This window comes from Malus sylvestris, chromosome 15 (assembly GCF_916048215.2).
Source record: "Malus sylvestris chromosome 15, drMalSylv7.2, whole genome shotgun sequence".
Taxonomy (NCBI): Eukaryota; Viridiplantae; Streptophyta; class Magnoliopsida; order Rosales; family Rosaceae; genus Malus; species Malus sylvestris.
In genome coordinates this window covers 33,647,520-33,719,608 of record NC_062274.1, presented here as the reverse complement: position 1 = coordinate 33,719,608, position 72,089 = coordinate 33,647,520, and the positions used below count along the sequence as shown (strand labels likewise).

Sequence of the window (72,089 nt, the reverse complement as noted above, 5' to 3'; positions counted from 1 at the left end):
TTAGAATTTAGAGAGAAATAGTGTTTAGAGAATTTTGGGATTTTTGCCAAAGTGTTGGAATGAATATTTGGTGAAAATATGAGCCTATTTATAGGGCTAGGTTGGTTTAGGTTTTATTTTGGTTTAATTAGCCAATTAATTGGCTAATTAAACATAAAAGGAAATATTTTTTGGTTATGGAATTAATTGGCTAATAAAAAGGAAGAAATGGTGAAAAAAGGTAGAAAAAGTGATGGATTAGGTTTTGAATGGGGATAGCCGGCCATGTGGTGTTTTAGGGTTGAATTGGATGTATTTTGTGGTTATTTGGATATAATGGATGGTTTAATTGACAATTAATGGGTTAATTAGGCAATAAACCCATTAATTAGCCAATTAACATAATTTAAAAGGAATGTGTTTGAGAATTACCTTGTAGAAAGGATTTGATGAGATGGACTTTGAATTGTTACCTATTTTGGGCACTTCTGTCTTGGTTGAAAGAGGGTTGCCCGCTGCTTGCGTGTAGGAACCTCGTTGTACTGCAAGGGTATTTTTGTCCTTTTTGTCCAAAAATCCACGTGTCGCCTTGTGAATATTTTTGGCTCCACACCGGTCATTCTTTTTATTTCTTTCTAGATGGTTATTCGGGATATAATCAAATTGTTATAGCTTTAGATGATCAAGAAAAGACTACTTTTACTTGTCCATTTGGCACTTTTGCTTATCGTCGAATGTCGTTCGGGTTGTGTAATGCACCAGCCATATTCCAACGATGCATGGTAAGTATATTCTCAGATTTTGTGGAAAAGATCATTGAGGTTTTCGTGGATGATTTTAGTGTCTTTGGCGATTCGTTTCATGGTTGTTTAGATAATCTCACTTTAATCTTAAACCGGTGCATTGAAACTAACCTTGTTTTGAATTGGGAAAAATGTCACTTTATGGTTAAACAAGGCATAGTTTTAGGTCACATAGTTTCTGCAAAGGGAATAGAGGTTGATAAATAAAAAAAAGATCTTGTACGCTACTTACCCTCTCCCAATTCAGTGAGAGAAGTTCGTTCTTTTCTTGGACATGCAGGATTCTATAGGCGGTTCATCAAAGATTTTTCCAAGATTTCCCAACCCCTTTGCTGACTTCTTCAAAAGGATGTCACATTCAAGTTCGATGATGAGTGTGAGAAGGCGTTCAATCACCTCAAAGAAAAGCTAACTTCAGCCCCCATCATAGTCCCACCAGATTGGAGCCTTCCCTTTGAGCTTATATGCGATGCCTCAGATTATGCATTAGGGGTTGTTTTAGGACAAATGAGGGACAAAAAGCCACACGTCATCTACTATGCATCCCGGACCTTGAATGATGCACAATTGAATTATTCCACCATTGAAAAAGAACTTCTTACTGTTGTATTTGCTTTAGATAAGTTTCGTTCATATCTTCTTGGAACTAAAGTTATTATTTACACTGATCATGCAACTATGAAGTACTTGCTCACAAAGAAGGAGGCCAAGCCAAGGCTTATTCGTTGGATGTTACTTCTCCAAGAGTTTGACGTGGAAATCTGGGACAACAAAGGAAGTGAAAATGTGGTGGCTGACCATTTGAGCCGAATGGTGCATGAAGAAGATCCCAATGCCATGCCCATCCCAGAGACATTCCCAGATGAGCAGCTGCTGTCTATTAAGGTAAGTGAGCCATGGTATGCCGGTCTAGTTAATTATTTGGTCACTAAGCATGTACCAAGCACCCTAAATAAGCACCAATGTGATAAACTCAAGAAAGATGCATGGTTGTATGTTTGGGATGACCTTTTTTTTGTGGAAACATTGCCCTGATCATATTCTACGTAGGTGTGTGCATGATTCCGAGTTTCATTCGATTTTAACTTTTTGTCACACTTATGCATGCGGGGGTCATTTTGGCACATAACGTTCAGCACATAAGGTTTTAGAATGTGGATTTTATTGGCCTACTATTTCTAGAGATGCTAGAACCTTTTGTATAACCTGTGATCATTGTCAAAGAATGGGTAATATAACATCAAGAGACCAAATGCCGCAACACCCTATACATTATGTTGAGATTTTTTATGTTTGGGGTATAGATTTCATCGGTCCTTTTCCGTCCTCACATGGTTTTCTTTATATATTACTTGTTGTGGATTATGCGTCAAAATGGGTAGAAGTAAAGGCCACCCTTACTAATGATTCTAAAGTGGTTGCAGATTTTATTAAAACTAACATATTTGCAAGGTTTGGAAGGCCAAGAGTACTAATTAGTGATGGAGGGTCCCATTTTTGTAATCGAACCATTGAGGTGCTGCTCAAGAAGTATAATGTCACGCATAAGGTTTCAACACCTTATCATCCCCAAACAAGTGGGCAAGCCGAGGTTTCGAATAAGGAAATTAAGCAGATTTTGGAGAAGACGGTTGGACCAACTCGAAAAGATTGGAGCTTGCGTTTGAATGATGCATTGTGGGCATATAGAATGGCCTACAAAACACCAATTGGGATGTTCCCATTTCGGCTCATCTATGGGAAACCATGTCATCTTCCGGTTAAGTTAGAGCATCGTGCACATTGGGCCGTCAAAACATTCAATATGGACATAGATGCTGCTGGGATCCATAGAAAATTGCAATTGAATGAGCTTGAGGAGATTAAGAATGAAGCTTATGAGAACGCTTTCATTTACAAGGAGAAAACAAAGGCCAGCCATGACAAGATGATTTGTGGCAGGACATTCTCCATAGGGCAGAAAGTGTTACTCTTCAATTCCCGTCTTTGGTTGTTTCCGGGTAAGTTACGTTCTAAATGGATTGGACCTTTTGTTATTACTAATGTTTTTCCTCATGGTGCTGTCCAAATTCAAAGTTTGAAGACGGGACATGAATTCAAGGTCAATGGACATCGTTTGAAGCCCTACTATGAGACATTTAAGGAGCATGTCGTGGAGGACATACCCCTCCATGCCGTGGGCCCTATTCAAGCTTAAATGGAGGTATCGTCCGGCTGGAAGACGTTAAAGCAAGCGCTTTTTGGGAGGCAACCCATGCGTTCAAACGAGGGATTGAAGGAATTTAAGCTCCATAACCAGATTTGCGTTCCTAAACTCTAATCTTTCTTGGTTTTACTTTGCCATGATAGTCGCGTTTGTTAGTTATGTTGTTTGCTTGTTTATGTGTGAGTCTATGTTTAAAACATTGAGGACAATGTTTGGTTTAAGTGTGGGAGAGTAAACAAGTGTTTTTATTGCAAATTTGAAGGATTTTACCACCTAGCATAACTAAAGTTGTTTTTCATTGTTTTTAAGTGTTTTGGAGTGTTTTAGTGTGTCTTTGACAGAAAATACGAAAATTTGAAAAAAAAATAAAAGTAGAAAAAGTTTTGAAAAACCCAAAAAAAGTTGTTTTTGTGTGTTTGTGTCTTAGGGTACCTTCCAACACAATGATGAGGATTTGATTTTTAATTGCATGACTGTTAAAGAAAGTTACAAACATGGATGGAAGTTTGATATACTCTTTGGTTTATGCTTGGTTGTAGTTAACGTTTACGACTTCACATGTAATCAAAAAGGAAAAAATCAGTTTTTGTAACGTGCTTGAAGGAAGGAACTCAAACTAACGGTACAACCCTGAGAGACTTGAGCCCCAACTTTATTTAAAGAGTTATTAATTTGTGATTTCTTGTTTTCTAAAGTCGTTGCATGATCTCATTATTCTTTGCTTGGTTGCTACTTGGAATGCATTTTATCACTTTAGTTCCAAATACTATAACTCATGCCCGTTTCATTCAAAACTTAAAATTGAGTGCATAACATATAACAAGATGAAGTTGTTTAGTAGTTACCACCAAAGCTAAAAAGCCTTCATCCTATGCATTTGTTTTGTAGGTTTAACCCCTTTTTGAGCCTTATTTAGCCTATTTTCTTTGTTAGCCACATTATCCCAACCTAGCCTAGAATAGGACTATCCATACCCTTGTTCTTAAAGTATAGTGGAGCATGACTTAGATTGAATTCGTTTTGATCAAACATATTGCAGAAATCAAATGTGGGGGAAGGATATGTACACGGGTATAAAGAAAAAAAAAGAGTTGAAAATAAGTGAGAATGAGCTCACAAGTATTGGTTGTTGAAGAAAGGGTCCAAAAAGTTTGAATATGACCCTAAGTTGTACGAAATCCCTTTAGTGTTTCAAGTTATTTGCTGCATTCAAGAGTGAATTCTAAGTTGATTTCATTACTTTGCTTACGATTGCTTCAAGAACCTTTGTTTATCCTTAACCTTTCTTTGTTAGCCAATACCATTAGCCCCGTTACAACCCTTAGACTTCAATCTTGGTTGTTGTGTGTTTCAATCTGTGGAGTTTGGGATTGGTATGAGCATATGGTATCCCTGGTTCTCGCGTCTAAGTAATGGCATTCCATTCATGAGATCATATACGTGTTTATGTTAATAACTCCAGAAATTGCTTTCTTTGATGATAACATATGTGAGTGTTAGTTTTCATGTTTACATCAATCTTCTCACATATACCTTGTATAGGGAGTGTAGTCAGAAAATCTATGTGAAAATAGAGTGTATATTCAGTGAGGAATTGAGGGAATTCTCTAAGGCATGTTACTACATTCAGAAACATTGTTTTAATTGATTAAATGCGAGCTAGTGAGTGATGACTGTGATTATGTATGTGCTCGATGGTAAGGATAACTAAAATCTATGTGAGTAGTGATTTTTAATGTGTCATGTTCCATTGGAAATCCCTGAGGCGAATGTTGGAAGGTTAGGTTATGTTTTGTTTGTTTTGTTTCCTTTGTTTTGCTCAAGGACTAGCAAAAGCTAAGTGTGGGGGAATTTGATAGGAGCATATTTATGCCACTTAGTTAGCTTGTTTTCTTGCACTTTTATAGTTAGTTTGCGATTATTATAGTGTTTTAAGCTATTTTTGTGTGTTTGTAGGTCCAAATGACAAAGTTGGCAAGAAAGTGCATTTTGGAGCAGTTTTGGGCACTAAATGGATAGCACATGTATGGACCAAGATGGATGGATGAATTTGGAGTTCAAAAGGCTAGGAATCTAATAAGGATATGAAGAAATTAAATTCAAGACAAAAAAGATAAGGAATCAGCTCAAAAGAGGAAACATTATCCACAACCTTATCTAACCTTATCTTATCCACACTAACCTCATATTATCTTATCCTATCCTAATCTTATCATGCCTTAATCCTAGCTAGAAAGGGACCTAAATATATATTTCTAGAACCTATTTCTAGAAGCATTCCCTTCTAGAAGTCCCAAATCAGCCACAAAACACATTGTTTCTAGAATCCCTACAAAAGTGGTGCCTATTTCCTTTCTAGAAGGCTTTTGCCTTGCCTTGGAAGCAATTCCCACTCCCTCCAATATGTGCCACACCATTCTTCACCCAATTCCCCTTGGATTCTGATTATATTAGCCTTATTCCTTGTGGATTTGGGTTATACAAATCCTTTTCTGAAATTAATTAGGTCAAACCCTTTCCTTAGTGGATTTCATTAATTGTGCCGAACCCTAGGGCCCTAATTCTCTTAGTGTGCTGATTTCTAACCCTAATCTGATTCACCCTAGGGTTTTGCCAAGCCTTTATATACATGTTTTCAGCACGAATTCGTCACCACCCTTCATACCATTCAGAAATACACTTTGCCACACCATATACATCATTCTACACCATTCTACATCATCCTACATCAACATATATCTCTGCCGCACCTTTTGGAGAAGAAGGAGATCATTGCCGTGCATTCCATTGATGAAGGAGGACCTTTTGCACAAGCCATCTGCATCTTTGGGAGTTCTAAGAGTTCTTTCTTCCCTCGTTTCAGTTTCAATGTTTATTTCAATTTGCTTTTTAATTGCTAGGAACATGTGTAACTAAATTCATATTAGTTAGTGGTGAATTCGAAGCCATGGACATATGTTTAATATGAATTGATTCCTTTCAGTTATTGTTTCATAAAACATGAATGCGATTTACTTATCTATTTGATTGATAACTTATTCTTGTGTGTTGATTAAGGAGGCCTACTTAGTTTGCATGCATGAATCTGATGCTAAATTATATGGGACTTTCACCTAATCGTTAGGAACTCATAATTACAAGTAGTGGAGATTGTTAGTCACAATCATGTTAAGTAGATTCTTGGCAAGAGTATAATGCAGTTCATAGTTATAATTGCCTTGTCAATGCTTATGATTTCCATGGAACTTAATGATCTTTGAATGTCTCTCTATCATGTTGTTCATATAGGGAACTTGAGAAGAATAATTTGGGTTGTCGCATGTATTCATCCAATTCAATGAATCTAGGGAAATCTGAGAGTTAATTTGTGCATTCAGAATTAATTTGGGGCATTGTCATTCATGGTTTAAAGAAACAATACTGAAAATCGATTTATGTTGCATATGTTCATGTGTGGAGAAGGATCCTCTAACTAGCCTTTCACCCTTGAATTCATCTCAATTTCGTTTTAGTTTACTTTGTTTTGCAATTTGTTTAGTTGTAATTCTATTTCATAAAAAACCAAACCCCCTTTTCTATTTTGTGTTTTTAGGTCAGAATCTGTCCTAATTAAGTTCTTTAGAGTGTTTTGAGTTAATATAGGTTAGAGTTAGTCCATAAACGTTGTTTGAGTCTAAATTTAGTCTTAAAATTCGTCCAATTTATTCCCTAGAGTCTGTTTTGAGTCTAATTGTTAGTATTGTGCTGTTTTGAGTCTTTTAAGTGTGTTTTGGGTTAGTTAAGTCATAATCTGTTTTTCTTTAGTCTTTTGAGTCAAAATTGAGTTTTATTTTCGTCCAAATCACTTGGTAGGTTTAGAATTGAGTTTTTTTTACCTAGTTTTGCAGATTTAAGTGTCTTAGGTCAGTTTAGAGTCTATTCTTGTGTTTTAAGTCTAGTTTAGTGCTTTAGAGTTTAATTTGAGTAGATTAGCAACCCTAGTTAATCCTTGGTTTAGAACGATCCCTACTTACATCTTTGCTACAATTGTCATCAATAAGGTTTAATTTGTGTGTCAAGTAATTTTCACATCAATAAGGGCACTGCATAGAGGGAATAACAACACATCCTCTATGTAAATCTACAAACACGTCTCTCTCTATTCTCTCACTGTGCCGCCGGCCCCCCTTTCCCTGTCAGTTAAATATAGGCCATAACTTTTTTAATTGGGTAAATTACATAGTAGCCCCTCAGGTTTTAAGTCCATTACAATCGGATACAACAACTTCAAAACATTTCAGTTTCATACCTCAACTACTCTTTTATTTCAATATAGTACCTCCGTTACATTTTCGATCCATTAATCCATTAAATGCTGACGTGGTTGCCAAATGTCTGCCACGTGACAAATAAAATAACTTTTTAATTTTTTTTTAAAAAACCTGAATTTTCTAAAAAAAGAAATTGAAAAAAAAAAAAAAAGAAACCTATATCCCTTATCCCTCACCCATCCCGTAGAAACCTAAAAAAAATTGAAACAGAAGAAGAAGAAGAAGAAGAAGAAGAAGAAAAAGAAGAGAGAAGAAGAAGAAAAGCCCAGAACCCTTCCCCCCCTAAAGGGAATTTTGTGAAAAACATGTTCATTTGAGCAACATCTATAGCATGCAATTAACAATTAAAGGGCGGAATCATGCTTGCATGCACTCAAAAACAAAACATTACCCATTAAATTCAAAGCCTAGTAGTTAGGTGAACCAAGACTCAACTCAAAACAAAGTGAGTTGAGAAATTATACCTTTGTTGATTCCTCTTTGCATAAGCAAAGGATAATCACCCAAGAGATAGGGCCTTCATTCCTTGCTTCTTAGCTCTATGGATTTGGATGGAAGAATTGGTTTCTCCAAGTTCTCAAAGTTGAGAACCTCTAAGTCTCCACACCAAGGAAAGATTGATGAAGAAATGAGTGACCCTAGAGGAAGTAAGATTGCTAGCTATGTTGCTCTAGGGTGGCCGGCCTCTTAGAGAGAAAAGAGAGTTTGTGTTCTCATCTTTTCTCCAAAAGAAAACCCTAAATGAATTTTGACTATAAAGTCATATTTATACCTTCCTTCATTGGAGTGGCAAACTTGTAATTAAAGCAAGTTCACTACCCTCCTCTAAATGGCCGGCCTTAAGAGTTTATTGGGCTTTCAAGCCCTTTGTTTATTCAAGTTGTCATACAACTTGAGTTAATGGGCTTGACATTCAAATCCCATTGGGCCTTGCGGCCCAAAACTAACCCTAGGTCTATAACGAACTTATTCGTTTGATTAATTAACATATTAATTAATTCTAGCCATAAATAAATAATTAAACCATTTAATTATCCTTACTCATCTCCGTTGTTTCTTCAATCTCTACCTTACGCGGTGTACGATCCATTAGGTTCCTTTTAGCGAGACAGTGGGCGATTAGAACTCTTTCAAATCGATTGTGAATTGAAACTTACTTTCAATTCTCCCTTTAGTGATTATACACGTTTAGGGCTTCCACAAACCATGAGTGACACCTAGCAGTATGTCATGGTTACCCAAGCTAATCAGAAGAGGTGGAGAACCTATTCAGTTTAGGATTACAATGCAATACGGTCTTTCTCTAATACAATACTCTTGACCACATTGTTTGGATTGATAGTTTATTCATGTCTACTATCCCATGTGATTCATTTACTTATATGATTACCTTGAATGTGATTTGGAATGACTTCCTAAATCTCATTCATACTCTGGCCAGAGATTCTTAATCATATCATAGAGTATTCTCCCTCAAATGGTTTGAAGGTTAGAGATCCCTTGTTGTGCATTCACTTGCCTCCATGGCTAAGTGGCTTAACCCCAACTATGCCGTGGACACCCGCGAATGGAGTGACTTTGACATAATCAAAGATCAAGGACCTAACCACAAGACAACTATGATGCCTCAAGTCAAACGACTACTTTGCATCATCCCAACCATGAGTTCTCATGTGACATGAGTATGAGAACTTTTTGTTGATCGTGTTCAGTGAATTCATTCCTTATTGAGCACCTACGTACTTGTCTTGGTGTCAGTCACACCAATGACTCGAGACCAGTCACTCTCACTAAGAGAAGACATAGCACATACTGATCTTAACGGACTATCAATGCCCAATTGGCAATCCTATGATCAGGAACGTTTAGGATATGTATACGAAAGAGAATGGTCTCATAAATCTAACTTGTTTAAATTACATTCTCCTAATTACATATTCCTTGGACTTATCGTTTAAGCATATAACATTTATATGAGACGGCTTAAAACAATAATCTATGCCCTTGATATTAAACTAGATTAGTTTAACATGTGAAATGTCCGTAAAGTATCATCATATGATTGGTTTTAGGGCACATTTCCAACACCCCCGCCCTGCCGCAACCCGCGACCCACCTCCCTTCCTCCCTCGGGCTACTTTCCGGTGACCACACCCCCCCACCGCGCCGCCAGATCCCTTCCTCCCCATGGCTACCTTCCGGCGACCACCCCCCTCCCTGAGCGCGCGCGCCAAGATCTCATGATTTTCAATGTGGGTGAGTTTTGAAAATACTTTGAGTTTGATATGATTTTTGGACTGGTTTTGTTGTAGATCCACCTAATCTTGGGTGCAATTTTTGGGGGTGGGTGATGGGGGATTTTTGGGAGGGGTGATGGGGGATGGGAAAAGGGGGTGGCTAGGGTGGGACGGACTGGGGCTTTTTTTTTCTTTTTTTTTTCTTTTTTTTTCTCCCTTCTTCTTCTTCTTCTTGTTGCAGGTTTCTAGGGAGGTCGCTGGGGGGGGGTGAGGGATATGGGTATCCCCTTTTTTTTCCCTTCTTCTTCTTCTTCTTCGGCTTTTTTTTTTTTCCTTTTTTTCTCCCTTTTTCTTTTTCTTCTTCTTCTTCTTCTTCTTGTTGCAGGTTTATGGGGAGGTCATTGGGGGGGGGGGGGGTGAGGGATATGGATATCTTTTTTTTTTCCCTTCTTCTTCTCCGCTGGGGGGTGTGTGAGGGATAAGGGATATGGGTTTCAATTTTTTTTCTTCTCAATTTTGTTTTGTTTAGAAATTCGGGTTTTTCAAAAAAAATAAAAAAATTATTTTATTTGCCATGTGGCAGACATTTGGCAGCCACATGGCATATATGTGGCAGCCACTTCAACATTTAATGGATTAGTGGATGGAAAATATAACGGAGGTACTATATTGAAAAAAAATAGTAGTTGAGGTATGAAAGTGAAATGTTTTGAAATTGTTGTATGCGATTGTAATAGACCTCAAACTTGAGGGGCTACTATGTAATTTATCCTTTTTAATTTTATTAACACTTTTAAATATTAAGATGAAGAATAAACATGTACGGGTGCATATGCTAGCTAATGATACCACGCTTATTTTTGCTACCTATCTAAACCTTTGTTTCTATTTGTATTTCCCCAACCAAAATGATAAAATATTACATGTTTGCCAAAAAAAAATGATAAAATATTTCATTGTGTTCTTATATGATTTTACTTTTGTTTTGATGCGTTATTTTTAACAGATTTCGTACGAAGTAGCTATTGGTATGGTAGCATTTCTTTTTTATATTTGAAAGATCCAAAGTTCAATTCCTCCACTTTATTCATATTCATTATAAGAAGAGAGAAAAAAAAAAACTTTAACAACTAATGTCACATGGTCACGTACTTTTCTTTGTTTTCATGTTACTTCATCGTTCCTCAGACTCGTCTATCACCGTTCTTATTTTTTCTCTAATTGTAAAGACGTAAGTATGTAAGTATTAGGTTCGACTTTCATGAATGACAATTTTAATACAAAATTATTATGTCACGGTTATTGTTTGGCTTTGTCCAAATCTCTCATGTCATAGCCCGTCCCGAATTAAAATTATTGATAACGTGAATTGACAAAATTGCCCTTGAGCGGTTGGTGGTGGTGTGTGTGAATGGGCCAAGGTTTGGACTAAATAAAATTTTTAAAGTTTTGGTTGTTTCGTTGGTGACCCAATTTGGACCACACAAAAAAGAAAAAAAACCTTTCTCTCTCTTCTCTCCCGTGCTCTCGCCCACGGATTCACTCTCTCTCCTTTCTCTCGTACAGATTAACAACAAAACTAGTGGAAAGTTTGCAGATCGAGGGTTTAAAGGACACCATCGTGTTCCTGAGGTTTATACGAGTTGAATGGTGCCATTTTTAGGTAAGAACTTCTTTGAAAACTCGTGAAAACCCTAACCAGATTTATGTCACTATTCATGCAATCGTAAAATCATGTGTTTTTTGGGATTTCAAGTTTATAGGTAGCTTAAGGAGGTCTTCACAAGGCTCAGTGTGGTTCGTTGGAAGAATTTGGACGTCGGATTATCGAGAACGACAAGTTTTAAGATTTGCCGGAATATCGAGGCTTTTTTCGGCGGGTTTCAGGTGGTTTCAGGGCTCGACTCATGTATGGTTTTGTTCATCTTGGTCAGATCTTCAAAGTTTTGTTCATCTTGGTCAGATCTTCAAAATGGGTCAAGTTTCATGGAATTTGGTTAAGATATCAAGAAGATATAAGGTTTTGAAATAAATTCCAGAAACCGGCGAATTCATCGGCGTCTGGCGTCTCGTCGGAGAAGATGAGGGCATATTCCATCAGTTTTGAGGGAATATGCTAACGGCGTTAGATGACGCCATTAATAATTAACGGTATATGCTTGCTTTTGGATGGAATATTCCTGACGGCGTTAACTGCCGTCGTCAGTGTGCCTGGCACGTGCCAGCACGTCGGTGGTCGGAAAATTTTTCTAAAAATATGGGGATGTTTGTGAGGTTGTGTAGATCACGTAGGTGTATTCAAACGTCCCATTTGAGCAATGTATGAGAAATTATTACCTAGTATTGGTGATGTGCTTTAAATTAACCTTTTTATAGTTTTTTCGCATATAGGGAAGACTTATCCCGAGGACGACTGCAGTCAAGGGCGACTTAGGGGCTACGACCCTTCGACATACCAGTGAGTGGGCTTTTGGTTTTTAGTATATACCTATATACTTGATATTTTCCTAGAAAATGCGTTTAAATAAAAGTATGCTTTGAAATGCCATGCATATAAATTTATATTATGTATATGAAATAGTAGATGATGCATAATATATAATAATTGTGGTGTCGTGGATGCTTAGGTAAGTCAGGTGAGTTTATGAATTGTGAATGTGATTAATGTTTGTGATTAATTGAGAAGCTTAGAACTCATAAACCTGCACCTCGGGTAATTGTGAATTACTAGAGTTAGAGTACAGGCTTTTTTATAATGTCACCTCCCGCACCTTATGCTCACATTGGATCCAATTTAGGTGCACAGTCTTGTCATACAGAGCATCATAGGTGGTTCCAACTCGTAGGTGATTAGCGATTTATCGCCCAGTTATTATGAGAGCGTAGCATGGAGCATAATTAAATTATCCCCAGTCTTGTCGTACAGACCCTTTTAGTGGTTCCGACTTGTGTGCATTGTAGTGTTGTATAGGTCATTTATAGTGACTCCAGCTAGATTGAATAATATGATTTCAGCCGTATAGACTTTTGCAGAGGTTCCAGCTAATATGTTATTTTCCATGAATTTATTCTCACCTGAATTACTTATTCTATTTTATGTCTTGGCATGGCATACTTATGATTATGAATATGTGAAGTATGATTTGAATTGATATATATGTATGTATATGTTTATATTCTAATCTTAGGGAAAATTATACATGTTTTACAGTGAGGGGTTAGAGCATTTGAAAGTTAAGCGTATTCTCAAAACCTTTGTTTTTGCCCACTCACGTTTTCTGTTTTGTGCCCCTCTAGGTTTTAGGTAAGCTTGTTCGTTAGTGGCTCACAAGGATCGAAAGGAGGTTCTAACAAACTAGCACAATGTACGACATCCCTAGGTGTCGTTTAATTAGTACTTATTTTCGGGACTGGGCTTAGGCTACTTATGCTCTGATTGTGTATTCACACACTTTCTAGCACTTATCTTAGCTAGTACTCTTATGAATTGATTTTTAATTATTCGTATTTTCTATTATCTTTATTGTTTCTGCACTGTGCACATGGCTACATCACCCTTATGTGACGACCAGAACGCCCTAACTCGGATCGGGGTGTGTCATCTCATCTATTGGTCTAAATATTTCATGGGATCTTTTAGTTTAATTACCAATTCTAAGAAAATTTTTGGCTAAAATACCAAGTTTTTAGTTTAGGAACCAATTGAAAAGTCAACGAAAACAACTATATAAATACTACTATAATTCATGGTAATTACATGATTGCCACTCAATCCTACCACATTTTTTTACTGGGGATTTTTTTCCTACGAGCTATTGATCAAATTTTCTTGCAACCGACCGATCAAATTTGTCTTTGACCAATAATAACTTTCAAAAAACCATGTTAAGTAATGAAATTTCTCATAAGTTCTCTAACTTTATTGTGTATACAGGTAAAAGAAAATAAACTTACACAACCAAACATAATTGAAGAAGAAAAGTTGTACATATTTATTTTAAGTACTACAAAATTTCAAGCCAAACATAATTAACTTAATACTAACCTAGTTGGAAAAAGTTGTTTTATTGAGCAAACTAATCATATGAATATGAAAATAGTAAAGAAATTAGAGATTAATAACAAAAGAAATAACTAATGTATCAGATTCCGCCCCCATTGATCCATAAATTTCTAATAATTTATCTATCAATTCTCAACTCACAAAGTAGTGATAATGATAGGAAGAATATTCTTCGCTTAAAACTATAAAATTGAAGCGTTACATGTAAACAAATTATTGAACTACATAAGATCAAAGCATGCTAAGCATCCTAAAAGAAAAATAAATTTGGATGACACATGATCAAAGTAATTGATAGTTAAGAATTAAAAAACCAAGCATGGTTCAACAATTTTGACTTCAAAACTATCAAAAGTGCATGAAATTAAAGATGAAAAGAGCAACACTTTGTTTAACCATTTGAAGTAAGAATCATAGGAATTAAGTGTGGATGCAAATTTCGTACACGTATGATTTGATGAAATTCCACCTACAAAAGAACAAATATCCTTAGCCTTATTCACAAACCCTTGCAAAAGAGGAAAGGTCCGCCAAAGGGCTATTAACATGTAGTATGTGGCGATGAACATTTCTTCCTATTGACTTGGTTATTTATAGGGAAAAAACCCTAACAGGCAATTGGGAGGGGAAGCTGTAGAACATACAAGGCAGTCTTAGATGACGTTAGTCTCTGTAGTTGTACCAGCTAATAATCTTGAAGGTCCTTGTTGGTTAGAGTACAGGTGTGCTGGACACCCAATGAGAGACTTTGGAGAGTCAATGCCCTATCATCATTGGATTAGGTACTGCCTTATGGTGAGATGCATTAAGGGTGGTTTGGAGAGCCCATACTGTGTCATGGGCGGCCCGTACACCTTCATTGTCTTTCTACTTATTACTTTGAAGATGCGTTTAACTAGTCTTTGATAGGTTACTCTTGCAATTTTTAGTTCGACAGGCATAACGCGATAACATTATGTACCTCTATCAATGATGAAAGATTACTTCTCCATGTCCAGTTCATACATCTTGATTTGGTTGTATCCAAAGTACACATCCATGAAATTTAAAATTCATGCCCCGTTGTGGAATCAACTAGCAAGTGTATCTGAGCTAGAGATAAGGACTTTTGGGGCAACGCCTTGTTTAGGTTTGTAAAGTCCACGCACACCCTCCATTTGCCATTTTTCTTCTACACAACGACTACGTTGGCTGGGTAATCTAGGTGATGGACTCCAACAATAAAGTTAATGTCCTTAAGTTTGTCGACCTTAGCCTCAAAGATTTTACTTCGCTCTATTCCATGATTGCAGCTTTGCTGTACAACCGATTTCATGATGGGTCAGTAAACACGAAAATTCTTGCGATGAATGAAACAAGAACATGTGTACAAAATAATATTTTGTATTAATGATTTTGGGGTTACAATCTCTTCTACAAATTTAGCCTCTGATTTGATCTTCGTAAGGTGTTGATTTGTGGATGGGCTGCTGATCCAAAGGGTTATCAGAGCTTGATCTTTAGGATGTATAGTTGTGTAAATTTATGGATAGGCTAATGATCCAAAGGGTCGTCGGGGCTTGATCTTTGGGATGAATAGTGGTGTACAAATGGTTTCTTCAAGGGGCCGTTGGGCTTGATCTTGAAGAACATGTGATGAACGATGAACACTTTCTTCAAGGGCCGTTGGGGCTAGATCTTGAATTGGTGGAAGTTCTTCAGGGGCCGTTGGGCTTGATCTTGAAGAACATGTGATGAACGATGAACACTTTCTTCAAGGGCCGTTGGGGCTTGATCTTGAATTGGTGGAAGTTCTTCAAGGGCTGTTGGGGCTTGATCTTGAATGACGATTTGACGAGGATGGGGAACAAAGAGAGCTTTCTTGATCATTCAGGATTTTCTTGGGAGCTTTAGAGTTTCAAAGCTTCAAGGTTTTGGTGTGATGTCAATTGGTTATGAATTGGTCCCCCATAATGAATGCCTTGGCTTCCTATTTATAGAATTCCAAAACTTGATTTTTGGATTTAAATAATCAGATGAAATAAATCATTTATGCCAAGTGTTGACACGTGTCATGTTTGATGACTTTTCTGATATCTCGATTTCTTGTTGAGTCATATGCTATGTGTAAAATTTATGTGACACGTGAACATTAAAATTTTAATTGTTGATCAACATTTATTTCACCGAAATTTCGATGTCTACAAATGCCCCCACTTCAAGACGCGTCGTATACATGTGCTTGCCACGTGTAGAAGATACGTTTTGAAGTCCCTTAATGTAGATGTTGATCAAAGGGCCATCGAGGCTTGATCTTGAATTGGGCTGGCAATTTCTTCAATGGTCGTCAAGGCTTAATCTTGAATTTGGCTGGATGATTTTCTGGTTTCCTCCAATTGTTGATTTTCCACAGGCTCAATCTTGAACTGGGCTAGAGGGTTTTCTGGTTTCCTCCAAAGGTCTTAACTTACTCATTTTATCTGGAGCTAAATTTGATTCAAGGATGGAGGACGCTTGATTTTGAATCTGACTAGTGATTTCTTCAAGGGCCGTTGGGGCTTGATCTTGAACTTAAACATGACCATGAACGGTTTCAGGATTTGGACACATGGCATGTAGGAACAAGATGGAGGTGATGGTCTGTTTCTTTGTTCAATCTTTCCAATTCATATTGAAGAGGGTCAGGGGATAAGGTCAGAGGCTGCAAAAGATTTGCTCTGAAAGATCAAGGAAGTTCGTGGCATTTTGATATGAACCCCGAGCAGTTTGGTTAACGGTATGATCTTCAAAGGTTATCGAGACTTTGTTATTCGACGACAGTGCCATTAAAAGGCTGTTGAAGCTTCTCGAGCTCTTTCATTATAGCATAGATGGCGGGCTTAGATCTGACTTAAACTCCTCCGTCCGGATTATGTAGTTCTGTCGAGAAGGGTGTCCTGCTATAGTGATTTGTTCCAGCTCATCGTGCTGCATTCTTCTCTGCTTGTTTCTTTCGCATAGCAGAAGTGGTGCGCAACCTTTTGCCTTTAAATGGTCCTTCAGAGCATCACTTCTCAGCGACTCATCCATGCTTTGCAGCTTCAGTGTGAAGAGCCAACACCATATCAACTGTCCTGAAGTATTTGCTGAGGAAATTTGAGACCTATCAACAGTTGAAGATGAGCACTCGAGAGCAGTGCTAGGTAAGCAACCAGGTAAAGGTTCTAGGCAATCAGTTCCTGATTGGAAGTTTGATTTCTGGTTCCGACTGATTGCTTTCTTTCTCCTTGTCCTAAAGGCAATAGTAGAGGCAAAGGAAAGGATAGGGGAAAAACATGATATGAGATACCCTTACTTTCGACCCAGATGATATGAGATACTTTTGCTTTTGAAGAGGTAGCGGATGATCAGCACATGTATTTGTTACACTCGTCTCCACATGCTTCGATGCATTACTTTCACTTACCTCATCTGTTCTCCAAGCATCTGGTATCTTCTTTGGCAGTGCATCAGCAGTTGAAGGTGAGTATTTGAGAGTAGTGCTAGGTAAGAAATCAGGGAAGGGGTTCCAAGCAGTCGGTTCCAAATCGGATGGTTGATTCCAAGTGCTGGCTAATTGCTCTCTTTCTCCTTGTCATGCAGGCAAGAACAAAAACAAAGAAAATGACCATGATGATATGAGATACTTTTGCTCTAATGTGACTTGGTTGAAGAGGTATTTTCAGGGAGGAAGAAAACTGAGTATGTTGAGAGGTTTGGTCGCAGATGTATTCTTGGCAAGGAAGAGAAGTCAAGCATTTTGGATGTATGCCTTGCCATGGAGGATGATGGTGGACATAAGTCTTCGATAGGATGAATCGTTCAAGGCCCAGAATTTCGGCACTTCATCACATTGGTGGTCAAGACCAAACCTTCGTTTTGAAGAAGCTACAAGAAGCCTTCTAGAAAAAAAAAAGACAACACCAAAGAAAGAATAGCTCAACGATCTAGCAGGAAAATATGATGTTCGAAGCTCTATTCTTTCAAGGATGAAGCGCCAAGCAATCTTGGAGGTTAACACAGTTGGATCACTGAAAGTGAGAAGGTGCACCGACATCCACATTGGCCAACCTTCACGCCAACAAGCTCGAAATGACGACACTGAAAAGGAAGTTCAAGACGTCTTCCACATCACCATCCAAGAAGGCAAAGAAGGCGAAATCCCCGAGGAAAACATCACTGCCGCACCACCACAACTTGAGGATGGCGGGGCAAGCCACGGTTGATGATCTCAAAGAGCTCAACTTAGGCACAAAATAGGAGCAGAAGCCTATCTTCGTAAGTGTGTTGCTAAGTGAGGACGAGATAGATGAGTATTACCAACTGCTATTAGTGTACAAAGACGTGTTTGCTTAAACCTACAAGGAAATGCTCGACCTTGACCTTGTCATCACTGTGCATCATCTTGTAGTCAAGCCTGGCACACAATTGATAAAACAAACTCAAAGGCGCTATCGATCCTAGCTCATCCCACAAATTGAGGCCGAGATTAACAATCTAATCGAAGCAGGCTTCATTCGAGATGTGTAATACCCTAAGCGGATCTCCGACATTGTCATTGTCCTTAAGAAATTCTGACAAATACGTGTTTGCGTAGACTTCAGGGACCTCAACGATGCTTGCCCGAAGAACGACTTCCCTTGCCAATCGTCAAAATCATGGTAGATGCAACCATTGGTCATGAGGCACTGTCATTCATGGACGGCTCTTCTGGATACAATCAAATTCGCATGCCTCTCGAAGACGAGGAACTAACAGCCTTTCACATTCCAAAAGGTATCTACTGCTACAAGGTGATGCCCTTTGGTCTGAAGAACGCTGAAGCTACATATCAATACGCAATACAGAAAATCTTCAATGACATGCTACATAAAAACGTAGAGTGTTATGTAGACGATATGGTGGTTAAGACAAAGAAAAGATTAAATCACTTGAAGGATTTGCGAATAGTGTTTGAAAGGCAACGAAAATAAAACCTCTACATGAACCCGTTAAAGTGTGCATTTGGCGTCACCTCTGGAAAGCTCCTCGGCTTCATTGTCAAGCACCGTGGCATTGAAGTGGACTAATCAAAGATTAAGGCCATTCAAAGCATGCCTGAGCCAAGAAACCTGCATGAGGTGAAAAGTCTACAAGGATGATTAGCCTTCATCAGACGCTTCATCTCCAACCTTGCAGGGCATTGTCAACCATTCAGTCAACTCATGAAGAAAGATGCTTCGTTCGTATGGGACGAAGGATGCCACAATACTTTCGAAAGCATAAAAAAGTATTTATCATGTCCACCTGTCCTGGGGGGGGCCTGTGGCTGGGAAACCGCTCATATTATACATCGCTGCTTAGGAAAGTTCAGTTGGAGTACTCTTGGCACAAGAGAATGAATCCCAGAAAGAATGAACGATTTACTACCTCAGTCGAACTCTCACCGGCACTGAGTTAAACTACTCAGTAATAGAAAAGATATGCCTTGCCTTGGTGTTCGCCATCCAGAAGCTCAGGCATTACATGAACCCTTACACCATTCACCTAGTTGGTAAAGCTGACCCGGTCAAATACGTCATGTCCAAACCAGTCTTGACAGGGCGACTTGCTAAATAGGCTCTGCTTCTTAATCAATATGGGATCATCTACGTTCCAGCTAAAGCCGATAAGGGACAAGCGCTAACAGACTTCCTTGCCGATCACCCAATCCCAGCTGATTGGAAAATCCTAGACGACTTGCCTAACGAGGAGGTGTTCTACATCGACATTTTCCCAACATGGACGATGTTCTTCGACGGATCTAGGCAAGTAGACGGAGGGGGCAGGAGTAGTATTCATGTCGCCACAAAGGCAAATACTACCTTATTCCTTCCAACTAAGTGAATTATGATCCAACAACGTCGCTGAGTACCAAGCACTGATCATCGGGCTCCAAATAGCGATCACGGAGTCTTCAATTGTAAGAGGTCCATTAGAAGATAAGAAGGATGGGCACCATATATTACGCTAACGTGGTGCACCTGTGTATCACTCTTGAGACTTAAATCTAAGCAAATGTTATACGGGTAAGCCATTGTTAAAAATGGTAAAAGAAAAGGGTTGCATGGAGTAAAATCTCATAAATACACCAGAGTCAATTTTCACGAGTGAGCAATCTTCAAAGTGTGCATGTTAGATATGATCAATACAAATTAAAAAATCGAAGAGACACCACTCTCTGAATTTCAAAAGCCAGATTTTCCTGCATAAAGTTCGTTAACACTTTTCAGACGTAACCTCAACTTGTCGGATAACACATGCAACTTTTTCAAAGATCTTTGACAGAGTTGAAAATGCATGAAGTTCACTATTCCAACCACCATACTTTTGCCAACAAGCGTGGGTGACAAGGCCGCACCCGCACTACCAGCTATTGGGAACTCCCTAGACTTAGGTTCCTCTTGATCTTGTTCAATGCTCACGTTGATATGTTGAGTGCTAGTGCTTTTTGCTTTTCTTGAAATCTTCACGGGTGCATTTGGTGTGCAGCCAAGTCTAGCTTTGTTGTTATTAACTCCGTGACCATACTTCTTCAACTTCTTTTGAGTCTCAGTGAGCTCACATTCTTTGTCGTTGACGGTGTTTGAAACCTTCTTTCCAGGATTCGAAGAAGAAGTGAAGTGGTACCCAGCCTTCGACATGAGTTTGTAGGCATTTGGATCAAAAAATTCCTCGGTCCACTTGGTTGGAAGAAAGCTTGGTTCCACCCCCTTTGGCAGAGCTTTTATGAAGCCTTGTGGTAGTCTTGTAACCTTAGTGTCGCCTAGCTATGCCAAAGGCAAAATTGCATTCGTCTTGAGCAACTTTACGTTATCCTTGTGCCGCTGTGCATCGACTTTGCTTACTCCAGTTTCAAACGGGGATTGACCATTCTTTCTTTTCGACATCGAGATGTATCAAAAGATGGGTGTGCTTAGTCCATTTTAGGGCGTCCTATTCACTTTAGTTGTTGCAGGTTTAGCAGGCTCATCATCATTTTTGCTTGAAGATGTCGTAGCTTCTCCTTTTTGCTTTTTCGGCATGGCTTGCCACTTCTACTTTTTAAGTGTTGTTTTGCCCGTGGATTTGGTCTCTTCTGGAAGAGCTTCAGGCACCATGTCTTCATCCATTTAGAACTTGGCGTCTGTGAAGTGTGATTCAGCTTCAGTGAATGGCTTGGTATCACCTTGAGTCACCTTTACTCATTCCTGGTATAATTTTAAGCATTGGTGGAGGATGGAGGCACTACTCCATTCCCGTGGATCTAAGGCCTTCCTAAGAGCAAGCTGTAGGAGGTTCTTGCATCAATCACGTGGAATATTGTGCTTGATTTAAGTTCACCAATGGTCATTTCCACTCGGATCATGCCCATTGCCCTTTGTCCTCCTTCATTAAAACCTTGGATCAATAGACAGCTAAGGGACAGTTCATCCACCTTGATGCCGATTGTGGTCATTGTTGACTTTGGCATGATGTTTATGGCCGACCCACCATCTACAAGCATGCGATTGACTTTGTGCTCCCTTACGTACCCCAAGACAAAGAGAGGATGATTATGAGGCTTTGATCCTAACAGTAAGTCTTTGTCAGTGAAGTTAATTGCGTCATAGGGGGCACAACATGTGGCACATTCATGTGGTCGAAGCTTCAAGCCTTCATCCTTGCTTTCTTGCACTTCGTGGTCGCCGAGACTTGCCAAGACTACTGCTAGTGCTCTTCGCATCTTCTTTGGCAATCGTACTTCCTCAATGCTAAAGTATGTCGGCAGGCCTTCTTTAGGTGTGAGGGTAATTTCTTCCTCAGTGGCGATAGCTTTGCCTGTTGAGGGCTCTTCTATCTCTACTTCAACCATGTGTCAGGCGACAGTAGTGCACTGTTAGAAGAAGTCATTCGGGAAGTACTCGTGCAAGGAGACAGAAATGCATAGCCCTTACTCAATAAGTTCCCCAGCATATGTTGGCTTAGCAACTTTTGCGTTTCTTTTGGGCTTCCTATTGTTGCGACGGCTATGCTTTCTCCCTTACCCCATGTTGGCCTTATGGCTTGCGGGCTTGGCTTCCTCATCTTTTTATAGGTCACAAATGTCCACCTTTCTTCATCATTGGTAGGTGCATCTTGGTCATTTGCCCCAGTGATGGTTATGAAAAAGGTGCCATGTAACTTGAGCATTGACAGGAATAGTCAAGTGTCGCTTAGAGAGGCACAGGATCGAAGGATCCAAACATAATTATAGTAGTATATGTTGCGGCCGTGCCTTCAAAGTCGAGCTCGATTTGCCCTTGTTGCACTAGCTTTATGATGAGTTCTTTGAGGACGAAGCACTTGCCAACAGGATGGCTTACGATACGATGGTACTTGTAGTATCTAAGATCGTTTACGCGATTCATCTCTGCTTGCATTCCGGTAACTCGATCATCTTCTTTTTTAGCAAGTTGTCTAACATTGCATCCATGTTTGAGTTAGGAAAAGGGTATGTCTTTTGCTCCAGCTCCTTCAAGGTGTTTTTGTACCTCTCTTGGGTGCGAGAAGGCTCATCTCTCTTTATTTCATTCGCTTTGTTCTTGGATGAGATTTTGACAGGCGTGGAAGAGGTCTTGATGAGGGTAGTGTTGACTGTAAAAGCTTCCTTGGCGGGCTTCTTCCCAATCTTGTCTACATTCAGGGCGAACACCTTATCCTTCCTGAAGTTGGTGATTGGCTCATTGTTCCCGTGATTGGCGATACTCAGCTCCATGTCATGGGAACGAGTTGCTAGCTCTTCAAATGTTCTTGGTTTTATGCCTTGAAGGATGTAATGTAACCCTCAGTGCATGCCTTGAACGCATATCTTAATGGCGGAGGTTTCAGAAAGCCGATCTTTGAAATCCAAACTTAATGAACGCCATCTATTGATGTAGTCGACGACAGGTTCATCCTTCCACTATTTCGTACTGGTGAGTTCCAACATGCTTAAGGTGCGGCGTGTGCCGTAGAAGCGGTTGAGGAATTTCCTTTCTAACTGATCCCAACTGTTGATAGACTCGAGCTCGAGGTCAGTGTACCAGTCAAATGCATTACCTTTCAGCAAACGCACGAACTGCTTGACGAGGTAGTCTCCTTCCGTCCCAGCATTGTTGTAGGTTTCAATGAAATGGGCGACATGTTACTTTGGGTTTCCTTTTCCATCGAACTGCATGAATTTTGGTGGCTGATAACCCATCGACATCTTCAAAGCATCAATCTTCTTGGAGTAGGGCTTTGAGTACAACACGAATTCATGTGAGCTTTCTTCATACTGCATCTTGATTGTGCTTGCGATCATCTCATGCAGCTGCTGGATAGAGAGAGATTCTATGAACGTCATTACTTGGTCTGGCTCCAGCTTCTCTTCGATTTTCTCTGCCGGAGGCTCTTATTCTTTGTCCTCTTCCTTCTTTAGTGGATTAACCTTTGGGTCAACTTTCACGTCAGGCTTCGCATCTAGTTGGTTGACGAGTGCAGCAATTTGCAAATCTTTCTCCTCCACAGTCCGTGTGAGTTTTGCGATCTCTTCATTCATTTAAGCCAGCTGCTCCTCAATTGAAGTTACTTCGGTAGTCATGACTTGCATGGCTATGCTGCTGCTTGAGTCAGCATCGGAAAGAAAGGCTCTGAGTACTTCCTCGTGCTTTCCTCTTTTGGCGCCCTTAACGAGGCCAGGGTGATCCCGGGCTCGTGCCTCTGGTGCTCTTATTCCTTCGACGGAGTTGATGCGGGGGTGGAAGAGGCGGCAAAAAGAGCTATTGCTATGCTTCGAGTTGTGACGTCCGAAATGACACCACCCACGGTGATGACGTTTTTGTTCTTTGCATTGTTTGCGAGAACAGCTTGAACATTCTTTGATGCCATTTGTGCTTTTTGCAGATTCAAAGATAGAGATGAGAGGTAGAGATTATCCCACCGGGTGTGCCAAATTTGTAAACATGGAAATTCCTGGGATGAATGAGACAAGAACATGTGTACAAAATAATATTTTGTATTAATGATTTTGGGGTTACAATCTCTTCTACAAATTTAGCCTCTAATTCGATCTTCGTAAGGTGTTGATTTGTGGATGGGCTGCTGATCCAAAGGGTCGTCGGGGTTTGATCTTTAGGATGTATAGTTGTGTAGATTTATGGATGGGTTGTTGATTCATAGGGTCGTCGGGGTTTGATCTTTGGGATAAATAGTGGTGTATGGATGGTTTCTTCAAGGGGCCGTTGGTCTTGATCTTGAAGAAGGGTGATGAACGATGAACACTTTCTTCAAGGGCAGTCGGGGCTTGATCTTGAATTAGTGGAAGTTCTTCAAGGGTTGTTAAGGCTTGATCTTGAAGGAGGATTTAAAGAGGAACGAACGGAGCTCTCTTGATCCTTCAGGATTTGCTTGGGAGCTTTAGAGTTTCAAAGCTTCAAGGTTTTGGTGTGATGTCAATTGGTTATGAATTGGTCCCCCAAAATGAATTCCTTGGCTTCCTATTTATAGAATTCCAAAACTTGATTTTTGGATTTAAATAATCAGATGAAATAAATCATTTCTGCCAAGTGTTGACACGTGTCATGTTTAATGACTTTTCTGATGATTCTCTATTTCTTGTTGAGTCACATGCTATTGAGTAAAATTTTGTGACACGTGAACGTTGAAATTTTAATTGTTGATCAACATTTATTTCACCGATATTTTGATGTCTACAAATGCCCCCACGTCAAGGCGCGTCGTATACATATGTTTGCCACGTGTAGAAGATGCGTTTTGAAGTCCCTTAATGTAGATGTTGATCAAAGGGCCATCGAGGCTTGATCTTGAATTGGGCTAGTAATTTCTTTAAGGGCCGTTGGGGCTTAATCTTGAATTTGGCTAGAAGATTTTCTGGTTTCCTCCAATTGTTGATTTTCCATAGGCTCAATCTTGAACTGGGCTTGAGGGTTTTTTGGTTTACTCCAAAGGTCTGAACTTACTAATTTTATCTGGAGCTGAATTTGATTCAAGGGTGGAGGACGCTTGATTTTGAATCAGACTTGTGATTTCTTCAAGGGCCGTTGGGACTTGATCTTGAAGGAGGATTTGACGAGGAACGAAAAGAGCTTTCTTAATCCTTCGATATTTGCTTGGGAGCTTTAGAGTTTCAAAGCTTCAAGGTTTTGGTGTGATGTCAATTGGTTATGAATTGGTCCCCCAAAATGAATGCCTTGGCTTCCTATTTATAGAATTCCAAAACTTGATTTTTGATTTAAATAATCAGATGAAATAAATCATTTCTGCCAAATGTTGATACGTGTCATGTTTGATGACTTTTCTGATGATTCTCGATTTCTTGTTGAGTCACATGCTATGTGTAAAATTTATGTAACACGTGAATGTTGAAATTTTAATTGTGAATCAACATTTATTTAACCGAAATTTCGATGTCTACAGGGTCCAAATAAAGTAGATGGCAGATCACCGAAGAATCAATACCAGATATGTTTTTGGCAAACTATACGAACACATATTTGTTTGCCTACAAGAAATTAGTCAACAGTTTTATTCCTCGGTCTGAACGTTTTGATCAAAATTTGGCCTTTCCATCTGTTTGTTGGTATCGAGAATTGGATTCTGATTCTGAAGTACTGTTAATTTGGGGTCAAGGTTCATGTCGAATTCCTTGTAACTTGTGTCTCGGCCCCCAAACTATAGTTGCTATGACTCATTCATTGGAGCTACGGAGCTCCGTTCTGCTTTTTGGGTCATATTTAGGCTTTCTACCGCCCAGCAGCAGGCCGTGGCCTAATCTCCCTTGATTTACTTTATTCTGCCAGGTACATGATATAGTAGCAATTGATAATATAACAATGCGACTGCCCACATCTTGTGAAGCAAGTTCCAACTTGAGATTGTGTTGTGCGGATTGGATAGTCCATGACATGAAAGACTACCAAATAATTGTACGGTTCTGCATGAACTGCTAGCTTCACAGTTTCTAATGATTGAACTAGAGCATCGTTGATGTTTTGCAGCGTAGTCTTACTCTTGTTAATGCTATTAATAAAGAAATTTTGGAGTTGTTTATCTCGTGATCAATATTTGTCTTTTTTTTTTTTGTTTTTTTTTTTTTGGTGATGCAAGGAATACCTTAATCACTTGAGCAACGCTTAACTTTGAAACTTCTCGTAATCGTAAGTCTAAAAAAATTAATGTAATAATGTCAAAATAGTCTCTTTTAGGCCATTCTATATTGCTCGGTTAGCAGCTTAAGAGGCTCAAGCCGTAATAAGTGCGGTTACAATTGGCAGACTACGGAATAGGCGATTAGGAAAGATTATACAACCAAAAAGATTGTAGGTTATAACATTCAAACATGGGTTTTACGCCAATCGAGGGAATAGTAAAAAAGGGTGATAAAAAATCATCTAACAATGGCTCAAAACTATGACCCTGTGTACGACTACTATCCTGGACCAACATACGGAGTCAAGTATGTTATGCAATAACATGTTTTAAGCAGGTCCCAAGGGGGATGTAGACTTCGCAATCTCCAAAAGGAATTTTATTTCAAATGAGCTCTGATATGTGAAAAATTCTTTAACCAATCGAAAACGCTCTGGTCCGACACATAAAGCCTGCCAAAAGGATTCCAACAGTGTTTCTAACCCACATGTAGGTAAGATTCTAAAAGACGCTAGGTGCTAGTTAGTTTGCATGTTGGGGCCTATCGCCTAGGACGCTAGGCGGGTGCATAGGCGGACTAGGCAATTTAAGTAAATCTACTATATTTCATGTATATAAGTGTTTGTTTATACTTAAAATATATAATTTCATCATAAACTACAAAGTAGAAATGATATATATATATATATATATATATATATATATATATATATATATATTATGAAGTATTGGAACATAATGAAAACATGGGGAACAAGCATATAATGTGTGTTCATTTACGTATACAACAAGTCTCTAATAATTTATTGTAAAAAGTAAAATGCAAAATGAAAGTTATCTATTTTCTGTCTAAGTGAGTCGCAACCTAGGCAGGTTCCTATGCGGGTTTGGGCGGGCTAGGCGGGTGTCTAGGCAGTCTAGTCGGGTGCCTCAGCAGGTCTAGGCGTTTTTTCTTAATTTTCAAATGCCTAGGCATTAATCGGGATAGTGGTCATCCGCCTAGCAACCTAAATGGCGCTAGGCAGAGATTTTTAGAACAGTGCATGCAAGCAACCAAGTCTCCAAAGAAATTTCATTTAAGATTCAATGGGGACGGACAAGTGATAAGTGCATTATTTATCATATTTTCATGTTAATTATCTCTAGTTTTTTTAAGGAATTGATTATTGTCACGACCCGCGAATAAACACTATTCACGAGGTAGGGTGTGAGCCATATCTCAGCTATAGAAATAAATTCAACAACCAAGATATGGTGGAAAATAAAATAAAATTATAATGATTACACCATACATCACCTAATAAAATCTTACATAAACTTTATCGAATACGCAACAAAATAAAATAGTGTAAAAATTAATTCACAACAAGAACTACCAATTAAATAATAATTAAATTGTAACAATTCTTTCAAATGCATGAAATGTATGCAAGTGAAATGGATGAATGTACTCACTCCCTTCTAATCCCGCTAACACATAACTAAGGCATCCAAGCTTGCACGTCTCATGCCATGCTTATATTGCTTGGCTCCGAATACCTTAGAATATGAGTTAAACTCTCGTTCAGCCCTTAATCCAATTTTCTTAACTAAATTCTCAGTTTCCACTTTATTATATAGGCACTTCTCCCGACGCCTAATTGTAAATTTAAGCCCTTCCCCCAATGCCTGATATATATAAGGTTCACTATTTTATATTCAAGGGCATTCTCCAACCCTTGAATATCTTCACAACTCAAACTCTTCAAAAGTGAACATTTGACACAATACAACTCTTTTTCTTGTTTTGCAATGCATATGTATATATACCGCACAAAAAGATTAAAAATCACTTACTCACCATATATAAATATGAGCATAGATCAACCTAATTAGTAACCGATGTAATAATATTTGATCCTATCCTTTAAAATGTTGATCGTTTACCACTCTATAGAATTACAATTGTTTTGTTCACTCTCGTTTGGCCGTCACTTATTATTTAGACAAGAACTAGACGTCCATGTTAGTGAAGAAAATTGAAAGTGAAATAAATGTCTTAAAAGCAACAAGGTGTGAAACCCTGTTTCTAGCTTTTCCCCTTCCAAACCTCATCTTTTATTTTTATTTCAACCCACTGCTTCTACTTTTCTTATCTCATTTCCTCTATTTTCTCACCCACAAACCTGATCATTTTCTTCCACCCGACTCTCCTCTTTCTCCCACACAACACTCTACCCTTTAATGTCTTTTTATCATCGTTTTGCTTCTTCTTTTTATTCCTTCAAGAACCACTGCTTAATTCTTTTCTTTTAAATTTTTATCTCCTTTCTTTTCTACAAATCGACCCCCCTCATCCTCTCTCTCTACAAAACATCATCATCTTTCTCTGTCAACTCCACAGTTAAAGGTGTCACAACAAACACTTTGGATGAAACGGATGATGCACATTAGCCACGACATTGTTGTCGTCCTTCATGGCTACCATTGATGAGCTTGACTGGCCAAGGGCAGCATTGTTTGTAGCGTTCGAACACCGGTGAGGAGATGGAGAAAGACGGTTGGTTGTCTTGATCAATTTGGTGTGAAGTTATGGTTGCCTCCAATTTAAAAATCCGGTTTTCTATGAATAATAGTTTACGTAACTGATTTTGATTTGGGGTTCAAGTGAGAGAGGAAATATAGATTCATGGTGATTATCGGGATTTCATTTGTTTGGCTCTAGGTTTTTCTGAGGAGATTTCCATTGTCGGTTGAAGGTGATTTTCATGGTAATGGACTCAAAATATAAGTATAAAAACAAGGGATTTAAGTGGTTCGCTAAATTGGCTACGTTGATTGAGATGGTGTTTATATTTCTATTTCACTATGGAGGATTTACAATTACATAATTATGGCTCTGCTTAGAGCCTTTACATAAGGTAAAAGAAAGGGATGGGAGGGAGAGTGGTCTGAGAAGGATCTTTGTTGTTGCTGCTTTGGTGGTGTTCTTGCTCTTGTGTTCGTTCCTTTTACGGAGAAAGAAATGGAATCCTCAATTAAGCCTTTAAAGACACGTTTCAATTCTTTTGCAACACTTGGACATCATGCATTGGAAACATTAGTAACTAATCATGATTATAATCATTACAATGAATGTGGACAAATACATAAAGGCCACGTTCAAACTCTAAAGATTTAGAATCCCACATCTCTAATTTTAGGGGATGAATCACAATACATTAACTCAACTTGCCACCTCACCATTTGGTTAAAATATCAGACCAACTCTAGCTAGATTATCTCACTTCAAGCTTAACTCTTCAGCTCCTTGTTGCTAGCTACAGTTAAAACTATGACCAAAAAGGCTAGTAAGGTGAATCAGTTATATTGGCACGTAAATGATAAATATAAGGCCTAACAATTTAGTGTACAAATAAACATTTCCAGTACAAATACAAGGAGAAATCTTGCTTTTTTGCTCGTATAAAGTGAAATATATATGTACTAGTTAACTAATGAAGAAACGAGCTTGGTAAATTAAATATTAGGGACATGAATTAAAATACTTTGATACATACATACATACATACATATATATATATATATACATTTTTTAAATACGGTTTTTACAATTATAAAAGAGCCATATTATTTTCATTTTCTTAATTTTAGCCAATCTACGCGCTTAGAACCTTTTTGGTGATAAACCAACTAAGGAGTTTTGATACAAGGCCACTTAGAGAAGGAAGCTAAGAGGTTGAAGACCATTGTGTCCTAATTTCATAATTTTCATGAAGCCATTTAGTCCAATTTTACAAATCAGTACCACGAGATTTACATTCCCGTTAGAATTGTGCAGCTGTTGGAGAATGAAGATTTGGAGCCTTTCCCAATTTTTTCTGGTGGTGTACGATATATGCTTGGAAAGATAGGACATAAAGCTATGTTTTTCATATTTTTACAGAATTTTCCAAAAGATAAATCGACCCCAAAACTTGCGTGTGATACAGATGACGTGTTTTCCAAGTCAAGAAGGATTATTTCCTAGTTTGTGTCATTAATTGTTTAGGAGTTTGTTTTGTTTTATGGGAGTTTCTTCAAACCTTTTAGGTTTTCTAGTATAAATAATACATCCTAAGTACTCTCTACATATCCCCCACATCACCACCACATCATACTAGCATTCACCGTTTATGCAATTCGCGAAGAAGAGCTCAAGGACATGCCTTGCAATGGATTCTAGGTTCTGTCTTTCTTTTATTTTTATTTCTATATGTAACTAGGTTATTTTCTAAGGTTTATGATGAAGCCATGACATGAATATTTGCAAAGTACTTTGTTAATTATTATCCAATTATATGCCATGTTATATATTCTTAATTTTTGTGCACACTTTATTCTAGATTCGGATTTCTAATGACTGATCACCTTTAGGAATTTTGCATCTAGATATTTAGATAAATCTAGGAGGATGACCAATCAATTAGGTTTATTGGAATAATGATTAAGAAGAGTAGACAAACTAGTGAGGATGACCAATATCAAGCTAGTCCTAATTGGTTGACATGATTCTTCTACGCGTAATGGGTATTTATGTGTTTAATTGTATGCCTAACCAATAGGATATTATAATTGTCATATAGATATACAAGAGATTGATGCCCGACCACGGATTAATTCATACCTTAGAAAGAACAATCGTTAACATTGGCATGGTAGTTGGCTCTATGAAAAGTAAATAGGATTGTTATTGGTGAATTCAAAACCTTAGGCTTTCTTCTGTCATGTGTTTATTTTAATTAATTGTCTTTTATTTTATTTTTGTTAATTTTAGTCTTAATTAATTACTTAAAATTTTAATTCAATCTATTATTTATTTGTTTAATTAAGTCTGGCGTGGTTAATCAGTTAAATTGGTGTTAAAGCAATCCATGTGGAATCGATCTCGTATTGGCATATATTACTACAATTGATTTGTGCGCTTGCGAGTTTAATTTAGTTTAAATTAATCTATTATTTAGGTTAGTTTAAATACACATCAACGAACAATTTGATTTAAGAGGGAAATCCCTTCTTGGCATCACGTTTCAAGTATCAAGACCCTTCATCCTAAAGTGGGGCAGGTACAACTCAAAACTTTCTCATCCTTAATCTGATAAATGCATTTTGGCAAGTATGGAGCAAAGTGTTTTTCATGGGTTTAATACCTGGTATGGAAGCAGGGTTGTATTTCAATTATCGCGATGAACATCTTTATAAACACTAAGTTTAGGAGGTGATATTTTTCTAAATCAACGTTATCGAGGGAGCTTCAAGCTTTGTCCCGGGTCTAGAAGCTTATCATGTTTCGCTCCGTTACTTATTTCTCTCAAAGTTCGTTAACTTTAGAAAGATTTATTGGATTAAAATTGTATTCCATGAACAAGGAAGCAATTGATAAAAAGTTTCATGTGAATACATGTTTATTATTATCCAATTCCCATGAACAGGGCAAAGAGGTATAACTATTTTCGGGAAGGCCTTGAAACAGATTTGACGAGTATTATCAACTCTAACAAGGTTCAATCGTCGCACTAAAACTCTGCGAGAATAAGTGAAGAAGGCTCGAATGGAGAATAACCCACTCAAGAATCTCAACGCCCTCATGAAGTTGACCTTATATGTGAAGACTGCGATGATGATGTCACGTATGGGAGGGTGAAGGATGAATGTCATGGAACATTCTATAAAAAGCAAGGGAGGCTATTATAAGATTATGGTTTATATTTTTCTTGCCTAATTTTGCTTGACAAAGACAAATATGGTTAAAGTAAGTTTCTTGGTTGAAAATCCTAATTGTCAAAGGCTCAAAGAGAAAACTGAGTTTTGCAGGTAAGTTATGATACAGAAGAAAAGATTTCATGGTGTAAGCTGAAGGCTAGAAGTTAAGCTGCTATGAAAGTTACATGCTTGCAAATGAGCTATTTAAAGCAAGCTACCAAGAGATGTCATCGTTGAATTTGAAGAGTTTCATCTTTGAGATTTGTGTTGGAAATATGCCATGAAAGTCAATCTTTGGAAGAAACCTTTCAGGACAATGAATGAATGTATAGATGATTCTTGTACATCAAATGGCAAAGATACTAATTAGGACTATCTCAACACACGATATATGTCCTAAATAGTTAATCCATGGACAATGGATTGATGGAAGAAGTAATCTAATGATGTTAGACTACAGAGACCTTCTTCACATAACCATCATGTCCAAAAGGTTCCTGGTCATAGGATTGTCGGAGGGATACTGACAATGCATAGACCGGTACATACTATGTCCGCTTCAATTAGAAGGATGGAAAGTCTCGTCTCATTCGTGTAGTGACACTAAGACAGGTATGTAGGTGCTCATTAAGGGAATGAATTCACTGAACACAATCGAATGAGAGTACTTGCATGGAGGTCTACTCACATGTCAAGCAAGTAACTCTAATGGTTGGAATAATGTAAGTAGTCCTTTAACCTGAGGCATCATAGTTGTCTTGTGGTTAGGTACTTGATCTTTGATTATGTCAAAGTCACTCCATCCGCGGGTGTCCACAACATAGTTGGGATTAAGCCGCTTAGTCATGGAGGCAAGTGAATGCACAACAAGGAATCTCTAATCCTCGTTAAGAGATGATGAATACTCTAAGATATGATTCGGGAATCTTCGGCCGAAGTATCGAGCGTAATAAAGGAAAGCATTCCTATACGACTCAAATGAATCATATAAGAAGGAATAATCACATTAGGGTTTGACATAATATATCCATACCCTAGTAATGTGATTGAGAGTATTATTTTAGAGAAGGATCGAATTACATTGTAATTCCAACTAAATAAGTTCTCCGAACAAATTCTACATTAACTTGGGTAGCCATGATATATGGTTAGATGTCACTCATGACTTGTGAGTTCTTCTAGATGATTAAATGTAGTCGTCAAAGAAGAAGGTGAATTAAAAGTAAGTTTTAATTCACTAAGTGATTGGATTAAAAATAATCAATTGGATTGGTGCCAATCACCTCACTGCCTTGCTAATTATAACCTAAAATGATTGTTCACCAATACACTCTTGTAGTGAGTAACTAATGGATGATGGAAATAATTAATTGGATTAATTAAGTGTTGTGATTAATTAGAATGTCTAAAAAAATCATAAAAGCGATAAAAGATCGTTTTGGGCTTCAAGAAAAGTTCGGGTCTAATTGGGCCCATTGGGCCTAAACCCATTGGGCTTTTATTCAAGCATAGGATGACTTGAAATAATAAAAGCCCAAAGCCCAAACAACACTAAAGGGGCCGGCCAAAGGAGGGAGAGAGAGAGTCAAATGTTGACTTGTTTCTTTTTTGTTATAAAAGGAACTTTATAGCACAAAGTTTCATTAGGGTTTTTTGAAGTGTTAAAACAACAAAAGAGAAAAAGAAAATATCTCTCTCAACACTCAAAGGCCCGGCCACCAAAGGGGGGTTTAGCTAATCATCTTCTCACCCTTTTGGTTATTCCTTCATCCTTCTCACTACTCTAGTGGGTGAGGATCTTTACAGGTCTTCAACTTTGGAGACTTAAGGAGAACCAAGGAGCACTCATTCTAACAAAGTGGAGGAGGCAAGGAGGGAGGCTAGGCTCAAGGAGTTCCAACATCAAAGGGCTTGGAGGTGGTCCATCCTTAGTCTAAAGTCTAGATCAAGAGGTATAAAACTACTCCTACACTTTGTTCTTCAATAAATTGTTTTTGATGCATCTTACATAAACCTATGCATCTTGAAGGGGATTTGCATGACTATGGCTTTGATATTATTTGATAACATGCTTCCGTTGCTTTCGTATATAAATTTTGAATTGTATATGCATGCTAGTCACTAGAAATCCCACATGAAATCTCACAATTTTCCCTTCAATTTGTGTGTCCGAAGAACGAAGCCACTTGAAGATATAAACGGCCTCACCTTGCAAAATGTGCACAGGCATTTGAGATGCTCTTCATATTACAATCTTTATGGCACAACTCTCGAGACAAGCACATTTGAATCCATAATGTCTCGTCTCTTTACAAAAATGATTCCCTATACAAAGATAGAAGAATAAACGGTATGTATTTCAACCTACTCCAAAAGTCATGGTCTTTGGATAACTATCCATCCTCAAGGGGAACAAGTTCTTTTCAAACACATAATTAAGGGCAATTGTAGGATCATGATTTTCCAGCGTCGGAGTAAGACAGATCGGAGTACAAGTATCTCAGAAGTCTGGTCATGGACTCAACAGCTCCGAGCGAAGATGGATTAATGAAGTAGTGATGCCACCATTATCCTATCCCAGAGCAATGGTGAAGTGTAAACGACTTTGCCAAGATTGACCATACTTATTCTGCAAGATGCAGGAATAGATCCAATACGGAATTAGCTAGGTTTCTTACATTCTTGGAGTTCTTACAATTAATATAAGTATCTATCATAAAAATGTCTCTTTCTCCCGACTGGTATAAATAAACCTTTCTAGGGTTCATCTCTGGTAACGCAATTGTTGCACTCCAAACTCTCTTGCCTACTGCTTGAGTCTTATTATTTCTTATTAACCTGACTATCGGAGAATCTTGGAACGGTACCCCCTCGGCCTGATCATGGACTAAACAACTCCCAACGGATATGGATTAACAGAGCAGTGGTGTCACCATTATCCTGTACTGGAGCGATGGTGAAGTTCGAACGACTTTACCGAGATTGACCATACTTATTCTGCAAGATGAGAAAAAATCCAACATGGAATTAACCAGGTTTCTTATATTCTTGGAGTTCCTACAATTAATACAAGATTTTATCCTAAAAATGTCTCTCTCTCCCAACTGGTATAAATAAACTCTTTTAGGGTTCATCTCTGGTAACGCAATTGTCGCACTCTAAACTCTCTTGCCTATTGCTTGAGTCTTATTATTGCTTACTCACTTGACCATCGGAGAATCTTGGAACAATACACCCCCTCCCCTTCGGGTCTCTAGCTTGCTCACTATTGTTTGCTCTTTTACAGGTTACTCATATTTGTGCCCATTGATGAGCCAATATTATACTATATATTTTATCCTAATCTTAGTATTAATTGATTATTTATTTTGGTAGAATTTTGATACTTTAAATTATATTTCCAATGTAGGACATTTGATTTCCTTTTCAGCAAAAAGAGATCAAACAGATGAATTTTGGAGTGATTCCAATTGGAGGATGTTCGTGAGTCTTCCAAGAGATTGTATCAAAGTTTTAGGTTTTTCTACTACTTCGTTTGACCGTGGCGATGAAATAAAGGCCCAGCACGCAGCTTTCCTAAATTGACGTTTCTAGATGTTTTGGGTATTTTGGAGGTCAAGATGGCATATTTTGAGGAAGATTCATTCTAAGGATTTTTAGGGACATCTCAAGCTCTAAAAAAGACATTTTGAGACCAAATTGGAGTTGATTTGGTCGGTCAAAAGTCTGATTTTCTAAGAAGTCAGAATTTCAGTTCAAATAGGAAACCTTTTATTTCTTAGTTCTCTTATTCTATTATGTTTCCTTGTTTTTAGAAGACATTTTTGAGGTAGGATTTTATTTTGTAGTAGTATAAATATGGATATTGAGCATTAGAGAAGAAGACATTATTTTGGAGAACTTCAGACTCTTTACCTACAAGCTGTTTTCAATCCTTTTTCTAGTTAATATATTTTCTTTAGTTTTTATTATGATTGTTTGTAACTAGTCCTTTTGCTAGTGAGAAGCCACAAGCCTTAGCATGAATATGTGATTTTATTAATTTTATTATGAATGGATGCATGCTTGCTTTGAATTATTAATCACCGCGATTAAACTATTTACTTTTTTTAGTGATTCACGACCATTAGGGTTTTTAGACAAGTAAATTGGTGCAATTTCTGTTGGAACATCACCCTGAAGAGGGCTTCTTGTAATTAGTAATTGTAAGTTCACTTTAGGTGAACATCACGCTTTTAAGGGTTGCATGGTTTTTCAAAGGGTTTTTCACAAAGCTTAATGAGTCTTGCATGTTTATATTTGATCTGAACATCACATACGAGTTGCATGTTAGATATACGTTTTCGCTTGAACATCACAAAGAAATTATGTATTAGAAAAGCCTAACCTTTAATGGATGTATGTAGAAATTCATAAATAATTGGTAAAATTGCATAGGAATGTTAATGGTAATAGCAGAACCCTAGTGTTTAAATTGTTTTCCAAAACCTTTGTCTTTTTCTTTCTTTACTTTGTCAATTATTTAATTGTTTTTATTTAAATTCGTTTTTATTATTTTAAATTCTAAAATCAACATTTTCGAAACTTTGTTCTAAATAATTAGCTAAGGATTAATTTAAATACAAATTATTTATTCAATCCTTGTGAAAAATGACATTACTTAGGCTGTTATACCATCATAACCTTATACTCTTACAAGTATTTTTAAGTATTTTTATTCGTACTTTTACAGATGGTAAAATTTTTATCATCCATCTACACCAACATCATATCCTTAGTCCTGCTTAGCTTTCGCGACTTCCCATGTTGGTGACCCGGGTTGGTGACCCGGGTAGACTTGAAATTTTCTCATCATTTCAGGGCAAATTTGGGGTTGAGTTTCTTTGAATTGTTGTCGAATCCGGATTTGAGCATCCTTCTGACGGAAAAATCTTTGACGAATGAAACAAAAAAAAAAAAAAAACAAAAATTGAAATATGAGTGTGTGAGAGAGAGATGAGACAAAAAGAATCGTAAGGCATAGATAGAATGTGAGAGAGGTTGGGTTGCTGTGTGAGGCACGCGGGGTTAGCTAGGTAAAGGATTTGAGTTTTTTTTTTCTTTTTACCCCACTATTTCAGTTTTGAAGTTTTTTTTTAAAGGGTTTGAAGGTGTTTAGACTTTGTGTAATGAGCTATGATACACTGACACATTTAATTTGGACAATACTTGTGTAATGAGCTATGATACACTGACACATTTAATTTGTACAAGGGTGAGTAGATACCTACACCTTCTCAAGATTTGATAATTTCTTGCATGATCCGTTAGGTTTTGGGTCAACCTGCTAACGAGTCAAGTTGTTATTAGGTTTTTCGTTATGACCCGCTAACGAGTTGAATTGCTATCGGTTCATCCATTCAGAACCCGATACGATATCATTTTTCAGATCTAGACATTAGGTATGACAATTTATTGCATAATCCGTTAACTCGACACGAAATGGCCTGAAGCGTTGAATCGGGTCGTTATTGAGTCATCTCTTAAGAACCCGTTAAGATAACGAGTTTTACATAAAACAAATCGTTAAGATAACGATTATGACACGAAAAGAAGTAGAATATCGTTGACTTTTCAAAATTCTTAGACGACAATCGGATGGTGAAATTGCAAGAATGTTTTATACGGGCGGGCTACCTTTTCATTACGTGCCTTTAGTCTTTCTTGTACTAAAACAGTTCCGGGTTATGTTCCTCCCAGCTACAACTTGTTGGGGACCACTCTTCCAAAAGAAATATATATATATATATATATATATATATATATATATATTATATATATATATATATATTATATATATATATATATATATATATCGGGTCAGATGCACAAAGAAGCTCTAGTTAATATTATGCTAGCTTGTGAAAGTAGGCCAATGTTCTTGAGGGCGGTAAATCGTGAAGGTTAGCACAAGGAAAAATCTTCATTGCCCACTTGCTTATTGAGTCAATTCGGGAAATTATCGTCAAAATATGGTCCAAGTAGTCACCGACAATGCTCCGGTTTGCAAGGTGGCGGGACGTCTTGTTGAGACAATACTTATTGTCCATACTCTCAACCATTCTTTGAAGAACCTATATGTACTTATTTCATCTGCAATAATTTAAGAAGATTATGAGCAATGTAGCTGGATTACAACAACAACTAATGAGGTATTAGGCGGCTGGTCACCGTCTCGATTAATGCCTAGGCGTTTGAAAATTAAGAAAATGCGCCTAGACCAGCTAAGGCGACGCCTAAACCACCTAGGCACTCCACCTAGCTCGCTAGGTTGCAACTCACTTAGACAGAAAATCGATAACTTTCAATTTGCATCTAATTTTTTTCAATAAATTGTAAGAGACTTATTAAATACTTAAATGAGCACACACCATATGCTTGTTCCCCATATTTCATTATGTTCCAATACTTCATAATACATGTCACTCTATTTTGTAGTTTATGATGAAATTATATATATTTTAAGTATAAACAGACACTTATTTACAAGAAATATAGTGGATTTACTTAAATCCGCCTAGTCCGTCTAGACGTCTGCCTAGACCCCGCCTAGGCGCTAGGTCACAGCTCACCGCCCGACTAGTGCCTAGCGTCCTTTAGAACCTTGTCCATAATATGAGGTTGTCCATGGATAATTGTAAGGTGAAGTTGCTTTCTAGACGCGCTTGACTTTTATAATTGTGATGCTTAAAAGATTTAAACAAGGTTAAGAGCGCGTAGTGATGAATGCAGAATAAGATATGTATAAAAAAGATGATGTGGAAAAAGATAAAAGAAAAAAGTGTTGGATGAACACCTTTGGGCCGAAGTTGATTACAACTGAGCTTCACTTCTGCAATATGTGATATGCTTGACATGGATAAGCCTTGTCTTCACTTAATTTATGAGTTATAGATGCTATGATAGAGAAAGTGAAGGTGAGTATCGAAAAGAGCGCAAGCAACAATATCAAGTGTCAAAGTTCCTTGATGCTGTGTATACAATTTTGATTAAGCAAGGGACCAAGAGTAGCACGCCACTCTATTTTTTGGCACACTCTAATTCTATGTAAGTTCTCTAAACTCTAAATTCTGTACATTTTACATCGTAAATTTAAGTTTGATTGTATCATTATAAGCTTATATTTTTTTTTCTCATTCACTTTTAGGTATTTATTGCACAAGTTGGCTTGAAGAGGCTCCTAATTGTAGTGGGTTGTTCATGGGAGCTTCCACACCAAACAAGCCATAGCCTTGAAACTTATAGGTTATCCTTCATCCTCCTCATGTTGTAAAAGAAATTGGAGCACATACAAATTATACACTCTTCGAGGAGGGGCAAAATCACACTACAAAGAGTGGAAATTTAATATATGCACACAAACCTTCGTAAACCATCAAGGAGAGAGCCATGAATATCGAGAATGGAGAAGTGCTTAAGATTGCAAATCTCACTCTTGATGAACTGGACTTCGAGGCCGTATTATTTACTTGTGAAGATTACTATGATAGTCATCTTGAATTAAGTTAGAAATGAATCTTTCTCTTTTTGTGATTTAATATATTTTTGAAATATTAGTGTATGAAATATATTTTTGAACATATATATTATTATAATTGCCGTATCGTTGTTTACAAAATATCACCGTAATGTATTGTACCAAATATCAATGCAACATAAGTAATGGAAAAATGTGGGCTAGCAGAAAAAAAGAATTCAAGATTTCTTCCTATTATATTTTGACAATTTTTATAAGCAGTATCAAATTCATTTTCGAAAGAATTGCACAGACACAACAATATATAGAAGAAAATTGGGTCACGTATTTGTGTTACATTGTATGAATTGCCACCTTCACTCCCGTCTTTGAAAAATCATCCATTTTTTTCCCACCACTCAAGTTTTGTGTTTCCCTTCTTCAGCTCCAAGAGCCATCCAATTTAAAAAGGACAACTTTCTTTCCTGGCTATTGGCTCCTAATTTAGTTGCATTGGCTTGTTTCCATTGTCCACGTCTAGGCTCTCTTGCTAGCCTCGCTGTTTTCTGAGCTGCGCCCGCACTTCAGACAAAGCACGGGTTACCTCCTCATCCTCTGGTGTTTCCTTTATCAAAATCTCATAGTCTTCTATTGAAGCTTCCCATTTTTCCAACTGCATGGTACATTATCATATAAGCATTATAACTCAGAAATAACATAATGAAAGAGCAACAACATTAACAACTTGAAAATTATTTTATCGGAACAAAGTGAATATATTAATGAGTAGTATGTTCACCTTGGCATTGCAATCTGCTCTTCTTAATCTAGCCTTGTTGTAAGATGGGCGCACATTAAGGGCAGCTGTACAGTCCTCGATTGCTTTATCTAATTGGCCAAGTTTTGAACGACAAGCAGCACGGTTGCATAATAACACCGAGTTATAAGGATCGTGCTCAAGTCCCTCCCCATATGCAACAGATGCCTCGGAGAACCTTGCTGTCTTGAAAAGCTCGTTGCCTTTTGATCGAGCTACTACAACAACTCGAGCCTTCCTCATAACCATGTTTGCTTCCCTGTTGTTTGAGTCAAGCCGTGATGCTTGTTGAGCTGCCTTTAATGCATCATCCAATCTGCCAAACCATTGCAAAACAAATAAAACAACTATTTGACCAAATTAAGAAAAAGGTTTAATGTATGTGTTTCAAATATCATTTCTGTTTTGTTAATTTGTTTTTTAGGAATATTATTCCATCTGAGGCTGCATAAGGATTAGCATAATCGTGACTGAAATAGCTACTATATAAAGTTATATAACACACTACCTGCCAGCAACCATGTCCACCTGAGCTCGTGTCGCTAACAAATTCGCGTTACCAATAGGACCTAAGAATTTAGTGCAGGCATCAACCTCAAAATTTGGACCGCTGGATAATGCTTCATCTGCTTCCTGGTGCCTATTGAGCTTCAACAAGGCCTCCGCTTGCAAAGCATATATCTTAGTAGAGTTAAAAAAAGGGATTCACCATTAGCTAATACACAAAACAGAAAGAAAAAAAAATCTACTTTCGATAAAAGCTTTTGAGAATCTCATTTTCAGGTAAAACTGAGAAACAAATTCTTATAGACTTATTCATAGGACATCTACTGGAGAATAAGAGAGAGGCAATTATGATAACAATGAGACTTGAATTCGATAATTTAATGGCTGACCTGTGGCGCTGAATCTGCACCCGCTAATATAGTGCTTTGAGATTCCTTTATGAGGGTGTTCCAATCTCTTAACCTACGAGCCTCAGTGCACATGTTCAGACGAGCCTGAAGAGATTTTACTTTAGCAATGTCCTCTTGATCAGCCTCTGGTCCAGCATGCTTGTAGTGATACAAAGCTTTTTCTGCTTCCCCTAATCTATATGCACATAACACATTAATTTTAAGAATTAGGTGTAACAGAATTTTAAAGACGATGTTGCAACTACGAAAGGAAATTAACATGTGGAACTTTATGTTGTACCTAAGATATAATGTTGCCAGACGATGATGAGCCCTATGATAGTGGGGTTCAATCCGAATGGCCTCTCTGCACTCAAAAACTGCGTCAAGAATTCTACCTAGAGCGGTTAAAGCAGCACTTTTGTTGCTCCTATAAGAAGCCTTATTGGGGTCAATAGAAATTGCAGCATCATACAACGCCAATGCTTCCGCAAATCTACCATTCTTGTAATCTTCATTTCCCATGATCTTCAATGTTTCAGGGTCCATTCTAGTCGACAATGCGCGACATAAGGAAGCAGGTGGTTCCGGCTCACCCTGTCTTTTCTCTTCCCTAACAGTATTAGTCTTCCCCACTTTTACCTGGCTTGGCATTGGGACTTCCTCTCTAGCAGTTTTTGGAAGATAATCAAGAACATTATACGGGTTTGCATTTCCTCCGCCGCCTCTACCACCGCCGGCCCCAGGTTGTCTCAAATTACCCAAATTTCCGAAAAGCATAACATTGCTAGATGAAGCCCTTACAAGGGAACTGCTCCCTTTCGATTTTTGATGATCAGCAATCATGCTATCAAGCTCACCGGATATGCCAAGTTTCTCCTTTGGAACCCTTTTGCCTTGGTTCACATAACCTTGGCTTGGCACCATTTTTTGTTGATATTGCTGCCGCTGTTGTTGTTGTTGTTGTTGTTGCTGCTGCTGCTGCTGCTGCTGCTGTTGTTGTTGTTGTATAGGGGGTGCCCTATTACTATATTGGGAAGGCTTCGTGACCGGTTTGGATGAATCTGATGATACGTTGCTAGATGAATCAAGGAAGGCAGCCTCATCGGAGCCACCGCGACGCCGTTTGGAATTAGGAGTGCTTGGTGTTTTCACTAACGTGGCACTGTTGTTGTTGGCTACAGGAAGAGAACCCGTAGAAGTTGTTCTTCTGGGCCAGATACTATTCCGCCCGAAAACTGCACTCAGTATGCCGCAACCTGATTTCTTCTCCGGCGACTCTCCCATTTTTTATTAATTGTTCTCTCTCTCCCTGATCAAATTTTGTGCATGGTGTGAGGTAACAAAACAAAGGAAGAACATCAAGTGCGTAAAAAATAAAATTTTATTTTTGGAGGAAAGAAAAATTAAAAAAGAATGAAAAAAATGAGGGAGGACCCAGGAGATTATGTGCATGGCTTCCTGGAACTGCCCATGGATTTAGAAACAATGCCTCCTTGATTTCTTTCAGCTTTGTGCAAGAGAGATGAAATTGGATTGCATCATTAATTAATTAAAAATGAGAATAAATGCCCGGAAAAGAGAATAACAGTTTACGGGCTTATTGTTTTATATAATAAAATTGAGAAATTAAAAAAATAAAATAAAATAAAAAACTGTCATAGCTGGGGTTGAATCTTTTTCTGGTTTTAATTTTTTTGAGTTTCTGATTCTCGATTTGTTTTTGGTTATTTTTCTTTTTCTTCACATTTTCTTTTTCTTTTCTTTTTTTCTGGTGTGAGTGTGGTGCAGAGGTGGAAGCTGAAGACCCGGTCTTGCATTAAGCGACCATCTCTAGATTTTTAGAAATGAAAGCAACTCAGGCTGACTCACCACAACCGAATGTCAACCTGTCATTCCCTTTCTTTTCTTTGAGTTTGAGGAGGGCACGTCTTTGTTGGTTTCCAACATCCCACGTATATGAGGTCAGTCCGTTACACCCACCTAAACATAAGTGTGTGTGTGTGTATGATGTAGTGTGCATGTTTTTTTGCATTCAAATTCGAATTTTTTTTTCCATAAATGGAAGCAGTTAATATTACTAACAAAAAGATTAACAATTGTATAAATACTTGTTTGTAGGAAAAAACAACAAACATAGATGATGTGAAATTATGACTAAACAACCGAGGAAATGAACGTATGGGCTCACAAAACAAAGCAACAACAACAACAACAAAGCCTTTTCCCACTAAGTGGGGTCGGCTATATGAATCCTAGAACGTCATTGCGCTCAGTTCTATGTCATGTCTTTCGTTAGATCCAAGTACTCTAAGTCTTTTCTTAGAGTCTCTTCAAAAGTTTTCATAGGTCTTCCTCTACTCCTTTGGCCCTAGACCTCTATCTCGTAGTCTCATCTTCTAATCGGAGCGTCAGTAGGTGTCCCATTCTGACTCGGGCCCCCACCACATCCCGGGCTCGACTCCACCATAGCACGATATTTTCCGCTTTAGGCCCCGACTACGCCCTCATGATTTTGTTTTTAGGAACTCACACGAGAACTTCCCAGTGGGTCACCCATCATGGGATTGCTCTCGCGCGAACTTGCTTAACTTCGGAGTTCCGATGGAACCCAAAGCCAGTGAACTTCCAAAAGGCCTCTTGCTAGGTAGAGATGAGAATATACATATAAGGCTTATAGGATCCCCACCCCTGGACAATGTGGGATCTTACAATCTACCCCCCTTAGAGGCCCGACATGCTCGTCGGCACACTTCCGACCAGGGATTGGTTCTGATACCAAATTGTCACATCCCGACTTGAGCCTCCACCACATCCCTAGCTCGACTCCGCTGTAACCTGATATTGTCCGCTTTGGGCCCTGACCACACCCTCACAGTTTTGTTTCTGGGAACTCACACGAGAACTTTCTAGTGGGTCGCCCATCGTGGGATTGCTCTCGCGCGAACTCGCTTAACTTCGAAGTTCCGACGGAACCCGGAGCCAGTGAGCTCCCTAAATGCCTCATGCTAGGTAGAGATGAGAATATACATATAAGGCTTACAGGATCCTCACCCTTGGGCAATGTGGGATCTTACAGTAGGACTTCGTTGCATATGTCCAAACCACCGTAACCGATTTTCTCTCATCTTTCCTTCAATTTTGGCTACTCCTACTTTACCTCGGATATCCTCATTCCTAATCTTATCCTTTCTCGTGTGCCCACACATCCAACGAAGCATCCTCATCTCCGCTACACCCATTTTAGTGTTGATGCTTCACCGCCTAGCATTCTATACCATACAGCATCGCCGACCTTATTGCCGTTATATAAAATTTTTCCTTGAGCTTTAATGGAAAACGACGGTCACACAACACGCCAGATACACTCTTACACTTCATCCATCCAGCTTGTATTCTATGGTTAAGGTCTTCATCTAATTCTCCGTTCTTTTGCAAGATAGATCCTAGGTAGCAAAAGTGGTCACTCTTTGGTACTTCCTAGTCTCTAATCTTTACCCCTAACTCATTTGAGCCTCCATTTTCACTGAACTTGCCCTCCATATATTCTGTATTTGACCGATTTAGGCAAAGACCTTTAGATTCCAACACTTCTCTCCAAAGGTTAAGCTTCGCATTTACCCCTTCCTGAGTTTCATCCATCAACACTATATCGTCTACGAAAAGTATACACCAAGGAATATCATCTTGAATATGTCCCGTTAACTTATCCATTACCAATACAAAAAGGTAAGGACTTAAAGATGAGTCTTGATATAACCCTGCAGTTTTTGTTCTATCATACATATCCTTTATAGCTTGGATATAAGCTACTCGTACTCCTTTCTTCTCTAAAATCCTCCAAAGAATGTCTCTTGGGACCTTATCATACGCTTTTTCCAAATCTATAATGATCATGTGTAAATCCTTTTTCATATCTCTATATCTTTCCATGAATCTTCGTAAGAGATAGATTGCCTCCATGGTTGAGCGCCCTAGCATGAACCCGAATTGGTTGTCCGAGACCCGTGTCTCTTGTCTCAGTCTATATGCTCAATGACTTTCTCCCACAGCTTCATTGTATGACTCATTAGCTTGATACCCCTATAATTCATGCAGTTTTGTATGTCACCCTTATTCTTGTAAATAGGCACCAAAGTGCTCTTTCGCCACTCATTTGGCATCTTCTTTGTTTTCAAAATCCTATTGAAAAGGTCTGTGAGCCATGCTATATCCGTCTATCCCAAGAATTTCCACACTTCGATCGGTATATCATCTAGGCCCACTGCTTTTCTATGCTTCATCTTTTTCAAAGCTACAACCACTTTTTCCTTTCTAATTCGGCGGTAAAATGAGTAGTTTCTATACTCTTCTGAGTTACTCAATTCCCCTAAAGAAGTACTCCATTCATGTCTGCCATTGAAAAGATTATGAAAATAACCTCTCCATCTGTCTTTGACCGCGTTCTCTATAGCAAGAACCTTTCCATTCTCATCCTTGATGCACCTCACTTGGTTTAGGTCCCTTATCTTCTTTTCCCTTGCTCTAGCTAGTTTATAGATATCCAACTCTCCTTATTTGGTATCTAGTCGCTTATACATATCGTCAAAAACCGCTAGCATAGCTTTTCTCATAGCTTTCTTCGCTTCCTGCTTCGCTATTCTATACCTTTCACCGTTTCCATCTGTCATATCCTTGTATAAGGCTTTACAACATTCCTTGTTAGCCTTAACCTTTGTTTGTACCTCTTCATTCCACCACCAAAATTCCTTTTGGTGTAGAGCAAAGCCCTTAGACTCTCCTAATACCCTTTTTGCTACTTTTCGAATACAACTAGCCATGGAATCCCACATTTGGCTAGCTTCCCTTCTCTATCCCACACACATTAGCTGATTACTTTCTCTTGAAAATGACTTGTTTTTCTCCTTTTGGATTCCACCATCTAGTCCTTGGGTACTTTGAGGACTAGATGGTGGAACCAAATAAATTGTTTTTTTTTGGTCTAAGAGGATTAAAGAAGATCAAGCAAACCTAGTTAAAAATGGTGCTGCATTTCAAATTGAAATAAGGCATGTGGTGTTGTGATTAAAGAATTATTCTTCAACTCAATCTAAATTTGCAGGTAAATGAACACAAGTTGGAGTCAATATTGATAAGGTTACGTTTGGTTGGCAGGATAGGATTTGTATTTTTAATAGACTAGGCTAGTGGGAGTATTATCTAGTGTTTAACGAATATTGAATTTTCAGGATTCAAAAAGATTATAGAAAGCTTCATTTTAATCCTTAAAAAATATGAGTTTTAGACTATAACCTTGTGTAAGATTATTCAATTTTAGATCCTGATACATTTAATCATCTCATTTACTAATAATTTTTTATGCTTTATTTCTTCCCTTTTTTCCTATTTTTAATGTATGTGGTGTTGTGATTTTGTACACTACAACTTTTGGATTGATTGGGTGATTTTACAGAAGAAAATTGTGTGTCAGTTCTAGTTGGCCAGTTTTTACCCAACAGCAAGGAAGTGCAGATTAAGTTGAAATTTGAAAATCAAAACAACCTTACATATTTTGTGTGTGTGATGTTGTGATTTAAATTTGGATAATTTTGAGGTTAATTAAGAATTGGATAATCTGGGGGTCTTAGTGGCAAGGCAAATTTTAGGTGCATATATCATTAAATGGAGGACTTGAATCAAAGTTTTAAACCTATTAAGGTTTGAGTCTATAATATATGATGACGAGAGACTGAAAACTAAGTGATGTGTTAGAAGGTGGTTCGCGTTGGGTTATCGGCGATGGCGAGTCGATTCAGTTATGGAAGGATCGTTGGATTCCTCAGCCAAATACTTTTAGGATCATAACACTAGCCCCTCCCTCTCTTGGTGACGTGAGGGTTAAGAAGTTAATTGTGCCCGGAACTAGACGTTGGCATAATGATCTGTTACACCAGTTTTTTTTACCGAGGAGGAGGTTCATTATATAGCTGATCTATTCCATTTAGTTATCGTAGGCAGCCTGATCATTTGATGTGGCATTATGATAAGAAGGGAGTTTTTTCGGTGAAAAGTGTCTACAAGGTGGCACGTTCGTGCTTTGCACCAACAGCATTCTAGGCATCATCGTCGTCGTTAACTGGGGGTGTTTACCGCGAGCTATGGCAAACTATTTGGAGAGCACGCATTCCGCTAAAGTCAAGGTTTGTGGGTGGCGTATCTGTTGTGATATTCTTCCCACTAGATCTAGTTTAAATAAGAAAGACGTGAGGGTAGAAGAGTCTTGCCCTCACTATGATGAGGCACACAAAACCGACAGCCATGCTCTGGGGGCTGCAGTTTTTCCCGAGCAGTGTGGGTTGCTGCTCTCGTGGGGTTGGTGAAGTGCTTCATTATCATAACTCAGTTACGGAATTGTTCACTCGTGCGTTGGAGTAAACCCAAGTGGAGTTTGGTGCGATTTTAATGCTTGTGTGCGTGTTATTAACGGATCAGAATAGCTTGGCATGGGAAGGGCAACTAACTGACAGTACTATTTGGTGTAGCAAAAACTTACGTGGCTTCAGAAATTCTGTCTCTGCAACCTGTTTGGGTTAATATTTGAACCTTGGGCTACAAGTGTGTGGAAGCCCAAAGATGCCGATTAAAAGAAGACTTGCCCGAAGCCCAGCATCAAGCCCAGAGACGAGTTGGCGCCTTCCCATTAATGCATAGGCCATGTGCTTATGATTTAAAATGTCAAGTGATGGAGACTAACTCATAATCAACCAAATAGCACTTTTCAGTGGTAACACAAGTAAGAAGCTGATGACTCACTACCCTCCAAGTGCTTTCGGGCAAGAGCAAAGTTAGTTCAATCAGGCTAATCTGCCTATAAAAGGATGAAGAGGTCCTAGAGACAATGACACTCAACCGATCAAACAAACAAACATACAAATTCTGCTTTCATTCCTTGCATATCTTTTGTCTAGTTTAGAAGCTTTGCTATCACCTCTAGTGGCGTAGTATCATCCCTTTTTAGCAAATAAACCCTGTAAACTCAAAAGAGAAGTGATTGCAAGAAGTTCAACATTTCCCGACAAAGTGAAATCTTGCTCAAAGCTCTTTATTTGTTTTATAAGTTAATAGATCTATTGCTTAATGTCTTCTCCATCATGTATTCAAGTCATTTCCATTAGTTTTCCCATTATAAGAGTCTCATTTGCATCCGGATCTGGTTAGTTTAATAGATATGCTATCATTAAAATCAATCAAGGACCAAGTAAATTATCTGAACTCCCTCCATTCGAACATACAAGACTATGAACTGAAAGTCCTTGTTCGTAAGGTAAGAAAAAGAACTTAATGTGGACTGAATCCATCCATGACAATCCTTTGATAACAAGAAGTCTGAGTAACTTGGGGCGCAAGTAATCAGCTAAACACAATCTTGTTCTACATCTACTATACTGAGATAGCAGTGGCACGCCTAGCACTTGGTTAGTTTTGATTGTGAGCCTCAAGGCCTACACCTAAGGCCCCATAAAGGCACCTTTCAAAACTAACTCTATCCTCTTCTTGCAGCACATCTGCAAGCAAGAGCCTGACTACACATCCAAAGTGCCAATGCCTTTGGGAGCTGTGCTGAGAGCCGAGGAGCCCTCTCCAAAGAAATCTTCACCCGAACACAACCGCTCCATACAAGGGTTCCTAAACAGCAACGTTGGCTAGCACCCACTGATGGTTGGTGGTTGGTTCATTTACATTGAATGTGAATGGGGCTGTTAGGGCGAGCAAAGGATAATGTTGGAGGAATGCCCCCCGCGGTGGGGGGGTGTAATTCGAAGGGCCGCAGGGGTTTTTAAGGCAGCAGGTTATCGTGCTTTCAAGGAGCCACCTCTTCCAAACTGGTGAAGCTTTCGGTACTTCGTGAGGGCTTACTTCTAGCTAGAAGGGTACGGTGCACCGAGCTTTTGTCAATGGAGATTTAGTGGATTTCTCCAATATTAGCTTTATTATATCTGATGTTAAGGAGTTGGCATCCCAGTTCCTTAGGTGTTCAATTTCGTTTATTCCTCGTTCTTGTAATAGAGTGGCACACTGCCTCGGCAAGTTAAGTTTACGTAATGGTTCTGATGTAGTTTGGTTTGAGCAACCACATATGTTATTTGGGATGTTCTCAACCAAGATATGTTACTCCCTAGAGTTTATGAATAAAAGCTATCATATTCTTTTTTCTTTAAAAAAAAGTGTAAGATTAAAAAAGATGAGTTTCAAACTATAACCTTATATAAGATTAAAATCTGATTTTAGTCTCTGATACATTTAATCATCTCATTTACCAATTATTTTTTATGTTTTATTTCTTTCTGTTTTTTCCTAACTTTAATGTATTAAGTACATTTCATTTTCATTTTCATTTCATTCATTATAATATATTTTGATGTCTCCACTCGGGTAAACTAATTGTTTTTTTTATATAATTGTTTTGACCCAATTTTACATCATCGGTCCAAGTAATCAAGGCCGTTAAGTAAGCGTGTTTCTACACCGTCGATCGAAGAGTGAAGATAGTTTTGTAATTATTGAGGGATAATGTTATGATTTTTATCATAATAATTATCTTTCAATGTGATTCATCCTTTTCTTATACGACGGGATATAAAAGGAAGCAACAACAACAAAGTTCGAGTTCGAATTAACTTGGATTGTTGGGAGATCAGCACGTGGGATCTGACATCACCTAAAGAAAAATAAGGGTCCTGGATAATGATGACCTAGGAAACCTAGCTAGGCTAGGCTTTTCAAATGCATGTTGATGGTGCTGTCGGATTGGGTGCAAAGTCATGAGAATTTATGGTGGGATTCCAGTGTTGTATGCCGTGTGGAAGACTACCAATTATATATGTATATAATTATATATATATATATATATTTAATTGGTAGTTGTTTAGATAAACATTATTTGTTCGAAGTCCAAGCTTGCGGGTTATCTTGGGATTCGAATTTGGTTGTATTTTCGACTAGATTCAGAGTCTTGGGGGTAGTATGGCTTATCTGACGAATAAGTGGAAGAGTTCTAATACATGGCAGAAACCTATATCAGCTTATCAACCAACGTGCATATGTCCCTATAAATACAGAGGCAGAGGCAACAGAAGAACCCTCCAATTCAACACACAACTGCCTTGCGCAAACTCTCTCAACAACTTTGAGATTTTTTATTTTCTCTTTTCGCTGACACATCTTCCGTTGGCATCAACAGCACTGTCAAAGCAACCGGTGATATCTTCAATCAGCATAGATAGCTCTGTCGTCGTAGAATCAGCTATCTCGCAGCATCTTCCGTTGGTATCAACAACACTGCGGCGAGGGAGGTTGGTTACCTATCCAAGTCTCGGTCGAGAAGGATTTCCAAATCTTTATTGATCGAGGTCATCTCATTAGCCTTCTCGGCGAAGTGAGGTGTTACAGCTTACTGAGCTTGGCGCATTGCACGCCGGGTTATTTTATGATTGGATACTCTCAAGTGGGATTTAGAGTTCGGCATTCAGACGGCCGAACCACGTTCACTATTAAGACTTATATCTGCTTTGAGTATTTGTACCCTTACACTTTGGTGTCGATTCGGCGTGAGTTTACTCTGACGAATACCATCACTGTGACTGAATCCAACGACGACGATTCGTGAACTTCGTAAGAATAGTAGCCTTGTCTTCAGGTTCGAGAACCCAAGAGGCCGAGACGTGTTCCTTCCTCGGTTGCAATCGCAAGACGCAGAAGTCAGCCGCGCACCCAACGCAACATCAACAAATTTTACTCATCGGCCGACGAGTTGGCACACCCCGCATTCAACCGAATGACGTAGTTAGCTTATAGATTACCCGGCCTGCGCACCACGTAGGCTTGGTAGTTTTTAGGGTCAACAATAATATAGGAACTTACAATTTGCATAATCTTCATTTAGATACATTAATTCATTGATACAAATATATAGGTAATTAATTCAATATAATACATTTTGGTACATAAATTTCAGATGTACATACATTCAGTATTGATATTTTGATACTTTAATTCAATATAATATATTTCGGCATACACATTTAGGTTCATTATAATATATGTCGATAAAACATTTTGGTACAGTTGTGACAGCCCGTCCCGAAGATATGTATTATTTTATTATCAAGGACATGAATTTACTATTTTACCCTCGGTTATGAGCGTTGTGGTGTGTTATGTATGTAAGTGTTGAAATGGATGGAAAGGAAAGAAAATAAAAAAGAAGAAGGGAGGTCACGTGTGTGTATGTGTGTGCGTGGCTGGTAGAAGAAAAAGAAGAATAAGAGATTAAGCAAAGCTGCCCAACCAGAGGAAGAGAGCAGGAGCTCCGAGAGAGAAAGGAGAGAGAGCTGGCGAATCAGGAGAAGAAAGAAGGAGAGGATGGCCAACCAGAAAAGGGGAATGAGGGAAATGAGGGAGAAGGAAAAGGAGGGGAACCGCTGGGTATTCTTCTTGACCCGCGCGACCCGGTCGAGCTCCAAGGCCGAATTCATCTATTTCCCGGCCACTTTTTGATGAATTTTCTCGAACTACGACCTAGAAACAACTTCCTAGCCTTCCTTCTTCCATTCCCATTCAAAATTAGAAGGAATTTGGTGGTAATTTATTCAAAAACCGAAAGTGGGTGCCGTGAAGAACATTGCTCGAAATCCACCACTTGTGAAATGTTTTCCTTCAGTTACCACTACCATTAGACTTCCCTAGAACCCAGGAGCAAAGCCCAAGTAGTGGTGGAGGCGTTGGAACAAGTTTGAAAGTTGAATCGAAGCACACCAAATTCTAGGGTCCGCATGGAATTTGATGAAATTGAAGTGCTTCCAAGCCAAATTGGCCTCGGTCACAGGCATGAAAGTTGTTCTACTCATTGAGATCTTCAAATCTGAAAATTTTGGAAATTTTTAGAAATAGTTGAATTTTCCGGCGAGCCGGGGCGGCTGGTGCGGTGGCACGTCGCCTGAGGGCCGCCAATGCTATTTTTAGACTATATTTGATGTCTTGAATTCATTTTTGAGAAGTGAATGATGTAGATTGACTGTTAGAGCCAAAATTCTCTAAGATACGTTAATAGGCCATATATGAATCGATGATCCAACAGTCGGATCGTCACCAAACTTTGATACGTAGTAGTACGTAATATTTGAAGAATGCAGGAACTTACGGATTGGGAATTCAATGGAGGGATCTTCCCGAATTGGATTTGTAAGTTCATAAAATAAAATGTTAACCGCCACTTAGTTTTGGAAATTGGTGGAGATCCAACCGTCGGATCGTAACGAAATTTTAGTATGTTGTTCTAGAAGCTTAATGGGTATCTTGGGAAGTGACGGATCAGAAATCTGAGTTGTGGATCTTCCAGATTGAGTTATTTGGGGTTATGACCCTACCGTCGAACTTAGTCGACGGTTGACCTTTGATCAACAGGTCTCACATTATTCTTGAATGCCCTTGAGGATATGTGTTATGTGAATTACATATTCTATGGATAAGAGTTCTGAGATGTGGTTTGATAACTGTTTTAGGCACCGAGCGTTCGGGACGCCTTGGTTCTGATGTTAGGGAGTCGTAGCGCGGACCCCAGGTGAGTGGGCAGTTATTTTCTGTATATACCTATATACTACTGATTTTTCCCAGAAATTGAATTTAAATGAAAGTATGTTTTAAAATGCCATGCATACATATTATATGAAATATATGAACTAGTATTTGATGCATATATGCGAAATGGTGTTGTGGACGCACATGTGAGTATCAGGTGAGTTTTATGTTGTTCATGTGATTTATTGATGATGGGAATTGTGTTGAAAGCTTATAACCTGCACCCCTAGTGTTAGTACTTATATTATTCACCCCGCACCACACGCTCACCTTGGATCCAAGTAGGTGCATGTCGTACAGACCATTAGAGGTGGTTCCGACATGTTGTACAAACCATTAGAGGTGGTTCCGACTTGTAGGTGACTTTAGATTGTTATACAGCTATTGATGAGAGAAGCACTAGAGCGTATTCTTACACCATTCTTATCGTACAGACTACTTCATGTAGTTCCGATTTATGTGCAGAGTAGCGCCGTAGAGGTCACAGTTGGTGACTCCGGTTGGATTGGATATTGAGCTATAGAATTAACCGTACAGGACAGCTGCCGGGTCTCCGGTTGATTCCTTATTTCACCTGTTATATTGATGCATCCTTATTATGTTTTGAAGCATAGCATGGCATATTTCTGGGAAAGTATACAGGTTTTACAGTGAGGAGTTAGAAGTGTTATTAAATGAAATATTTTCGAAAAGCTTTGTTTTACTGACCCACTCAGTCTTGTTTTACGCCCTTCCAGGTTCTAGTTAGCAGTGTTGGTGGCTCACGAGGATTCCCACGGCGTTCTGACTGCCTACTTAAATGTAGGACTTACCTTTGGGTGTTGTAATTTAGTAATGGTCATACTTGACTGCACCTAGTACTTATGCTTTGATTATGTGTGTTTCACACTTAAACTCACTCTAGCATGTTAGTTGGATATTATTGCTAGTAGTTGGTTTTTATTCCTTCGTATTTCTTTTACCCCTTTTTGCTTCCGCATCGCACTTTTGGTTACGTCACGCTCACGTGACGGCCAGCACGCCCTGATTCTAGAATCGAGGTGTGTCAACAGTCATTTTTGTACACTTATGTATTTACGTATTTATGTGTCACTAATTTCTTTTAATATTTTCTCATTTATGTTCATTTATGATTGAAAGACCTAACATGTGCATATTAATAAAATTAAAATTTTAATATGATTAAATAAAAATACATAATAAATGACAAAAATAGAACATAGATTTTAAGAAAAGTACACTTTAAGAGATTAAATTGAATATTTAATCTAGTACCAAGTTTTTTTATTTTTTTTAAATTCTAATCTTTTCCAAGAATTAATGTTCAAAAATCCCAAAACATTATAGCTAGACCTACAACCGAGATCCTTACTGTAAACACAAATTTCCTGTGACAAATAACAAGAGAACATGTGTACAAAATAAATTTGTATTGTATTAATGAATTTGTAGATGTGTAGATGTGTAGGTTGTTAATGCAAGGGTTGCAATGACTTAATCTCGGATGAACGGTTGCCGTGAGGTTTTTGGCTCTTGGCAATTTGAAGAATCGACACGGGTAATAGTGTTTGATGATTATTTGAAGGTTTGGCGAAGAACTCAGAGAACATTATGAATTCTTTTGAGAATTTTAGGGCTTTGGGTGCTTGAACTTTGGCAGCATCTAGGTGTTTGAATGACTTCTCGATCCCTTTCCTTTGCCTTGGGGCCTTCCATTTATAGAATTTCCAAGCGTTGCCTATGGATGACTTTGGACTTGATTTGTGGCTTGGTTCATGATTTATTTCTATCTATCAATCAATAAATCAATTATTTAAAATAAAATAAATCTTGCCCAATTTGGCATTTCTATTTGCTTTAATTTAAATTAATTAATCTAAATTAAATTAAATATTAATTTCCGGTCTTGATGAGTCATATGCCACATAAGCCCCTTGCATCCCATGTAAGCTCTCGGATGCCAAAATTTAATGTTTGGGGATCATTTATTTTCACCGAAATTTGCATGTCTATAAATCCCCCACTTCAAGACATGACGTACACATTCTTGTTACGTGTAGGAAGTGTGTTTTGAAGTCCTGCCATGTAGACGTTTGGTTCAATAGCCATTGGGGCTTGATCTTGAATTAGGTCAAGGGTCATCAAGGCTTGATCCTGAATTGGGTCAATGGTCATTGAGGCTTTATCTTGAATTGGGTCAAGGGCCATGGAGGCTTGATCTTGAATTAGGTTAAGGGCTGTTGAGGCTTGATCTTGAATTGGTTTTTTTTTTTTGTAAAAAATAAAAAATAAAAAAATAAAATTTCAAAGGCTGTCGAGGCTTGGACTCGAATGGAATGAGATTACTCTTCGAGACATGCCCCATGGTTCTTGTGGCTTGATACCATCATCGGGTTGAGCTCAGCGAATGTCTTCAAGCTTATTTTAGATACTACTGTTTGTATGGCAAGAATCGGGGTGGTATACGAGGGTCCCTTGAGAGATGGCTTGGGATTTAGTTGGAGATTGACATTCCTCATTTGGACTTGTAATTTGGAGCCTCTTACTTCTCTCTTAGTAAAAAATATGCCCATTTTTACCTTACCCCTTTAGCACCAGAAGCTTTAATTGCTTTAGCTTTCTTCTTCGAGGATATAATGAATTCTAACATGTAATAATTCCTAACTTCTTTAAGGATATAGGGGAGCCCTGGGGAATGTAATGGTAGTAATTCGGACCGAAAAAAAAAAGTCCGAAAATTTCCCTAAACTTAAAATGCAGTTTTGGAGACTTAATGACCCTGGATTGGCGAAATCTGTCTTAGATCATAACTTTTGTAGTGAGTTGGACTCATAGCATCGTTCCGTTTCCGGAAAGGTATGACCCGTTCAAATTGGAGCTCGGACAACTTTTACAAAAATTCCAGCTGCGTCCTTTTTGCATGTTTCCTATTTTTTCAATTATTTTGCCCTTTTTTCGATTTTTTTTTCTTTCCTGATTCATCTTTACTATTTCCCTTCCGGATTTTGGCTGAAAGATTACACTTCATGATTTGATTCTTGGACAAATGGAAGAGGAATCCTAATTAAGGTGGGATTTTCTTTCCTCTTATTGGAAGGCTTTGATGATTGCTTAGACTCCAACTAGTTGTGTGCCTATAAATTGGCTAGCATGCGTAAACCAAAACCACACAATTCCAGCTCTCCCTCTTGCATTCTGAGAGATTCGAAGGTGAGGTTTTTTTCTTCTTCTTTTTTTTTTCAATTTTTCTCTTTTCGACTTTTTTTTTTTCTTTTTGTATTCTAAACTTTTTTTCTTAGGTACTCTTTCTATGCTGCTACCTTGCCGTAATTGCTTTTCATTGTCGTCGCAATTTTTCTCATTGTCGTCCTTGTTTTCTCATTTTTGTCGCTGTTTTTTTTTCTATTGCTATCACTTTTTTTTTCCATTGCCGTCGCTGTGCTCACTACATGCTGCTGTGCTTGTTGCCTGCATCTCAATTGCTTACTGATTTGAAGAGAAAAAAAAAGGTGCGAGGAGGCCCTCTAACTGTCTTTATTTATTGACCACTACGAGGTAGACTTTTGTATTTCCCATTTGTCGTTATTATTTATTTGTCCCTTTTTTTTTATGCAGTTATGGTGTTCCTCAAGTGTTTTAAGAATATCACTATCATTGTCCTTACAAAGGACGAGGAATCTCAAGACAAGGGAACCATAGTACCACTTCATGCACCATTGACCGGTCCTAAAGCACTTATCCGTCCGGCAAAGATAACTCTATGCATATTAAGTCATGGACTGATGAAGTGACTTAGGAGGTAACGGGCTTTGGGCAGTCGAGATCTAATGATAGGGAATGTGTGTCCAACGTTTTGATTTTAAACTCTTCACATCATGTTCGTGACAGCTCATCTGCCTCTTTCAAACTCATTGGTGATCGTATCCGTAATGGGACCGTGACTTAGAGTGGCAACCCTCCGACAACCGGAGAATTCGTATTTTTGGAACTATATTGGGAGTGGCTTACAGACATTATGAGCCGATCTAAAGGCATTCTTACGAGGGTGGGACTTTACGACACTGTGTTTGCCTCTTTGTTTAGCTATGATCGTCATCCTTCTATCGTTCAAGCCTTCTTGGAACATTGGTGTTTAGTGACCAACACTATTCATACCTCATAGAGGGAGCTATTTGTTTCACTTTGGGATCTACATAAGATTGGTGACCTGCTGATTCATAGAAAATTTTATGACGAAGTTGTTCCTTGTGTTGAAGAGTTTTCTCATTGAAATAGTCGAGGCCTACCTGTTAGTTGTCGGTATTTGTTATTTGCATATCATAAAATTTCTCTATAAGTCAAAGGTAAATATGGGGTCAAAGTCAATTTGTGGATACGATTTTGGTATCAGGGTATGATGAAGTATAAGAAACCTTTTAAGAAGAATGGCTGAAACAAAATCACATAGCGGAAAGGTGACTCTGATTCGACCGGTGTTATTGGATCAACTAGATGATGTACTTCCGCAAAACAAAAGGTCTTTGATGAGTTACGTATAGCTTTTCATCATGTGGAGTATTCGTATTTGGCAGCATTTCTTGCTTGCTGGCTTTACAAATTCCTTTTTCCTAAAGATGATGTTAATTTCATCTACCAAAGGTGTTCAAAGTTGCTAGTAAAATGGCTGTGAGTGAGCTCTTCAGTCTTGTTATCCCGGTGCTGGCCAATATCTATGACGGCTTGAATGAGATTTCGAATTCATCAAATCCCGAAGATTGTGTAGCTGTCATTCCCTTCCATTATATGTATGGCTGGTTGGGTGAATATTTCGGCACCCACTTCTCATCGCAAACTTCCGACAAGTCCGCACCTCAGATGACTAAGTATTCTGAAGCGTTTTTTGGTGAAAAGCCTTAATAATTCACAGGCATGTGCTTTGTTAAGAAATTGTGAAAGCTTTCGAATGGATTGTCTAGCCAGATAGGTTTGGGGCGCCGAAAGCTTATTGATGACTTACATCTTCGCCTTTTGAAGTCAAGTTACCTTATGAGCCTCCGTTCTGGATATGTTACTTGAGACAGGAGAATTGGTGCATCATTTAACCTTATAGCCCTTACTGGTTTAGCGGGCAGTTTGGCTTTGTTTAGCATGTTATTAGCAAGATAAAATGTGATATTCAGACAGGCTCATTGCAGTATGTGTACCTGTACTAGGAATCCTACACCCAGGCTGGTACTAACTCTTTGATAACTATCCCTACCAAAGCCAAGTTAAAAATAATCTGGTTACTCGTGCTTACGTTAGTTGGTGGTCAAAGGTACAACACTTTGATTCAGTGAGGGTGACGAGCAATACAAATTCTTCTCGTCTGTAAGATGATATGTTGAGAAAGGATCGTCCCCCTGCTCATGGGACAACCGCCCTTACCTCTTCAGCCTCCGCGTTTGTCTTTATGCTCCACTCAACACCCTGATGTCTGTGAAGAAGAATGAGATGTAGCCGATTCCCACAATGATCAACTTGCTTTAAGGAAGCAACAAAAAGTTTTGCATGACAAGTGACCACTTGTGGATGTTCAAGATGAGAGCGAAGTTAACTTCAAACACCAAAAGAAGGCTTCAAGACCTTCGCATCTTGACAACCATGACTCATTGCCGCTTAGTAACATGGTTTTTGGTGGCATCCCTTCGTCTTTGCAACCTATTCTTGGAGATATGGTACTTTTTTTGTGACACTTTCTTATCATCATTTTTTTTATCTTTTGTCGTCATTTCCTGACATATACCCTTGCCCAGACTGTGCCTATTGGTTCGGTGGATTTGGCGGGCATGACCGGTCTTATCTTTGCCAAGATGCTATTTGGAAGTGCCATACCTATAAGGGATGAAATCGGTGATACACTTATGACTGAGGTTATTCTTGGCTCAACTGTTATCTTGAGAAGGCCTAACGTAGGTGTACATGGACATGACCCTATCTCGAGTCCGATGAGTCAGCCGGCTAATTCTGAGATCTCGGTTAGAAAGCCTAACCCAGGTGGTACTGAGTAGATTATCCACCACATCAACCTTCAAGTTGTTACTGACATAAAAAACCATATCCAGAAGAGGATCTTGAAGTGTTCCTTGGAAGACCTTCTGTTACTCAAAGATGAGTTAGCCAAACTAGCTTTTGTGATCGACAGTCTTAGAGTTGATTCCTTGCTTTTGAGGGTTTGAATTACTAAGCTTATGGCTACTTCAACTGAGTACTCCTCTTTGCATGTCTTTTCTTTAAAGAAGTTAACTCCAGATGTTCAATCGCTTTATCAAGTTGCCACCGATCGTTATCAACTAATGGGAGACTCCCTAGCTTTTACGAACTTGTGAATAGAGGTGTTGAAGAAGGAACAAGAGCAGTTAGGAGCTGAGGCGTCCTGACTTCAACATTCTTTTTCTAAGCAGAAGGCTTGCCTTTCTCAATGTCGATATGAAATCATTCGCTTGAAGAGTGAGAAGGTTATGACTGCGGAGCTACCAACATTGTCCCCGACTAATGCCAACACTTTAAAGACCTTAGAGGACTTTCTTGAAACTTGGCGACAAGGTTTCGAGGACTAAGTGATAGACGCATATTTATGCGACTTAGTTAACTAGTTTTCTTGCATTTACGTTATTAGTTCTTAGTTATTTTAGTACTTTAAGCCATTTTCGTGTGTTTGTAGGTCCAAAGGGTTAAGGTAGCAAGAAAGTGCATTTTGGTGCATTTTGGAGCAGTTTTGAGCTTGGAATGGATTACTTATGATATGAGCAAGATGGATGGACGAATTTGAAGAAAAAAAAGAGGCTAGGAACATGCTAAAAATCTGGTGAAACAAATACAAGTTGCAAGAAGGGATAAATTTCTAGAAGGATTGGCCAAAACTTCACTCAAAACATGCATACCCCATAAAATTCATCAATGCCGTGGCCTTCCCTTTGTTTTACTTCCACTAGATTTTTTAGTGATGATGCAATGCCTATCTCACTATGACATTTGAGTGGATGATGTAATGCTTAACTCACCATGACATTTGAGTGGATGATGCAATGCTTAACTCACCATGACATGTGAGTGGATGACTCAAAACCTACCCTCACCAACAATTCTCCACCTTGCCATGCCTTACCTACTTCATTCCACCAGATTTTTGCATTAAACATGTCCATCCTCTTCCTATAAATACCATGGCAGCAACCTCATTCAATTCATCCAGAAATTAACCATTCTCCAAGCCTTTCCTTGCCTCTCCTACATATCTAAACCCCTTCCCATCCATTCCTCCAAATAACCAACCCTTCAACATCATTCCAACCTTGTTGTTGCGGCAAGGAGAAGGAGAAAAGTCCTTGGACGCGCTTGCTATCCAACATGGATCGTTGGAACGTTTAGGTGCTTTCTTCCCTTTGTTTTTCAATGGTTAAATTTGTTTATCTTTGTTTTGTAATAATGAGGAACTAAACCCCCCTTGGCTAGGGGGGGATTTGAAACCATGTTTATGCTTGCTATATGATTTGATTACTTCCAATTGCGTTTCTTGAATTGTGAATTCAATTTACTTATCCGTTCGTATAAAAACTAATTTGTGTATGTTGGTTGAGAGTGCACGCTTAATTTTCATGCATGAATTTGACGCTAGAATATAAGGGAGTTTCACCTAATCGTTATGAACTTATATTCACAAGTAGTGAAGGTTGCTAGTCACAATCACGTTAAGTAAATTCTTGGCATAAGTTTCATGCAAATCATAGTAACGAGTGCCTCGTCAATGCTTATGTTTTTCATAGAACTTAATGATTCTTGCTTGTATCTCTATTATGCAATTCATGTAGGGAACTTGTAGGGAGTGTTTTGGGTTGTCGTATGCAATCATCCAATCTAATAACTTGTTGAAAAACTGAGAGTTAATTAGTGCAATTCACGGTTAATTTGGGGCGTTGAGTATTCATAACTTATCGAAGAGCAATTGGAAATCGTTTTGTATGCAAGTATAACATCTGTGGAGATGAAACCCTTAGCTAGCCTTCCATTATCCATTCAACCCAAATTTGTTTAAAATCTATTTAAGTTTTTAGTTTATTCGTTTTTACTTTCAACTTCACCAAACTCAAATCCCCCTTTTACTTTCTTGTTTTAAAATCTTTTGTTTACATTTTTAACTTTGTTTCTTTTTGTTTTTGAGTCAGTTTAGAGGTTTTAGCAAGCCCTCCTAATCCCCGGTTTAGAACGATCCCTACTTACATACTTTGCTACAATTGTCAAAAGAGGGTTTAATTTGTGTGTCAAGTAATTCTCGCATCACTAAGTTTTACAGTAGTGACTTTAGTGTTTTTTTTTTCTTTCCTTGTAATAAGTCAAATGTTCATTAGTCTAACCTTTAGAGGAATGAAGTATTAATTCTTGAACAAACCCTTTATTTTATTTTGATGTGACTAAACTCGAAATTCAAGGTTCAAGCTGCCTGCGTACCCTCATTAGAGAAGGGATCAAGTCATCACGTAGTTCAACAGTCTTTTTTTTATCCTAACCTTTGTTTGAGCCACCCTTTCAAATTTTTAACTCAACAGACATTTTTGTTTTCATTTTTTTTAGTGCTGTACACAATTTAGACTCTTGCGAGCCAGGAGCATGGTTTATCTTCTGCTTAGGCATAGTACCTCTTCAAGAACTTGTCATTGATGGGGCTGATCTTCAAGTTGTCTTCCCCTTGATCTTGTAGGCGTTGTTGGTGTAAACTTTTCACACTACGTAAGGGTCATCCCACTTCGAAGTGAACTTGCTTCTCGTCTTGTGCGTCGTGATGATAGTTATACGTAATGCTAGGACAAGGTCTCCACTTGAAAAGATTGAAGATAGACGTTCTCGTTAAACGCATTGGAGAGTCGCACTTGATAACACTCTAAGTGTTGATGAGCTTCAAACCTTATCTCATCCAACGGTTCCAGCTCTTGTAAGTGTAGCCTCTCATTCTCTTTGTTGGTCAAGCCTTCTTATATAGACATCCTTAGCAAGGGGATTAGACTTTCTAGCGGTATGATAACCTCTACTCCATACACAAAGGAATATGACGTAGCTTAAACAAGTGTCCAGTGTGTTGTCCTGTATGCCCAAAGTGTTTCACTTACTGTCTTAATGAATGCTTCTACGAGACAATTGGTTGAGGCCTGATACATTGAAGACTTGTATTGTTTGAACTTGAACTTCTCGCAAGGCTTAGCCATTAAGCTATTGGAGAACTGTTTCCCACGATTTCATTCTTCACTTCTTTTAATGGGATAGCCTCCACCCACTTGGAAAAGTAGTATGTCACTACCAAAATGTAGGCTTCCCCCACAGACGACTTTGGTGAAATTAGTCCAACAACGTCCAAACCCCACGCGTCGAAAGGCTATGAGGCCACCGTCGGGTGCAGCAGCTCTAGCGGCTGATAATTGGCATATGACTAGCAACCTTTGCACCTCTTTGCATAGTCGAGGTAGTCCTTCACCATGGTTGGCCAACAATAGCCCATCCTTTTGAGTTGGAAATATAACTTAGGTCCGAACCGATATGCTCAACATACTCCTAAGTGAGCTTCTTTCATCACCTGGCTAGCCTCTTCTTCACCTAAGCACTTGAGAAGCACTCCCTTGAAAGAACATCTCTTTATAGTAAAGAAAGTGAGCTGTTATTGTCGGACGGTGCCTAGGATCGTCTAGCAATTTTCCATGTTCCAGATAGTCAATTAATGGTTGCCTCCATTCTTTTGTATCAACATGAAGTACGGAGATGATATTTGTATCTTCCAATAGTGACTCAGTGATGAGTGGACCACCCACCGTTGGCAAATTGGAACGCTTACAGCCTCTCCTTTTCTTAGTGCTATGTCTGAAGCCAAGTTGGCGAAAACATTTGCCATTTGGTTCTCCTTCCTTGGAATGTGCTCAAGTGTGATAGCATCGAACCTTTGAATTAGTTGTGCAACCAACCAATAGTATGGGACAAGATCATCATTTCTTACTTCGTACTCGGTTAATACTTATTGATTACTAGCTTAAAATCCCCGTATACCTCCAATATTGAGATATTCATCTCAACCACCATTTGGAGCTCGATAATCAAAGCTTGGTATTCAGTGACGTTTTTAGAACACAACTCCCTTAGGAAAAAAGAGTAGGGTAACACCAGCCTCTATGGTGACACAAACATTATGCCTGCCCCTACTCCATCCGATCGCACAGATTCGGCAAAGAACATCATATGTACAGGGAAAAGATTTGCATAGAACACTTCTTCGTCTAGTAGGTCGTCAGAAATTTCCCAGTCGGGCAGAATTGGGTGGTCCGCTAAGAAGTCTGCTAGAGCTTATCCTTTAACGGCCTTTGCAAGGACGTAGATGATCTCGTATTGATTAAGAAACAACATCCCTTTGGCCAATTGCCCTGTCAAGACAGGCTTTAACATGACATACTTAACCGAGTCGACCCCAACAATTAGGTGTATGGTGTATGTGTGCATGTAATGCCTTAGCTTATGGATGGTGAATACAAAAGCAAGACACATCTTTTCAATTAGGGAGTAGCTTTGTTCGGCACCAATGATAGTCCAACTAAGGTAGTAGAGCATTTTTTCCTTCTGGGATTCATTCTCTTGAGCCAAGAGTGCTCCAATTGAACTTTCCTGAGCAGCGATGTACAATACGAGTGGTTTTCCAAGCACAAGTGCTCCTAGGACAAGTAGGTTGAACATTTACTTTTTTATACTTTTAAAAGCATTATGGCAGGCCATATCCCATATGAATGACACGTTTTTCTTCATTAGCTGGATGAAGGGTTGGCAACACCCTGCTACTGATACGACCAATATTGCATACATTTTAATGCCCTTTAGTTTAGATTTTTGTTATGTTTTTGAGTGAATTTAGTTTGTTTCATTTAGTTTTATGTTTTTCTTAGATTTGAAGAGTGAAGATGAAGAAAGAAGAAAAATGAGCATTTTGGCGATTGAAGTGAGTTATGTGCCCTGGAAGCAGAAGCTGTTTGTGCAGATCAGCCAACTTGACGGAATAAACTGTACTTCCTCAGAATGAACCAGCTGTTGAGCCTTATACCATTGGAAATATATGGATGTTAGCTTTCAGAGGAATTTTACGGACTGTGATTTCGAGTTTCCTAGACGATGTTATGAAAGTTTTTGTACAAGACGTCGGTCAGCCAAGTCTACGCGGAAATTGCAAAGTCTGTTGGGTTTTTTTCAAGTCATAATTCAGTCGAAGCCCAAAGCCCAAGATAGAAAACGTTGGAGATGATTTTAGTCCTATTTCAAATGGGTCTGGAGTAATTTACTTGGGAAACTTACCTGCCACATCATCAATTATCCAATACAAATGAGGAAAAGATTAAAAAAAAGACCTAAGGATGCTAGGATTTTGACGAATCTATAAGGGAGAGATTGTAGGAAGCAAAGGGGGTTCTCTGGTGAGGGATTCTCGGCGTGTTTTTGGAGGAGCAGCAGCCGCTTTCCATTTTTTTCCGAAGTTTTTCATGTTCTTAATACTTTTAATTATGTTTTCTTATTTTATGAGTAACTAAACTCTTTTTCTAGGGTTAGGATGATGCCCTAGCATGAATATCTATGGTTTTTAATGTTATTCATTGGATTTCTAGTTTCTTTTAGATGAATGCTTAATCACTGTTTGAACTGTTACTGTTTGTTTGAGTTCTTTGATTGATCACCTTAGGACTTTGCATCTAGTAAGATTGGAAGATGAATTTGAGGCTGAACTAGCAATATAATTCAATTAGCTTCTTGTGGTTAAGTGTGGTAAATTACATTATTGCTTGACAAAGAATAATGGTTTGCTTGGTTCCCTTGTTTTCTAGAGCGTAAAGAGTCCTACTTGTTAAATTTATGCCTTAACCAGGATAGACTGCATGTTAGGATATACGACCTCTGCCTGAACTAGGAGAGAATCATTCACTTAAGGAAAACTATGGTCTAATGTGCCTGACAAGGACTTAGATACGAGAATTATCATCTAAAGAATTGAAAGATCCATTGAATGCATTGAAACCTAAATTAGATTGCTTGTGGTTGATTCCGAATCCCTAGACTTTTCATCACTTGCCTTAAAACACAACATTTTCTTTTCTTTGATTTCAGTTTTTACTTAAGGTTCTGTTTTTGTTCATTTATAAAATCATCACAACAAATTCTTTACATCCTTGATTGATTTATTAATTAAGATCGAGTCTAGTTCGTTGTTTGGGGTTGTGTGTCATTAATATTATTAGATTTGGTTTAGTTTATCAAATTGGAGATTTAATTAGAATCCTCGTGGGAACGATACTTGGACTTGCAACACGCTATATTACGACTATCTTGTGCACTTGCAAGTTTACACCAGCTACGTTGAAGATGAACTGCCTAATGAAAGCCAGTCGTCCTTGCAAGTTTTTCAACTCTTTCAAGTTTCTTGGCTCGGGCATGCTTTGGATGGCATTAATCTTTGACTAGTCAACCTGAATGTCGCAATGTTTAACGATAAAGTGAAGGAACTTCCTTTACGTGACACCAAACGCCCACTTCAATGGGTTCATCTTCAGATTGTATTTCCGCAACCAGTTGAACATCGTTCGTAAAGTCTTTCAAGTGATCTAACCTCTTCTTCATCTTGACCACCAAATTGTCAACATAGCACTTGACATTTTTTTGAAGCATGTCATTGATGGTTTTCTGTATGGTGAGTTGATAGGTTGCTTCGGCGTTTTTGAGACCAATGGGCATCACTTTGCAGCAGTAAATACCTTTAGGAGTGCAAAAGGTTGTCAACTCTTTATCCTCTGCGCCATTCTTATTTGGTTGTAACTGGATGAACTATCCATGAAGGATAATGCTTCGTGACTCATGGTTGTATCCACCATGATTTAAATGAATGGCAAAGGAAAATCGTCTTTTGGGCAGGCATCATTCAAGTCGTGAAAGTCTACACAAACATGGATTTGTCCCTATTTTTTTAAAATGATGACTATGCTTGAGATCCACTTGGGGTACTTTACCTCCCCAATGACACCTGCCTTGATCAATTTATCGATCTCAACTTTGATTTGGGGAATAAGCTCTGACCAGTAACGTCTCTGAGCCTACTTGACTGGTTTTGCCCCAGGTTTAACTGAGAGGTGATGCATGGCAATGACGAGATCCAGACCCAGCATGTCCTTGTATGTTTATCTGATGACGTCTTCGTACTCCAGGAATAGTTAATAATATTCCTCTACTTCGTTCGGACTTAATAGTGCACTAACAAAGATAGGCTTTGGGTCTTCATTCATGCCCAAGTTAAGTTCTTTAAGGTAATCCACAGTTGTCTGCCCCCCCTCTGTCCTCGAGTTACGGTGCAACCTTTTTGACATCTCTTTTAATGTCCTCGTCCTTGTCGACCTATTTGACTGCGATGTGGTAAACGCTTTGGACCATTTCCTATTCGCCATCCTCTTTGGCCTGCTGATTTGCGAAATAACCAATGTGTATGATTTTGTGTCGTTTCACCTTCAGTTGTCCATCCAAGCGCATGTCTAATATTGACTGCCACTTTATGTGTGAAGGAATTAAACTTTGAACCTCACCATCTTTTGCTAAATCGACATGTCTCATTTTAACTAAGACCAACTTCTTTTCCTTAGACGGATTTTTTGCCACTATGAGTCTCTCCAAAGAAGACCTTCGTGGGGTAAAACCGACCACATTTTCCTATCTACTAGAGCCAGTCAGCATGTTGAACACGGAACCTCATGCAGTGGGTATACCAAGTCGATTGAAGATAGGATTCTAACTTGACTTCCAATGCAATCTAACGCGGAAGTTCGAGGAGTGAAGTTGATCAAGCAATCAAACATCGAAATTCACATAATGGGTTTCGGCTCTTCTTTATCTTCCATTACATCAACGATAATATGTTGAGTACTAACCTTCTTAGTTTTCCCTTTGCTTAAAACCTTGAGAGGTGCGATGGGTGTGAAACCAGGACCTTCCTTCGTAAGGTCAACTCCATAACTATGCTCATTCAGCTATTTATGGGTTTCAATAAGGTCACGTTTCCTTTCACCAATGATGTCACGCACCGATCCTGACATATGTCCAGAATCGACGCGCGATAGTGAACTATAGAAGGATGCCAAGAAATACAAACTGAAATACTTAATTGAAAATAACAATAATCACAACTATTTAAGGAAAAGTATAAGGGTAACCTAACACTCTAAGCTCTCAGAACTCTATCTACTACCCCAAAGCTCCTCGTATCTAATAATACCTGCATAATCACCCTTACACCATTAGAATGGTGCACTGGGCAAACAACAACCCAAATAAGTTGCGAAGCTCGTGTGAGTGACAATAATGCAACGTATGTGAAAATATTAAAAACCATCCATCAATCACGGTTTATATACATCAAATATAAAATCAAATTTTATGAGATCATAATCAAGTCGCTGAAAATCCCGAATGAGTCACCTAGACATCCAACGACTCGTCTGAAGCAAGTCACAAAAGCTCACAACCATAAACTCATACAACATAATGAAAAGTAGGGCTAGATCAACACAGTTCAGCTGAAACCTACATCTCTAAAGCTATCTCAATCAAAACTCAATTCGAATAATCAACAAAGCAATTAATCAGGTTTCAAACCTCTCAACGAAACCATAATACCAAACAGGATTCCAAACCACTCAACGGAATCCAACCAAGATACAATTCCGGACCACTCAACAGAATCGCGGAGTATAAGGGATTCCAGAGCTCTCAACGGAATCTGAGTAAATACAATTCCTGACCTCTCAACGGAGTCGTGGAGTACAATGGATATTGGACCACTCAACGAAATCGAAGCTGGATACGATTTTGGACCACTCAACAGAATCGCAAAACACGAAGGATTTCGAACCACTAAATGGAATCCAGACGGAGCAGGGAACCAGACCACTCAATGGAACCCCAGCGGAAACCCAGTTCCGGATCACTCAACGAAACCGAACCGAAGGCCAACAACCATATTGTACAACGGCTCAAAGAAATGAGACAAGACACAAGTTACTCAATTTACAAAAGCTCAACAAAGTGAAGTAAGACCCAAATACTAAATTTAGAATGAATCAACGAAGCAGGAAATGAATCAATATCGAAGCAAAAAATCCCCATCATAATGGGTTAACAGTCCATTATTAACCCTCACATTTCATCACAACATGCCAATCATACAAATCAAACCATAATCCAAATATACACGTCAAATCTCATTTCATAAGCATAAATCGATGGTTAAGTATTAAAAATAACAATTCAATAGAAAACATATTTATAAAACCAAGGCATATCCACACAGGATAACAATTACGAAAACAAGGTAATCACCAATATCACATATATTAAAGTCACTCACCTGGAGTCTGTGCTAACGCACCCTAGCACAAGAATTGAGATGCCACGCACAAATTCACATATATCTTTAGAACTCCATATCTCACTCATTTCACACCCAAATTCTATCCATAATAAACCAAAATGAAGTTAGAGAAGTGTAGAACAAGATCATAGATGCTTGGAGTCCAAATTGTGGCCAGAGGTAGCTGGAAAATGGCCTGAAATACGGCTGTCCATGGGAAAACTGGTAACTCACCGGAATTTCTGGACAAACTTTGAACGTCCATAACTTTGTCAATACTCAACCAAATCGAGTGATTTAAAAATAAAAATCATAGCTTCGAACGAGATGAACAGATTGGTACCTTTCCTGACGACTAACACGCCATGGATTCGCCGGAAACTGGGTAAACTTTAAATCGTTATAACTTTCTCGTTTCTCAACCAAATCACACGATCCAAACATGAAAATTCATCTACACATCATGAGGAATCGATTTATACCTATTTTGAGTCCAGAAGATGGCTAAAAATTAATCACGCCTAAAAGTCTCGACCCAAAACCTTGTTCTTAAACTCGAGGTTAGGATTCGTTTTCAATGAAACAAAACTCAAAACTAGGTTTATGGTGGTGAAGACATGCAGATAATGGTGGTTTTGGTGTTCAACAAGCCAAAATTTTTGGTGATGATGATGGTTTGTTCCACGGGGAGAAAAGGGAGAGCCAAGAGAGAGAGATAGAGAGTTCTAGAGAAAAAGTGAAGAGATAAGGGATAAAAGAGGAAGAGAGAAAGAGTTTCAGAAATTTTTTGGGTGCCCACATGGCACTCACCCAATGGTTAGACAAAAATATCACATGTCCAATTAATTATCAATTTACCAAAATATCTTCGACGTTTAAAACCTTATAAAATCTTCGTTATAATTCCGAAATCACTTTTTGTTTGCACCCACGTGTTCATATCGACGAGTACTATCCAAATATAAAAAAGATAAGTGGAAAAATATGTAGGGATCAAATACGCCATAAATATAAAAGTGTTGAAACTAAAAATACGAAATACGTAATTTTAAACAGTGAAATCTGGGAATGGGATTTCACAAATGATGCATGAATCCTTCTTTCTGAGGGTTGAAGATGAGGCAAAGTAATACCCAGTTCTTGACGTAAACTTGTAAGCGTTAGGGTTGAAGCCTTCCTCAGTCCTCTTGGTAAGAAGAAAGCCATGCTCTGCCACGTTTTGCATTGGTCTAACGAAACTCAGCGAGGATGACTTCAAAACATTTGAATTATCTAGCTTGGGTAGCGGCACAACTGTGGGTGCCTTCAGGTTTTTACATCTTTTTTTTTCAGTTTTCTTGAATACTTCTTGTTTGTTTCTTTCTCAAATGGTGATGGCCTATTCTTTCTTCGTGACACTGGAATGTATCGGATGACTGGTGTGTTTGATCCTTTTGAGGATGCTCGGCTCTCTTCAGATGTCAAGTGCTTTGAATGCTTGTCACCACTTTTCTTTGGAGATGACACTGCTTGCAACTTTTCCTTCCTAGGCACAGCTTTGCCTATTGATTGGATTTATGTCGGAAGGGCCTTCGACACCATGTCTTCATCCATGTAAAACTTGGTGTCGCTAAAATGCGACTCTGCTTCCGTAAATGGCTTAGTGTCCCATGTACTGTCTTCACCTTGCATATGTAAAACTATAGACACTAATGCAGAGTTGACAATACGACTCCATTTTCGTGAATTCAAGGTCTTCCTAAGAGTAAGCTATAGGAATTCATTTCATCGATAATGTTAAATAGTGTATTTAACTTTAATTTTCTAATCACCATCTCGATCCTGATCATACACATTACCCTTTGCCTACCTTGGTTGAAACCTTGGATTAGAATGCGGCTTCGAGATAGCTCATCCATCTTGATCCCTATCTCCGTCATTGTTGACTTCGGCATGATGTTTATTATTGAACCTCTATCAAGAAGCATGTGACTAATCTCATGTTCTTTTGCATAACCTGAGACAAAGAGTGGGTGATTGTGCGGTTTGGTCCCCAATAGCAAATATGCGTCGATAAAGTTGATGGCAGAACGTATGGCACATCACATGGCGCACTCGTAAGGTCAAAGCTCCAAGTCTCTAACCTTGTATGTCTGTGACTTGTAGTTGTTGGGATTCATTAATACGTCCACTAATGCCCTTCGTATTCCTTCGGGCAACTATAATCCTGCATGTATGTCTTTCACTTGCGAACGATCCTCTTTTTCCTTATCAACAGTATCCTTCTCATTCGAGGACTCTTCTCCTTCGACTAGGTAGTGAGAAACTGTGGTTGAACTGTGTTTGTAAAAATCCTTTGGGAAAGTACTCTTGCAGAATTGTAAAAGTTCACGACTTTCAAATTTTAGGCTTTTCTCCAAGTGCCAGCTTTTTCATCTTCGGCAAATGAGTTGTGGTGGCATACTCTCTCCGGGGTGTTTACTTCTCTTGCACGAACGATTTCATGACACACATTAGACAAAGTGGCTGAGGCTTGATAGGTGATGCATAGAAAGGTATGAGATTAAAAGACCCAAACACAATGATTATTGTGTTCGCTATTGTTGCTTCCTCCAAGTCTAGCTTAATTTTTCCTTCCTGGGCGAGCTTCATGATTAACTCTTTGAGGAAAAAACACTTGCCCACTGGATGACTAACGATGTAATGATACTTATAGTACTTCAGATTGTTCACTCAATTCATTTCTTCTGGTCGTTTACACTTACGTAACTCGATTACTTTCTTATCGAGTAGGTCTTCTAACATGGCAGCCATATCACCCTGAACTGAAGTCTTGTTTTACGTAAAACTTCTTCAGCGTTTTGAAATTCGAGGCCATGGAACAAGTCTTATATTCTAGCTCTTTTAAGGTATGCTTATACCTTTCCTGGCCACGAAAAGGCTCGTTCCACTTGACCTCTTTCTTCTTGCCTTTCAAGGAGATTTTAAAAGAATCGGTGTCTCATGCAGAGATTTTGGCAGGCGTAATGTTGACCCTCATTGCCTCATTGGTAGGCTTATTCACAGTTTTCTCTACCTTTGGCCCGAAGACTTTCTCCCTCTTGTAGTCAGTGATTGGCTCCTTCTTCCCATTGATTGGCAATGCTCAGCTTTATGCCATGGCCGCGGGTAGTTAACTCTTCAAAGGTTCGTGGCTTGATGCTTTGGAGGATGTAGTGTAGTTTCTACTGCATGTCTTGTACATATATCTCTATTGCAAAGGTTTTTAAAAGTTTGTCTTTGCAGTCAAGACTTAGTTAGTGCCATCGATTGATGTACTCGATAACCAGCTCGTCCTTTCACTGCTTCGAACTTGTGAGCTCCATCATGCTGACGGTGCAACAAGTAATGTTAAAATGATTCAAGAATTCCCGCTCTATCTTACCCTAGTTGTTGATGGACTCGAGCTCTAAGTTCGTGTACCAGTCAAACGCTTCCCTTTCAAGGAGTAGACAAACTGCTTCAAGAGGTGGTCTCTCTCCATTCCAGCATTATTGCAAGTCTCAACAAAAAAGGCGATGTGTTGCTTTGGGTTGCCATTTCTGTCAAACTGCATGAACTTAGGTGGCTAGTACCATGTCGGCATCTGTAAGCCATCAATCATCCTAGTGTATGGCTTTGAATACAGTATAGTGTCCCGCAAAATACCCCCGTACTGTGCCTTAATGGTATTATCGATCATGTCCTGGAGCTGTTAGATGGAAAGAGAGCCCATCGAAGTAACTCCAGACTCTAGCTTATGTTTTTCTCCTACTTTCTCTACTTGATGCTCATCTTTCTCGCCATACTCCTCGTCTTGTTGATTCTTTTTCGAGTCGGGGTCAGATTCTATTTCATGTTGCGTCTCCAACCTATTCATAAGAGTGGCGATCTACATATCATTCTCTTCGATAGTCTTTGTCAACTTTGCAATCGCCTCATTCATTTGAGTTAGTTGCTCCTTAATGGGCGTGGCGCCAGTAGTCATCACTTGCATGATCATAGGACAGGAGTCCCTTGCAGATATCAAGGGTATTACCAAAATCCCCTCGTGGTGATTGTTAGTTAAAGATCTGTGGTAAGATCCAGTGCTTAAGTTTGCATCTGAGGCTAGCAACAATGGGCGCTCCCCTGAACTTCTTGACGCAAGAACCCCGTTCTTCACTCCAGGTTGTCTTTTCCCATGCAACGACTTGCTTTGATGCCCCTAGTAAGGCTAAGCTAATGACAAGTTCAAGCCTCTGACGCTCCCCTTGTTCCTTTAGTGGCACCAACTTCAAGGTGGCCTGTTGAACGGTGATTGCCCTTACCTTGGTTTGGGTCATGATGTCGATAAACTCTCCACTTGCAACCGAGATGCTCACGCTCTTTGCCTTAATTGCGT

The 72,089-nt window shown here is 38.7% G+C and overlaps 1 protein-coding gene across 2 annotated transcripts; it reads right to left on the bottom strand.

Moving 5' to 3' along the window:
* Nucleotides 1-39,263: 39,263 nt before the first annotated feature.
* On the bottom strand, nt 39,264-42,384 carry LOC126602073 (inactive TPR repeat-containing thioredoxin TTL3-like). Of its 2 annotated transcripts, none has more exons than XM_050268889.1 (5): nt 40,973-42,384; nt 40,672-40,867; nt 40,284-40,435; nt 39,758-40,091; nt 39,264-39,631 (listed from the first exon to the last, which is right to left on the bottom strand). In XM_050268889.1, the coding sequence occupies exons 1-5, from the start codon at nt 41,956-41,958 to the stop codon at nt 39,509-39,511; spliced, it is 1,791 nt and encodes a 596-aa protein (XP_050124846.1). In that variant the 5' UTR covers nt 41,959-42,384; the 3' UTR covers nt 39,264-39,508. The 2 variants fall into 2 exon arrangements, with proteins under 2 accessions (XP_050124846.1, XP_050124845.1); XM_050268888.1 differs by having other exon boundaries at nt 40,284-40,456; nt 40,973-42,382.
* Nucleotides 42,385-72,089: the final 29,705 nt, after the last annotated feature.

Bases quoted from the DNA above. Each gene is read 5' to 3' on its own strand.
- LOC126602073 (XM_050268888.1), bottom strand. From the start codon at position 41,958: ATGGGAGAGTCGCCGGAGAAGAAATCAGGTTGCGGCATACTGAGTGCA. The intron at 40,457-40,671 runs GTCAGCCATTAA...AACTCTACTAAG, and splicing joins GTGCAGATTCAGCGCCACAG to ATATATGCTTTGCAAGCGGA. The intron at 40,092-40,283 runs GTAGTGTGTTAT...ATGGTTTGGCAG, and splicing joins GTGGACATGGTTGCTGGCAG to ATTGGATGATGCATTAAAGG.